Source organism: Rutidosis leptorrhynchoides, chromosome 6, assembly GCF_046630445.1.
Source record: "Rutidosis leptorrhynchoides isolate AG116_Rl617_1_P2 chromosome 6, CSIRO_AGI_Rlap_v1, whole genome shotgun sequence".
In the NCBI taxonomy this organism is placed as follows: Eukaryota; Viridiplantae; Streptophyta; class Magnoliopsida; order Asterales; family Asteraceae; genus Rutidosis; species Rutidosis leptorrhynchoides.
The window spans coordinates 131261581-131333669 of record NC_092338.1 but is presented as its reverse complement, the minus strand read 5'-3'; the positions used below and the strand labels follow the sequence as shown (position 1 = coordinate 131333669).

The following is a 72089-nucleotide window of genomic DNA, read 5'->3' as shown; positions in this document are numbered from 1 at the left end:
GTAATCTTGATTTACATGAAGCTGGACGTCTACGATTAAGTCAACTAAACGAATTAGAAGAATTAAGACATGAAGCATACGAAAATTCGTTAATCTATAAAGAAAGAATGAAGAAATGGCATGATAAAAGAATCAGAAGTTTAAAAGAATTTAAAAAAGGAGACAGAGTTCTTCTTTTCAATTCACGATTCAAGCTATTTCCTGGAAAATTGAAATCAAGATGGTCTGGACCATTCATAGTCAAAAGAGTTTTCCCATACGGAACGATAGAATTATTAAGTTCAAATGGGATTGAATTTAAAATTAATGGTCACAGAGTTAAACACTACATAGATAGTCCAATGGAAGTTGACAACGAAGTTAATCACAATTTCGATACCACAGCTAACTAAGTGTGGGGAGAATCAAATCTTTAAAGGATTTTATGTATTTCTGTTAGAGTTAGATTGTCTGTTTTCGTGTAGTTCTCGAAAATGGAACCCGAATGGTCTTTCCCTAGCAGACCCTAAAGAACTAGTCTTCTTCCCCCATTCTGAATTTTTATTTTTTTAGGTTTTTAGGAAATGAAGACTGCCTGTGAACTAAACCATGGTCTAATGCTACACGCTTTGATCACTAAACGTAATAATGACACACCTCCGAGTGAAATAGTATCAGTAATCAGAGAAAGATTGGACGGAGTAAGAAAAGAATTCAGATGCGAAGATAATAAGTTACAATTTGGTAAAGGAAAATCAAAATCCACAGCGAAAAGAAGAGCACGACACCTTGAAAGATGTCACAAATGCAGAAAATGGTCACATGGAGGTAAATGTTCAAATAATCAAACCTATTCAAATACCGAATTTGTTACTTTATGCAGAGACAGACCGTTCATATGTTTAGAAGAAAAAACACTGAATGCTCGAGGTTACGCCTATGTAGCCATGGAAAACCAATTAAACCGACTATCTTATGAATGGGATAGATCATATAACTAAGAATACTATCTCACAGGTAAGTCTGTACAGTTTTTATTTTTATTTTTATTTTTAACCTTTTGATAATAAACGCTAATTTGTTCGCTATAAAGTATTAAATTGATATTAAATAAAATTAGGTTTGGCGACCAAAATTATTGATATCATACAAAAATTTATTACATCACTGCGAAATTTAACGTTTATTCTTAAGGTATAATTATCTTTAATCAATCAACCCAAAATATTTCAAAAATTCGTCATGAGTTAAATTAGGTCATAGAACAGAAATTACTTTACCGAAAAGAGGGGCGCATATTTTTGATAATATTTGATTGATTAAAGTGGGATAAAAAGCCAAAAAGATTTTTAATTTTATTTTTACCATGTTTTTAAAATTAATATATAAATCTTAAATTAATATTGTAAACTTTGTAAAAACAATATATTTAAAATTGTAAATATTTGAAAAATATAATATAAGTTTGGTGTGATTTTATAATATGAATTTTTAAATTAAGTTTGGTGTGAATTTTTAATTTTTAAATAAGAATTTTTAATTTTATGCATTTCAAATTTTAAGTTTGGTGTGAATTTTTAATATTAATTTTGAATTTTATGTATTTTTATTTTAAGTTTGGTGTGAATTTAAAAACAAAAATTTACTTTATCTCATTAAGTTAAAAATATGATTTTTAAAATTCGTCGTAAGTTGAAGACTAGGTCATTGAACCGAAATTGCTTTACTCAAGGGAGGGACGAGAACTTTTATTATCATTATTTTTAATCTTATTGAATTAAAGTATGCCAAAAACATTAAAAAAAAAACCTAAAAATCTTAGCTTTTAAAACAATCGCTACAAAAAGACAAATTTTAAAATTTTGTCAAAGGACGGACTAGGACATCGATCCGAAACGACCTCGTCCTAAATAACAAGGGAAACAAAATTTTAAAATTAATTACTTAATTGTTTTAATTAGTATAAGATATATAAAAAAAAAAAGAAAGCTGAAAGTACTGTAGCCGGCACCCCATGCTATTGCATGGGGTTTGCACTTGGAACCCATGCGATCGCATGGGGACCAAATGCAGGCCAGAAACAAATAGCTCGGAGAGCTGAGTTCTTCACACCACAACACACAAACATACGAAAATACTCCCAAATCACCTCTAAAATTTGCCATTTTTCACCGTAATTCGTCATTTTTTTGCTCTAATCATGCCTAGATTCTCATTCTTCAGCAAAATGGTAAAAATTACACCCCTAAACTCTATAAATTCCTAGTTTTTGTGATAATTACCAATTTTTTTACCTAATGCAATTTTGTTAATTTCTAGTGTAATTAGTGTTAAATTGTTAGTATTTTATGCATGTATAACCTAGATTGATGCTATTTAACATGATTTGAAGCCAAAAACTTCAAATTTTTTAGAAATCTAGGGTTTGTGTTCTTGAGCAATTTGGGGCTTTTTGATATAAACAGGTTATGGCCGATTTTTGTCATGAATTATTGCTAAATTGAGTAGTGTAACATGTTTAGATAGTTAAATGATCCAAACATTGATCCTAAAAATGATTTTTGGAGATTAAAGTGGACTTTTTAAGTCCAAAATTCATGAACTTGATTAATTTGATGTAATTGCCATTTGAGACTTGTTTAATTATTAGTAATGACAATTTTGACATGTTATTTGAGTTAAAAGCTTATGAACTTTGTATACATTTTCATATGTGCTTATTTGAAAAGTATAGAATTGTGAAAAATTGTGAAAATGTGTAACATGTTATAGTGATTGTTTTAAGTTGTTATTTTGCTGACACTAATGCATATTTGGATGCACAAATTTTGTGTTTAATGTGTTTTGCAGAACGCCGATACTGGAGGTTCAGGAGCATCATCATCTAGACGACCAGCACCAGCACCAGAACTAGAACCAGCAATGCAACACGAACAAGAACCACAACAGGAACAACAACAACAGCCTGATCAGCACATACCTTATTATGATCTGGTACAGTTTGTTGATGAATTCATAGTATTCCCAATGAGGCCGCCAGTAGAATTCCCAATGATTCCTGAGCACACTCTGCATCCTAATCTGAGATTTGATAGGAGATGGAGAGATTACGAGACATATCAAAGGAACAAATTCAAATTAGTAACAAAAAATGTAGAGGTGCCAAGGGTAATCGATTGGGCCCCTTTGGAAACGGTCCATCTAGCTGACCGTGTTAGACAGCTTTTAGTTCAAAGGTATGGCAGTTCTTCTTTTACAGATTCAGAACGTCTTTTCACCATTCGTAGACCTGTATATAAGGAATGGTGTGTTGAGTTGATGAGTACTGTATCACTTGATACAAATATAGTTAGAATAGATGATAGAATATTTCTTAGGTTTATCCTTGGTGGTAGGATGTACAGAATGTCCATGCTGGACATGGCCAGGGCCTTACAGATATATACTCCTGGTGAGTTGCTATTACCCGATTGTACAAATTTGATTCATTATGGTGAAAGGGTAGATAGTAACTTTGACGCTGACGGCATTTGGAGACGTATGTCACATTTTGATGTTTTTACACGAGCAGGAGGACACTCCTATACACATATTGACAGAGCCGAGCTTTGTATTATTCATAGATTTTTGGCTAACTCGATTACACAGAGAGGCCATAATAAAGAAAAAATTACCTTACATGATTTATTCTACCTAAAGTGTATTCGGGATCCTAGAAGCTTTGTCAATATCCCTTACTGTGTTGCTTTTTATTTATCTAAAATGGTAGAGGGAATGCAGGACGGGAGTATAATAGGAAGAGGTATTTTTTTTACTCTCATTGGAGAGTATTTAGGTGTTGATAGAAACCAAGGGGGTCCATTACAGCTTTGTAGAGAACAGGTTGAGCCCTTAGGATTGAAAGTTTATGTGGGTGCTAAGGTATTGAAAAGTAGACGTAACCAGGCAGTACCCTATGAGGGATCTCATCCTCAGGTAGAGAGAGGCTCAGACGAGGAAATGGAGGAGGCGGAAGACATTAGGGATGTCTTTCGAGATGCTATTCTTGACGTCCATGTCCGTATAGATGAGGAAGCAATGACGAACGCGGCCAGACATAGTATGTATGAGTAGTGGAACTCCGAGCGAGTATACGAGGATTATAGGCGACGCCAACACGATAGCTGGTTAGTTCATTAGCACCAAATCATGAGCCAGCTATCATATCAGGTACCAAATAACTATGTATCTACTCGACCTGCTCATTTTCCGCCACACAGCCCCGATATCCGACCACCCTTTAACCGGTATGACTATAACCAAGCCTATCAAAAAACCTATAACCAACAATGGAACCCACCTGATGAGATGAACTGGAACCCATATCCAGACTGATTTAGTTCCATTTGGTTATTTATATGATTTTTATGTTTTTATCTTTTTACTTATTCATGTTTAAACTTATGTTATTGAATATACTTATGTAATCTTTATCATTTTTATTATTATTGTGTACTAATAGTTCACATTTAGGATTTGAAAGTGGGATATTAAGTCCCATTTCAAATTGCCATGCATGTTTATATTTGTATGTATGTATATGGTAAATTGTACAAAACAGGGTAAAACAGCGCATTTTCAAAGACTGGCATTAAGTTCAGCAAAAGCTACTAATTTTGACGACAAGATAAATGTGATGTAACAACAGACGGAATGGACAAATGATATGTACCATTTATCATTCAGCAAACAAACGCCAATATGTTTGGAAACTTTGGTAAAATTTAATCATTTCTACGCTAATCACCCTCAATAATTTAAATTGTTACTGATTTCTTGCAAATGAGGGCATTGCAAGATCTTAAGTGTGGGAAGGGGTTAAATTCTTTCGGATTTTTTTTAATTTTTTACTTTAAACACTTGGTTACCATTAGAAATACTAGTAAAGTAGTAGTTGTATTAGAATCTAGTGCTCTCTGATAATAAAGAACAGCCCTAGTCTTATATACTGACTACCCAATTCTAGTAAAATTTTTCAAAATTTTCAATTAAATGAACTCAAAATCATGTTTATACATATTTATGAACGATAAAACTAGGTGTTAACACCGAAATTATTGTTACCTCGGAAAAGACATAAATTGAGAAACAAACCAAAATGTTAAAATTCATTTAAAATGGAATAGAGGACAATAAAAAGGAAAATAAAAGCCAAGTGTGGGAAATTTTCACCGAGTTATTCAAAATACATATCACATATTTTTGTACAAATAATTGAAAATACTTTTATTTTGGACGATAATTAACTGTTTTACCCGATGAAAGAAAAGAAGAGATGGATCTACACGATGAATCAATTCCATCATTAAAAGGAAGTAAAGTCTTCCGAAAAAGAAACGCGCTTCTTGATTTAGGTCATGAAGTTGTCGTCCAGACCAGCTGTAAGTTGACGAAAAACCTAGAAAAGTCATCACTAAAATCAGCAGGAAATCCACGGACCTCAGCATTAAACAGGGTCGCCAAGTGGTCAGATTTATCCTAACCATGAGAAGGATTTATCTCGTAAAATGGGGGGGCACCGTGCAAATTAGCTGGATAAGACTAATGAATCAGATCCCCAGAAAGGATAATCTCCTTAAAGATTAAAAATCAGCTTTTAAGACTGATATTACTCAATCCTAGAGATTGACCTTAAAGATTGAGAATTACAAACTCATGGAATTCAATGATATCTAAACTCGAGCTTGAACGAGAAAATATTTTGATCAAATTATAAACCGATTTGTTTTCTGAAAACCCATTTTCAATGCGTTCATTACCATTGAACGTAAAATCCTAGGAATTCACCTGGAATTCATTAGGTCATCTGAACCAAATCGGGTGTCAACCGTAAGAACGGTGGTTGCATAGCATGGTCAAAGACAGGACCTTGTGCCAGACCGAAAAATCATAAGGGTGAGCTTTACTATTGCTCCTACAAAGGATAGTAATTGCGTCCGACACGTTATAGACCATAATTAAAAGCATGTCAGGGGACATTGCCTTAACAGTTGCTTGTTCAACGCTTTCCTTTATAACCGGACGGTAGTTTACCGAAAGGTAATATACGGAGCAAGTATACTGGATGTGTTGCTTTCCTAATACAAGGTTAGCAAGTGGGTGACACAAAACCACAAGTTTTGAGCTAAAATTTTCAAATCTGAAACCCACCAAACCCACAAAAATATTTTGCAAACACCGGTGAAGGGTTATTCCGGAAAATTTATCTAGGGTAAAAACTAGATTTAATTTTCAAAAGATCAAATGTTTTCATAAAGATCCAATTTCCTTAATGGATCTAAATTTTATAGTCATGTTGGACTGTAAACCACATCGTTACTACCATTGTTTATACCGCCGTAAAGAAATCACTGATGTACAAAGTGTGAAGAATAAAGAAGTGATTCTAGTATTTCAAAACTATATTGCTTGAGGACAAGCAACGCTCAAGTGTGGGAATATTTGATAATGCTAAAAACGAACATATATTTCATAGCATTATTCCTCAAGAAAGACAAGCTTTTAGTTGCAATTGTCCTATTTACAAGTGATATTCGCTTAAATAATAAAAGGTGAAGACAAAAGACAGATTCGACGAATTGAAGACGCAAATGACCAAAAAGCTCAAAAGTACAAAATACAATCAAAGAGGTTCCAATTATTGATAAGAAACGTCTCAAAATTACAAGAGTACAAGATTCAAAACGAAAAGTACAAGATATTAAATTGTACGAAAGGACGTTCGAAAATCCGGAACCGGGACCAGAGTCAACTCTCAACGCTCGACGCAACGGACTAAAAATTACAAGTCAACTATGCACATAAATATAATATAATATATAATTAATTCTTAAAATTAATATATATATTATATTATATTATAAAACCGTCGGCAGAAGAAAACAACCAAATGTGAGCCTCCCCAGCTGGCCATACGATCGCATGGCCTGGAAGGCATAAATCCATGCGATCGCATGAGCCCCAGTTCCAGCCCACATGCCTATAAAAATCGAGCTTTGGTGCACCACAAAAACACATCTTTTTCTTCTTCACTCAACGTAGTATATGTATATATAATTTATATTTTAATTTTAATTTTAATTTTAAATCCTAATAATAAGGGTGTGTTAGCGAATGTTGTAAGGGTGTAAGTCGAAATTCTGTCCGTGTAACGCTACACTATTTTTAATCATTGTAAGTTATGTTCAACCTTTTTAATTTATTGTCTCGTAGCTAAGTTATTATTATGCTTATTTAATCCGAAGTAATCATGATGTTGGGCTAAAAATGTTAAAATTGGGTAATTGGGCTTTGTACCATAATTGGGGTTTGGACAAAAGAACGACACTTGTGGAAATTAGACTATGGGCTATTAATGGGCTTTATATTTGTTTAACTAAATGATAGTTTGTTAATGTTAATATAAAGATTTACAATTGGACGTCCCTATAAATAACCATATACATTCAATCGGACACGATGGGCGGGATATTTATATGTACGAATAATCGTTCATTTAACCGGACACGGGAATGGATTAATAGCCACTAGAATTATTAAAACAGGGGTGAAATTATGTACAAGGACACTTGGCATAATTGTTAACAAAGTATTAAAACCTTGGGTTACACTCAGTCGACATCCTGGTGTAATTATTAAACAAAGTAATAAAACCTTGTTACAGTTTAAGTCCCCAATTAGTTGGAATATTTGACTTCGGGTATAAGGATAATTTGACGAGGACACTCACACTTTATATTTATGACTGATGGACTGTTATGGATAAAAACCAGACGGACATATTAAATAATCCAGGACAAAGGACAATTAACCCATGGGCATAAAACTAAAATCAACACGTCAAACATCATGATTACGGAAGTTTAAATAAGCATAATTCTTTTATTTCATATTTAATTTCCTTTATTTTATATTTAATTGCACTTCTAATTATCGCATTTTTATTTATTGTTATTGTATTTAATTGCACTTTTAATTATCGTACTTTTTAATTATCGCAAGTTTATTTTATCGCACTTTTATTTATCGCAATTTCATTATCGTTATTTACTTTACGCTTTAAATTAAGTCTTTTATTTATTTAATATTTTACATTTGGTTTTAACTGCGATTAAAGTTTTAAAATCGACAAACCGGTCATTAAACGGTAAAAACCCCCCTTTAAAATAATAATATTACTTATATATATATTCGTATTTTTATAAATTAAACTAATATAGCGTTAAGCTTTGATTAAAAGATTTTCCCTGTGGAACGAACCGGACTTACTAAAAACTACACTACTGTACGATTAGGTACACTGCCTATAAGTGTTGTAGCAAGGTTTAAGTATATCCATTCTATAAATAAATAAATATCTTGTGTAAAATTGTATCGTATTTAATAGTATTTCCTGCTAAAATTTAAGCTATTTTATATACACCTCGCATAACATCAACATTCATGATTAAGTTTTATTAATCATTTTAATTAACTAAGTTTATTAGTTAGTTACTTGGGCTTTAATTGGATTAACTTGAGTGTTACTTGAACTTGGACTTTGGTTAAGGTTATGGACTAATGATTTTGGGCTTATAAGCCCACCCTACCCATGTAAATGGATTAATTAGCCCACTAAGACATGTAAGTATCATTTTAGAATGGAACTAGCTAGTTTTGTGCTTAAGGAATATAGTTACTCAATAATCCCCATGAAACTACTTCTTTTATCCAATTTTTTAAACCTTTACATACTAGTGACCAAGGAACAACTTCCCTCTCCTTTTTTTTTCTCCTAACCGTCGACTTGGAGCTCCTAGAGGAGTGTTTTTGTTTCAAAATTTTGATTAACTTATTCACTTGTAAACCTCATTCATTTCACACACACAAAATACTTCCAAAATCTCTCAAACTTTTCTCTCATTCTCTCTCAAATTGTAAGCAACAAGACTTCTTTTTCTCTTCCTTTTCTCTTGCAAAACCGAATACCATACACCCTTTTATCATCATTCTTTGCTTGATTAATTACTTGTTCTTGTTTAATGTTTGATTGTTTGTAGTTGTTAGTTGTTGTTACTTTGTTACTTGTTATTATTTACTTACTAGTTTTCAAGAATCAAACTCTTTAGTTTCATTCTTCATTTTATCTTGTAATTACAAGAACACACAAGAACTAAACTTACTAGTTTATGTTCTACATATGTTGTTTCAAAGATTGTAAGTTCATGGTTGTAAAGCATACTTGTGATTCATGAAGTAAACTTCAAGTTTACTTTATTAAAGATCAAACTTTGGTTTGAATCTTTAAAGTATGAACAACCATGACTTATAAACTTGTTTATTTAGTTTACTACTTCATTACTTGCACTTTAATTTTATGATTTTGGTTGTTGTTGGTCAAGTACTACAAGTTAGTCTTGATCTCATTTCTCTTGAACTAAAAGTTAACTTTACTAGTTCAAGAACATGTAAATGAAACTTTTTAATTATAACTTGGTACACTTATGTTAGATCTAGACTTTTGAGTCTTGGATCTTCAAGATCAAACTAAGAACTATGTTCTACAACTCAAGATCTTGATTTCATAAGTTTACTTTCAAGTTTGTAACTTATTATTAGTTTTAAAGTTCATGTATGTGATAGATCTAAGACTTTGATGTAACTTTGGTTCATCAAACTTCATACAACTCTTAAGTGAGTTGTGCTACATGTCTTAGACCTACACTTGTGTCATAAAGGTCAAAACTTGGTTAATATTACTTTTACATTTCATGTATGTGTTGAATCTAAGACTTTGATGTAACTTTGGTTCATCAAAACACTTGCAACACTTAAGTGAGTTGTGCTTCATGTCTTAGACTTACACTTGGATTATGATAGTCAAACCTAGGTGAAAATGATGCAAACACATCAACGAGTTGTACACTTGAAGCTATATGCATCAAGGATGAGAACCATGATAAGCATCAAGCACCAAGACCACCGGAACCCACTATTTTTCTGTCTTCTGCTTACTGTTTTCTGGTTTCTGTAACAGACCAGTACATCTGGGCTACTGCAACCTTGATTTTCAGGTAGATCTTTTCGAGTAGATAACTTTTCATATAGGACTCGTCTTAATCCGAGTTACGGTTTAGGATTTATGGCCTCCGATCGTCACTATGTCCTTTAATGTTGTGCAGAAATTTCTGACCTACTTGCACTTAGACCGTCGCCACAGTCAAACGAAGACGAGTTTGCTTCTGTAAATTTTACCACACTTAAAGGACTCAAATACGGAGCCATGGCCACTGGTATCACCTTATTTCAGTAAGGGTAGAGGCCGTGGTGACTGATCAAAGTCAGCCCTTGTTTTAAACTACTTTCATAAACGAAACCTACTTTACACCTTTTGTTAAATGATGAATGATGATGACCCTTAATACCTTATTTACATATTTTTAAACCTATTCGGATGATTTACTGACTTAGTACAATTTGACTTAGGTTGAGGACCCGTTTGGACAACCTTCATTACTTGCTTACTTTCCGAGTCATACTTTACCGCTACTTTATCATTGTGAGTTATAGCGTTCCCTTTTTTACTTTAACTTATTTTGGGAACTGAGAATACATGCGGATTTTATGTTTTACATACTAGGCACGAGTACTTAAACTTATATATGTGTGGGTTATACAACGGCATAAACATTCCCTTTAGCTCGGTAACGTTTAATCATTGGTTTTTGAACCGTGAACGCGAATCTTAGATATGGATCCATAGGGTTTGACATCCCCACTCGGGCTAGTCGCGCTAGCATTTAAAGAGTGTTTAATACTTCGTAAACATACGCACTTGCCAAGTGTACTTTCAGGGGGTATTATATTATTAAACGTTAAGTTAGTTACCGAGTGCCCACGGTTGAGCATATACTTAAACATACTGATTTGGATTACTGTTTTGAAACGCTCTTTATAGCACTGAAATCTCGTGGCCTACCTTACATTACTGTTATACTTAAACTATAGCTCACCAACCTTTGTGTTGACATTTTTAAGCATGTTTTTCTCAGGTGCTTAAGGTTGCTTCCGCTATTATACTAGTCTTGCTGTAGACACCCGCTGCTTTAGAGATGTCACTGCATGAACGCTTACTTATGCATTCAAACTTTGGTACTTTTAAAACAATGATTTGTAATGACCTTTGGGGTCACATACAATTATTAATTGCTTCTACTTAGTGAAGCATACTTTTGATGTAAAACATTCGACGATGGTTATGACGTCACTTTTATTATGAATGCAAACTCTTTTTGAAATCGCATATAGTACTTAACCTTGTAATGATCCTGTTGTTGATGGTCCGTACATGATGATTTAGTACGGAGCATCACATTTGGTATCAGAGCATTGGTTGTAGGGAATTAGGTTGCATTAGTGAGTCTAAGACCGACCCGAGTAGGATTCACTAATAGGACTAATCTACAACTTGCTAGTTTACTTGTTTCCACTGAACTTACTGCATGCTATTATTCGCTTTCGATTGCATGCTACTGTGTTATATTACTGCATGCTACTATCTACCTTTAGCATGTTACCTCGGTATGATACTGTTACTATTGCCATACCACGTGCTGCTGTAAACGATCTAGGCTGCTGTAGTTGTTATGCCTGATTACGCTCTTACTACCTGTCTACTATCCGCTATACCGACTTGGAGAACTTATCCTTCCCGGTTCAGATGTTTTCCTGAACTACTTTCCCACTCATCTAACCCTAAGGACTAGTAGTGTAATCCACCTGTTACTACTGCTCCATCATTCCAGAGATCGAAACATTACTTCACGCAATCTAGAAGATTGTTCAGTTGACACATACCTTGTACGCTTTCATGACCGTCACTCATCTCTTTAATTCTTCACCACTACTCGACGACCTAACGACACTTCTATTTTTAGGCATTGGAGAAGTCGGGAAGACATCTCCTTTCACAAACTCATAGTGTCTTTCGCTGATGCTCAGCCATACCCAAAGACTTGGGATTCGCCTCAATACATATCGTATTACTACTTGCTACACGAACAACTCGACACGAGACCCAGATGAATATCTAGAAGGAACCTAACAACGTTACCTGAATCCGAACCTTTGAAGAAACTTCGGGACACTTAGGCATTAATACATGATCTACGGAACCTACGCACCCACATCGAGAAACTGTGAGATTAGTTATGTCCATTCTATTTTGAGATGGCATAGATAAAGCACCGATAGATGAAATTGAGTAGAACTTGAAGTGATCACGTTACATTGACCATATGAAGTGATATTGGAATGAACGTACGATTTAGTACAATATAATGATGCCAAGCCAGCGTGGTTATATTGAAGTAAATCTTGCAGAAGTTCCAATGTTACTACATGAGGAATATGAGGTGATCCAGGGAAACTTTGGCAGTGATCACTTGAGCATACACATTATAGTCTATTAAGGGTAGGGAAGGAATAACCACGTAGCCCAGACACTGTCCAAGAAGGGCCTTGATTGCAGAATTGATAATCCGAAAATTTGTCATAGAGATCGACACCCTGGACATTTAAGGAGAAAGTTCTCATATAGGAAAAACTTTAAACTTACCTGCGGTAAAGAAATCATTATGGAAACTTGCATGGATCCTAATTCTTGTTAGGGTACATTTCGGCACAACATTTTATTGTTTCGGAGTTGTTTAATACTAGAATGATAGAAACCTTACATCTAAGAACCTTAGCATTATCGTGAATAATAGACCATCAACAACCATGGGAATTAAGTATTCTATAGGACACAAGCAAATGGTAAACTGAGGAAGATAGAGGAATAATTTAAGGTAGTACTTTAAGATTAACAGGTGGGCTATTTGGAGATGACCTCATATTAACCAAACTTGGGAGTTCTAATGTAGTAGTTGAAAAGGATTAGTTACCTACGTACAGACATAGGTTATTTGAGAAGATTGATAGAATTTTTCACAGTAGTACAGTAAGATTTGATTTGGGATGAACTTTAAGATTAACCTAATACTCATCGAACTAGGAAGCTTTGATGAAATAGTTGGAACGAACTGACTTTCAAGGATGAAAGCGGAATTTATTTATAATGGGAAAAATTTATTTGTATACCTCGCAAGAATGGTGAAACTATTATGGGGAGAGATGTAGCCTGAATACTGAACCTTATTAGTTACATGAAAACAACCCAAAATTCTACAATGGAAATGGGAAGAATTTCATCACTAACTACCAGAGACGGTAGGCGGTTAGGACATCATCTGGGTTATTATGGACCATCTCGCCAAGACTGCTCACTTTCTAGCCATGAAAGAAACCGATACAATGGACAAACTTGCACAATGATACTTAAAGGAAATTGTATTCCGTCACCTCAGCAAATCAAACTCTATATTAAAGATTACCCAAGAATCTCATTTGATACTCATTCTTACGCAACTCTAAATCCTAACTTATTACGAGGAATTTCTTATTCGATGATAATCACAACATCATCCTTCTTACCTCGATATTAGTCATACCAGTTCAAAATTTTCCTAAAATCAATGGGTGGTTCATTCTCATCCTCATACTCTCCCATTAGTATCTCACTTATAAGCGACAACATCATACTTAAGCGTTTTTGGTCAAAGGACTTATGCCCTACTAATAGTCGTCAATCACATATAAATTCAATGGTTTTATTACCTCAAATATCACTCGAAATTTCCAAAACTTGTAAGCCCCGAAATATGAAAATTTTGTTTGCCAAAATCTTACACACATTATTTTACTGTGCTATCCTCTCAACGCTTTATAAAAATAAATATATTTTGTTCGCCATTCACGCAAATTTTGAAATCATATACGTTATATAAAATAAAGTAAATGATTACTTATCTTTGGCAAATACATGTAAAATTTTACTTTCACTCTTACAAATCAAATCTTTTGATCAAAATATATTTTACTTTGAATGGTGTAGGTTGTACATAACCCTAGTTTACTAAAACTTCGTTTCTTTCCATACATTGTCACCTTAAGCAATTTCTATAAAATTTATTCGTTGCTTGCTATATAAAACTCTTTGTTGCTCATTCGTACCCAAGTCATCGTGAGGACATTACAACCGTTGAAATCGAGAGATTCATGTGTGTATGTGTTGAAGACACTTCTGCCACGACATTCAGAGCCTTTGGGCATCCACTGACACTTAAACTATTTAAAAATCATTGCGTTACCCCAAGAACCTTATTTGCCACGCCTGTTGGAACAATGCTCTTTCTTACATAACTCTAAGTCCTGACTTATTCTAAGGGATTCTCATTTAGTGGTATTAATACCATCATTATTCCGACTTTAACACTAGCCATAACCTGTTTGGCACTTTGCAAATTCAAGAAGCAATTAACTTCTCATCCTCATGCTTTATTATTCGTACCCCACTTTTAGCAACAGCTTCGCACGTAAATATTTTTGACCCAAAGACTTGTGTCCTGATAATTACCAAAACTGCATTTATGTCATTAGTTTTCATTACCTAGTAACTGGTCACCCAAGGATTCCAAGCTTTTTCACTCAATCTTTTTCAACTCGTAACCTTTGAAATACGAAAAACTATGTTTATCAAAAAAATTTACACGTTGTTTATTTGTACAGTCCTCACAAGATTTACAGACAATGAAAGTACTAAAAACTTTTCGGTCACTTAAACGATTTATAAAATCATATATGTATAAATTTATACTTACTTATTTTGATACTAAGTTATATCTTCAAATTATTTAAAAACCGCTCCCTTATCGAGTTGTTCCACTTAAGTCAAATAGTTTTTTGCAAAATGGTACACGTTGTACCTACTTCTAAAGTTACTAGGAACTTTGTTCCGTTTACATTGTCACAACAAACGGTTAAAGGTTTTGTTTTTCAAAACTCCCTTAGTTGATTTTATTAAAGGTTTTCATATTACACTACACCATGTAGGGGTCACACTTTTCCCGCCCTCTATTAGAGATGAAACTTACTATTAAGATCTTGTTAAAAACTCTTGAGCCACTTTGGATGGCAGTTTTATAAAATTTGTTAGAAAATCTTTACACCCATAAAATGTTCTTTTAAAGCTAGACATGACAAAAATGCGGGCCGATAAATCAGTTTTCCGAGGTACCCTCATTGGTCATCCTATTGTAGGAAAGGTACTATGTGGGTTACTGTTCTCAATACCTCACGGCAAATCACAACCCCCTCGTAAACCTCATCTCTATGAATCAGTATGTTGAGACACAAGAATCATTTTTGGAGATTCTTTTCACTCGGAGTAAACCATTCTTTAGGACCAAGAGTTCACGTATCTTCTCATCCGCTCGTCCCCTTAAGTACACAGATAAATTCAGAACGAACCACTCGAAGAGTTCACTCTCACGCCTTTCGTGCGACTTTCTTTTGTAAATGTAATACAAGATACTTTGAGAACCTATGAATCTCGTTATCTCTTTTGGGAAGAGACTGCTTAAAACATCTACGATACTCAGGTGGATACCCTATATATTTCTCCCTTCATTGGTTGCAACTGTATGTTGCTCTAGTTAACGTTAACCCTAACTTCAACATGTAACTGAAAGGATGAAGTTACATTACGGAACTGTGCTTCATTTCATCCAAGGTTAGGTTCACCTGCAGTATGGTAAACTGGGTGACATCCTTCATTGTTCGTTCAGACCGTCTGGAAGATACTATGAATAATTATGGCTTGCAAGTCCGATTGGTCACTTTCAGCTAAAATTTCGATTCACTTACTCAAATGAAACGTTCTTAAATATCGGGTTCCTATGCCTATGGCCTCCTTCCGAAAACAAGGGGTTGGTAAAACCCGTGGCTAATGCTATCCAGACATTAAAACGCATGGTTGTAATCACTATGTTTTCCATTCTACCTGTCAGCTTATATTACGACATACACGCTCAATGTTTTAGATGAGCTTAGGATCATCCATGATGCACTCCACGCACCCAACTTACCGAAGATGCCTGTAAGGCTAAACACACCATCTTTCGTTTTGTGGATATACATTCAGATGACATACTCATGCTAATCAGAAACGAAATCGATTTGTTAATCTTTTAAGACAAGAGACTTAATTAACAGCATCTACCTATTCTCACTTTCATACGCCGAAGTACCTTTCAAAGTAAATAACTTACTGCTGAGCCACAAGTCTCACGGAACTTTAATACGCCCCTCCTTATTCGAATACGGTACCATTGTTGGGCACTCCTTAAAATTTTGGGACGAAATTTTCTTTAACAGTTGGGTAATTTAACGACCCTGACTTTTCCTTCTTGAATTAATAATGGTTATTATTAATACTTGTGATTAAACGAATGTATGTTATTACATTTACTTGATGCCATGATTAACCGTACATGACTTTTGGATGCCCGACACGTCTTTGTGACACACGAACTTCACGAATAATATTTTTAGAATATTATTTACATTCATGATTAAGTTTTATTAATCATTTTAATTAACTAAGTTTATTAGTTAGTTACTTGGGCTTTAATTGGATTAACTTGAGTGTTACTTGAACTTGGACTTTGGTTAAGGTTATGGACTCATGATTTTGGGCTTATAAGCCCACCCTACCCATGTAAATGGATTAATTAGCCCACTAAGACATGTAAGTATCATTTTAGAATGGAACTAGCTAGTTTTGTGCTTAAGGAATATAATTACTCCATAATCCCCATGAAACTACTTCTTTTATCCAACTTTTTAAACCTTTACATACTAGTGACCAAGGAACAACTTCCCTCTCCTTTTTTTTTTCTCCTAACCGTCGACTTGGAGCTCCTAGGGGAGTGTTTTTGTTTCAAAATATTGATTAACTTATTCACTTGTAAACCTCGTTCATTTCACACACACAAAATACTTCCAAAATCTCTCAAACTTTTCTCTCATTCTCTCTCAAATTGTAAGCAACAAGACTTCTTTTTCTCTTCCTTTTCTCTTGCAAAACCGAATACCATACACCCCTTTATCATCATTCTTTGCTTGATTAATTACTTGTTCTTGTTTAATGTTTGATTGTTTGTAGTTGTTAGTTGTTGTTACTTTATTACTTGTTATTATTTACTTACTAATTTCCAAGAATCAAACTCTTTAGTTTCATTCTTCATTTTATCTTGTAATTACAAGAACACATAAGAACTAAACTTACTAGTTTATGTTCTACATATGTTGTTTCAAAGATTGTAAGTTCATGGTTGTAAAGCATACTTGTGATTCATGAAGTAAACTTCAAGTTTACTTTATTAAAGATCAAACTTTGGTTTGAATCTTTAAAGTATGAACAACCATGACTTATTAACTTGTTTATTTAGTTTACTACTTCATTACTTGCACTTTAATTTTATGATTTTGGTTGTTGTTGGTCAAGTACTACAAGTTAGTCTTGATCTCATTTCTCTTGAACTAAAAGTTAACTTTACTAGTTCAAGAACATGTAAATGAAACTTTTTAATTATAACTTGGTACACTTATGTTAAATCTAGACTTTTGAGTCTTGGATCTTCAAGATCAAACTAAGAACTATATTCTACAATTCAAGATCTTGATTTCATAAGTTTACTTTCAAGTTTGTAACTTATTATTAGTTTTAAAGTTCATGTATGTGATAGATCTAAGACTTTGATGTAACTTTGGTTCATCAAACTTCATACAACTCTTAAGTGAGTTGTGCTACATGTCTTAGACCTACACTTGTGTCATAAAGGTCAAAACTTGGTTAATATTACTTTTACATTTCATGTATGTGTTGAATCTAAGACTTTGATGTAACTTTGGTTCATCAAAACACTTGCAACACTTAAGTGAGTTGTGCTTCATGTCTTAGACTTACACTTGGGTTATGATGGTCAAACCTTGGTGAAAATGATGCAAACACATCAACGAGTTGTACACTTGAAGCTATATGCATCAAGGATGAGAACCATGATAAGCATCAAGCACCAAGACCACCGGAACCCACTATTTTTCTGTTTTCTGTCTTCTGCCTACTGTTTTCTAGTTTCTGTAACAGACCAGTAAACCTGATCTACTGCAACCTTGATTTTCAGGTAGAACTTTTCGAGTAGATAACTTTTCATATAGGACTCGTCTTAATCCAAATTACAGTTTAGGATTTATGGCCTCCGATCGTCACTATGTCCTTTAAGGTTGTGCAGAAATTTCTGACCTACTCGCACTTAGACCGTCACCAGGGTCAAACGAAGATGAGTTTACTTCTGTAAATTTTACCACACTTAAAGGACTCAAATATGGAGCCATGGCTACTGGTCTCACCTTATTTCAGTAAGGGTAGAGGCCGTGGTGACTGATCAAAGTCAGCCCTTGTTTTAAACTACTTTCATAAACGAAACCTACTTTACACCTTTTGTTAAATGATGAATGATGATGACCCTTAAGACCTTATTTACATATTTTTAAACCTATTCGGACGATTTACTAACTTAGTACAATTTGACTTAGGTTGAGGACCCGTTTGGACAACCTTCATTACTTGCTTACTTTTCGAGTCATACTTTACCGCTACTTTATCATTGTGAGTTATAGCATTCTCTTTTTACTTTAACTTATTTTGGGAACTGAGAATACATGCGGATTTTATATTTTACATACTAGGCACGAGTACTTAAACTTATATATGTGTGGGTTATAAAACGGCATAAACATTCCCTTTAGCTCGGTAACGTTTAATCATTGGTTTTTGAACCGTGAACGCGAATCTTAGATATGGATCCATAGGGTCTGACATCCCCACTCGGGCTAGTCGCGCTAGCATTTAATGAGTGTTTAATACTTCGTAAACATACGCACTTGCCAAGTGTACTTTCAGGGGGTATTATATTATTAAACGTTAAGTTAGTTACCGAGTGCCCACGGTTGAGCATATACTTAAACATACTGATTTGGATTACTGTTTTGAAACGCTCTTTATAGCACTGAAATCTCGTGGCCTACCTTACATTACTGTTATACTTAAACTATAGCTCACCAACCTTTGTGTTGACGTTTTTAAGCATGTTTTTCTCAGGTGCTTAAGGTTGCTTCCGCTGTTATACTAGTCTTGCTGTAGACACCCGCTGCTTTAGAGATGTCACTGCATGAACGCTTACTTTTGCATTCAAACTTTGGTACTTTTGAAACGATGATTTGTAACGACCTTTGGGGTCACATACAATTATTGATTGCTTCTACTTAGTAAAGCATACTTTTGATGTAAAACATTCGACGTTGGTTATGACGTCACTTTTATTATGAATGCAAACTCTTTTTGAAATCGCATATAGTACTTAACCTTGTATTGATCCTATTGTTGATGGTCCGTACATGATGATTTAGTACGGGGCATCACAGTCTCATTACTTTTACTAGATCTTAGCCTTCTAGCTTATGGTCTCATTAATCTTGTAAAAATCCAAGCTTCCTAGCTTAGGGTTTCTTAATACTTGAGATCTAAGTTATTATTGTAGATCTCACTTACTTGGAATTTTTTTTATTTTTATGGTGATAAAAATCAAGTCTTCATCATCTCATATGATGAAGATGCATAAACTTGTGTCAAAAGGACAAAGTTTGAAGCTTTATTGTGTTTATGCAATAAAGAGACAACCTTGATGTTCAAAACTTGTAGAATGTTAGATTTTACTCTTAGTTGTGTGTTGATGGTTGAAACTTGGTCAAAGTGATACTAAAACATCAAAGAGTTGTACACTTGAAGCTTACACGCATCAAGGATGAGAACCGTGATGAGCATCAAGCACCAAGGAACCCACCGGAGCATTTGTTTTCTGTTTTTCGGGGTCTGATCAGATTCCTGGGACTTCTGGAAAATTGATTTTCAGATATTTCGGTTCGAGTATATGACTTTTCGTTTAAGACTCACCTAAATCCGATATACGTTTTAGGATTTATAGCCTTCCGAAAATCACTACGCCTTTGTAACGACGTGCTGAAAATTCTGACCTACTCGCGCTTGAACTGTCGTCACGGTCAAATGACATCGATTTAGGATCTGAAAATTGGAAAGCGATACAAGGACTCACATACAGAGCCTTGGCCACTGACCACGCGTCTTTTCGGTTTGTATAGAGGTCGTAGCAACTGTCCGAATCAGCCTTTTGTTTTGATCTCTATTTTTGTTGCAAACTTACTTTATCTTTTACGAATGATGATGATGATGATACTTAAGGCTTAACTTATTCACCTTTAAACTTTTGGGGACAATATACTGACTTAGTGACCTTTGACTTAGGTTGAGGACCTTTCGGACCGACTTACTACTTGCATACTTTTCGTATCGACTTTTACCGCATTTATCACTGTGAGTTATAGCTTCCCTTTTTTACTTTAACTATTTTTAGGACTGAGAATACATGCGCTTTTTATGTTTTACATACTAGACACGAGTACTTAAACTTTATATATGTGTGGGTGACATAACGGCACAAAGATTCCCCTTAGCCCGGTAACGTTTAGTCATTGGTTTATGAACCGGTGAACGCGAATCTTAGATATGGATCCATAGGATTTGACATCCCCACTCGGGCTAGTCGCGCTAGCATTCAATGGGTGTTTAATACTTCATAAACTTACGCACTTTCCAGGTGTACTTTTAGGGGGTGATATTACTTGTTAAGTTAGTTACCGGGTGCCCACGGATAAGCATATACTTTTCATGCTGTTTTGAATACGAAATCTCATGGTCTACATTACGTTACTGATTACAAACAAACTATAGCTCACCAACATTCGTGTTGACTTTTTAAGCATGTATTTCTCAGGTGCTTAGATGCTGTTGCTTCCGCTGTTAGACTTGCTGGTACAGACTCGTTGTGTTAGATTTCCGCTGATGTCTCAATCATGGAACTTTTACTTTGCATTCACAACTTATGTTACATTGAACAATGGCTTTGTAATGACCTTTGTGTCACGTACTTATGTTAATGCTTTCTATTCGTAGAAGCACGTTATCTTTGTAAAACATTTGACGTTGGTAAAGACGTCACCTTTTCATGAATGTAAAACTTGTTTTAAAACAGCATGTAGTATTGTATCGTGTAATGGACCTGTTGTTGATGATCCGTACACGTTGATTTTGTACGGGGTGTCACACCTTAAACATTAGTGCATTGGGCTAAAGCCGAAAAACTAGATCTACTTGGGGCCAAATCCAAGAACCGTTTATCTAAATATAAGTCACGTGAGAATTAAATTCCATGACCCTCCTTCATTTGTGCACCCTGCTCTATAGTCACCATAGTAGTCGTTGGTACACTTGATGAGTGTCGTTGTCCTGAACACGAGGACAACTATTTATTGCACACCCACTTTGCAACTAAGTTTTACCCATTTGAAGCTTTTTGGTATTCTTAGAATTTACGAAAAATGCCTCTAGTGTAACACCTAAAGCGTAATATGAAATTTGTACCTTGATTTCACCCGTTTCATTGTATTGGTATGTTTGAAGTTCAAAAGTTTCACCATTGTTTGAAAGATCATTATAGATATATTTGATTGAAGAATTGAGATGATATTTTGAAGATTAGTATTACTTGAGGACAAGCAAGAGTCTAGGACAGAATTTGATAACGCACATTTTATATACATTTTATCCACACTATCGGTTCCTACTTTGGTTCACTTGATAAGGAATTTGAAGACATATGATGGTAAATTTATTAGAATGATGATCGTGAGTGAAGAACGGTAAAGGAGAGCAATATGGTTGATATAAGTGAAGAATTCATCTCCAAATGTGTTAAAACGAGAGAAAAGTCAAAAATACCAGCAAATGCAGCGCATCCTTCTCAGATGCGGCGCATCGTTACATGTTAAGAGACCGACTTGGTAACAGAAAATAAGAGATGTGTCGCATTACTATGGATGCGGCACATGAGTTCAGTACACGGAAGGGGATGCGGAGCATCCTTACAAATGCGGCACATCGCCCTGTTTCTTTGGCTCCAAGTCAGGAAAAATCTATAAATATGAAGAGGTTTTTGCCATTTAAGGGGGACGAATTCAGCTACGAATTGGAAGGGTTTGAGGCTATTTTTTATCATCTTCAAGCCATTTTATTATCAAGATTGAAGATCTGATCAAGGATCATTATTGGTACATTAGTTTTCATCACTTAATTATGAATTGACTTTTTTACATTCCTCGTCCCTGTGGTTTGACACAAATAACACTCCTCGTCCTTATACTTTTTTTTTGCTTTCCTCGTCCCTAATGTATTTACTTTATATACTCATCGTCCTTCCGTCCAATTGCTGTTAGTTTTAGACGTTAACTTAAGTCATGTGCAAGACATGTGAGGGTATTTTTGTAACGACCCGTCAAAATCGCTATTGACGCGGCACGTTAATCATTGATTCCACAGTGAGGTTTTGACCTCTATATGATACGTTTTGATAAAATATTGCATTCATTAAAATAAGTGACTTTCTAAACATAGAAAGTTATAAACATGTGGGTGAGTGCTTAGGTATAAGCAAAACCCCGAAATACATAAGTCTTTAATTTACAGGTTGACATTACAGTCCAATTATTTATTACACAACGCAGTTTTATTTTGAATGCAATAAACTTTGTACAAAGCATGAGAGACTCCATGCAGGCAACAAGCACATCACAGCGGAAGCATTCTAAGGACCTGAAAATAAAACATGCTAAAAAGTCAACACGAATGTTGGTGAGTTATAGGTTTAATTGCTCGAGTCATAAACATATATAAAGATAGACCACAAGATTTTATCAAAAGTTTATCAATAGATTCTACGTAACAGAGCACCCTGGTAACTAAACTTAACGCTATAGTGATAATTACCCCATTCGTTTTAATACACGCAAACCAACGTGTCTTAAACTCAAATAACATACGTCCGTTAAAAGGCTAGCGCTCTAGCTCGGACGGGGATGTCAAGCCCTATGGATCCATATACAATTATTCGCGCCCACCAGTCCATATCCTATGTACTGGCAGCTATTAGTTACCAAAGCTAAGGGATTTTCGGTTTAACTCAGTGTAGAATTTAGTATGTACTTGTGTCATATTGCGTTTAAAATAAATTGCATGTATTCTCAGCCCAAAAATATTTAAAGCATTTAAAAAGGGAGACTATAACTCACAATTCAATATTGCGATTCAATATTGTAGGTAAATTGCGTAGACGTAATGATGGTAGACGACTGTATGGTTGGCCTTGGATTCAAGAACAATACCCCGAACAATACCCAATACTTCCTTAGCTTAAAGCGGCTTAAAACCCGAATTAAAACACTCTCGTATATACCTTATTATTATTAAACTTAAATTTAAAATTATAATTATAATATAAATAAAAATAAATTACAGAAGAAAATTTATGAAATATTCGTCGAGCAAAACGGACCTTTTATAGTACTTTTCGATTTACTGTAGCTCATGCGATCGCATGAGTTTTCAGTGTTTTTGCCATGCGATCGCATGGCCGCTTTTTCTGTTTTTGTTTGCTAGTTCGTGGACATCAAATAGTATTTTACTGTAGCAAATAGTATTTTACTGTTGCAAATAGTGTTTTAATGTAACAAATAGTATTTCACTGTAGCAAAATAGTGTTTACTGTAGCAAATCACTGTAGCAAAGTCTTTTTCACTGTAGTACTGTAGCAAAATACGGTTTCACTGTAGCAAATAGTGTTTTACTGTAGCAAATAGTACTTTACTGTAGCAAAGTAATTTTTACTGTAGCAGATAGGGTTTTACTGTAGGAAAGTCATTTTTACTTGTACATATATATATATATATATATACATACATACATATAATTGTTCATGAATCGTCGAGAGTAATCAAAGGTAATTGTATATATGAAACAGTTCTAAAATTTTGAGACTCAATCTAACAGACTTTGTTTAACGTGTCAAAATAATAAATCGTATAGAGAATTGGTTTAAATTAGTCGGAATTTTCCGGGTCATCACAGTACCTCCCCGTTAAAGAAAATTTCGTCCCGAAATTTTGAGTAGTACTTGTTTCATGAGCGATATCAGTGAACAAATGTGGATACTTTTGCTTCATTTGATCTTCACATTCCCAAGTAAACTCGGGTCCTCGTCTAGCGTTCCAACGAACCCTAACTATCGGTATTTTGCTTTGTTTTAATTGTTTGACCTCACGGTCCATAATTTCAACAGGTTCTTCGATAAAATGGAGTGTATCATTGATTCGTATTTCGTCAAGAGGAATTACGACATCCTCTTCAGCTAAACATTTCTTCAAATTTGACACGTGAAATGTGTTGTGAACACTACTAAGTTCTTGCGGTAGCTTTAATCGATAAGCAACTATTCCAATTCTTTCGGTGATTTCAAAGGGTCCTACGTACCTAGGACTTAGCTTTCCTCTTTTACCGAATCGTACAACGCCTTTCCAGGGTGACACTTTCAACATGACTTTGTCGCCCACTTGAAATTCTAGCGGTTTTCTTCTTACATCAGCATAACTCTTTTGGCGACTCATGGCCGTTTTCAATCGCTGTTGTATTTGAATGATCTTTTCGGTGGTTTCATGAATAATTTCTGGTCCAGTAAGTTGTCTTTCTCCTACTTCACTCCAACATATAGGAGATCTGCACTTTCTACCGTAAAGTGCTTCAAATGGCGCTGCGTTGATGCTCGTATGATAGCTGTTATTGTATGAAAATTCTGCCAACGGTAAGTGTCGATCCCAACTGGTTCCAAAGTCAATCACGCATGCCCGTAACATGTCTTCCAATGTTTGTATTGTTCTTTCACTTTGACCATCTGTCTGTGGGTGATAAGCGGTGCTCATATCTAATCGAGTTCCCAATGCTTTTTGTAATGATTGCCAAAAACGTGATGTGAATCGGGTGTCGCGATCAGATATGATGGAGATGGGTACACCATGCCTGGAAACTACTTCCTTCAAATATAGCTGTGCTAATTTCTCCATACTGTCTGTCTCCTTTATTGGTAGGAAGTGAGCTGATTTAGTTAGACGATCAACTATCACCCAAATAGTATCATGACTACTTGCAGTCCTTGGCAAATTCGTAACGAAATCCATGGTTATTCTTTCCCATTTCCACTGCGGAATTTCTAGTTGTTGCAGTAATCCTGACGGCTTTTGGTGCTCAGCTTTAACCTTTGCACACGTCAAACATTTGCTTACATAAGTAGCAATTTCTGTCTTTATATTAGGCCACCAATAGAACTTCTTGAGATCGTGGTACATTTTCCCATTTCCTGGGTGAATTGAGTACCTCGTTTTGTGTGCTTCATCTAGTACTAGTTGCCTTAGGTTACCATGTCTTGGTACCCATATCCTACCAGCAAAATACAGGGTTCCATCGGCTTTTACTTCAAGTTGTTTTTCTAACCCTTTGCTCATTTCACCTTTTTCGTTTTCTTCTTTTAAAGCTTCTAACTGTGCTGCTTGAATTTGATTTGTGAGATCAGTACGAATTGTAATATTCAAAGCTCGGACCCTAAGAGGTTTTACTCTTTCTTTTCGACTTAGGGCATCAACTACAACATTAGCTTTTCCGGGGTGGTAACGGATTTCACAATCGTAATTGTTTAACAACTCTACCCAGCGACGTTGCCTCATATTGAGTTGTTTTTGATCAAAAATATGCTGAAGACTCTTATGGTCGATGTACACTGTACACTTGGTGCCATATAGATAGTGTCTCCATATTTTGAGTGCAAAAACTACTGCTCCAAGTTCCAAATCGTGCGTCGTATAGTTCTTTTCATTAATTTTTAGTTGTCGTGAGGCATATGCGATAACTTTTGTGCGTTGCATTAATACACATCCTAAACCTTGGCGCGAAGCGTCACAATAGATCACGAAATCATCATTTCCTTCCGGTAATGACAAAATGGGTGCAGACGTTAACTTCTTCTTTAATAACTAGAATGAGGATTCCTGTTCCGTGGAACAATCATACTTCTTTCCCTTTTGAGTCAATGCAGGTAAGGGTTTGGCGATTCTAGAGAAATCTTGAATGAATCTTCGGTAGTAACCAGCAAGACCTAAGAATTGGCGGATTTGTGTTGGAGTCTTCGGTGTTTCCCATTTACTAATGGCTTCGATCTTGGCGGGGTCAACTTTAATTCCATGTTTACTGACAACATGGCCCAAAAATTGTACTTCTTGTAACCAGAAATCACACTTCGAAAATTTTGCATACAATTCTTCTTTCTTGAGTATCTCTAGTACCAGTCTTAAGTGTTGCTCATGTTCTTCGTTGTTCTTCGAGTAAATCAATATGTCGTCGATAAAAACAATGACAAATTTGTCTAAATACGGTATACAGATGCGATTTATTAGATCCATGAATACTGCTGGAGCATTAGTCAATCCAAAAGGCATGACTAAAAATTCATAGTGACCGTAACGGGTTCTGAACGCGGTTTTAGGAACATCTTCTTCCTTCACTCTCAGCTGATGATATCCGGAGCGTAGATCAATCTTAGAATAAACACTTGATCCTTGCAATTGATCAAACAAATCATCAATCCTCGGTAATGGGTACCGATTCTTGATCGTTAATTTATTTAATTCTCGGTAATCTATGCACATTCTCATAGATCCATCCTTCTTCTTGACGAACAGAATAGGAGCACCCCAAGGTGAAAAACTAGGACGAATAAATCCACGGTCCGATAATTCTTGCAACTGGTCTTGTAATTCTTGCATTTCTGAAGGTGCAAGTCTATATGGAGATCGGGCTACAGGTGCAGCTCCTGGTATGAGATCAATCTGGAATTCTACACATCTGTGTGGAGGTAGCCCCGGTAATTCTTCTGGAAATACTCCGGGATATTCTCTTACAACCGGCATGTCATCAATGCTTCTTTCTTCAGTATCGATCTTCTTTACGTGTGCCAGAATAGCATAACAACCTTTTCTTATAAGTTTCTGGGCCTTCATACAGCTGATAAAGTTCAGTTTTGAGTTGTTCTTCTCCCCATAAATCATTAATGACGTTTCATCCTTACGAGGGATGCGGATTGCTTTCTCAGCGCAAACAACTTCCGCTCTTGTTTTGGACATCCAGTCCATGCCAACGATTACATTAAAACTTCCTAATTCTACGGGTATCAAATCAATTTTGAAGGTTTCACCAGCGAGATTCATTTCGCAACCATGGAAAATTTTATCGGCTTTTATCAGTTTACCATTAGCTAATTCAATAGTATATTTATCGTCTAGAGGTAATGATGCACATTTTAGTTTAAAACTAAAGTCTTTACACATATAACATCTATCAGCACCCGTATCAAACATAATAGAAGCTAGTTGATTATTAACGGTAAACGTACCCGTGACAAGATTAGGATCCTCACGTGCTTTACTGGCACTAACATTAAATGCCCTCCCACGTGCGGGTTCTTTGTTCTTCTCCTTATCAGGGCATTGATTTATAAAGTGACCAGACTTCCCGCATCCATAACATTTCTTGACATCGGTCGATTTTGTCTTTACTTCAGAAATGGTGGCATAACAATCTTTCGCCACATGTCCTTTCTTGTTGCACTTATCACAGACCACTTGGCAATAGCCTGCATGATGTGTGTAACATCTTTTGCAGAACGGATGAGGTCCCTTATAGTTTGGACTTGTAGTTGCCCCATCTTGTTTACCTTTAAAAGTTTCTTGTTTCTTCAGGTGAGTACTTTTGCCCTTATAGTCTTCCCATTTCCTCTTTCCTTCAGTTGTCTTGACTTTGGTAATTGGTGCCTTAATCGAACTCTCTGTGATATGGTCCATGAGTTGGTGTGCCATTGTCATGGATTCCTGCATCGTATTCGGTTTGGACGATGTAACATTTCCTTTGATATTGATCGATAAACTGTCAATATACATTTCTATCTTTCGTTTCTCGTTTGGCACCAATTCGGGACACAACAAGGCTAGTTCCATGAAATGCTTTTCATAGTTATTGAGATTCGCGCCGATAACCTTCAGATTACGTAACTCAGATTCCATTTTTCTGATCTCGTTTCGAGGACAGTACTCCTCGATTAGCATCTTTTTCAGTTCTTCCCAAGAGATATCATATGCCGTATCTATTCCTTCTGCTTTAGCATAATTGTTCCACCAAGTAAGTACATCGTCTTGCAACGTGCACGAAGCATATTTTGACTTGTCTCTGTTCGCACAATTACTGATTTTGAAAACGGACTCCATCTTTTCAAACCATCGGGTTAGACCGACTGGTCCCTCGGTTCCACTAAACGTCTGTGGTTTGCATCCTTGAAAAGTTTTGTATGAGCATCCGTTTCGTGAGTTTGTGTTTACGGCTGCTGCTTTGGCTGCTGCTTCGGCTGTTGCTTTTGCTGCCTCGGCTGCAGCAATTCTTTCATTCACACGTTTCTCGACTAGTTGCTCAAACTCAGCATCCGACATTTGAGACATGTTTCTTCAATAAACACAACAGATATAATTTAATCATATAGAATATTATAGGTAAAATGAGTTGTCAATAGTTAATCGTAGCATATTAATAATATGAACCGATTATTATAAAAGTCTTTTCTTCTTATTAGCATTTTATAATTATTTCTAGGGTATTACCTACCCGTTAAATTCATACATAATAGCTAGTACAAGGAATTAACTACTAAAATCCTAATAATATTCCACTATGAAAAATTATAGCGAGTTACTACGTTATTATGTAATAATAATAATAAGTATTAATAATACAAATAATCATTCCATGCATTTATTATTAATAAACCAAAATAATACAATACCATACAATACCGATATTTTACATATGATTATTCTACATAACAAGATAGAGTAGCACACATAAGCAATAGGATAGCGCATGAAAGATTTATGGTTGCGAGGTCGTTTATTCAGAACTATCAGAAACTTCTTCCCATTTGGTTCTCTCTGCCAATTGTTTGTGTGCACATGGTCCGACAGACATTCTGGCAGTGTATTTTATTTTTGGTTGGGGTTTTGAGGTACCCGTTGCCTCAGTTTGTTTAATACAATAAGGGTGGTTACGGATCGAATGGTCCTGTTCCTTTTTAATAATTAAGGACTTTTTATTATTGTGGTTATTTTTATTATCTATAGCAAGTTGGAATTTCTCCTTAGTGATCTCTTTTATTTCATTAGTGAAATCCTCCTCCTTACTGATCTCGTCTGATGACGAACTGTCTGAGTCATGTGTAGGAGAATATGATGACGAACTGCGAGAATATGTACCGGGGGTCATGAACCGAAATCTGCCAGGTGTAATCGGCACAACCCGCCCGTCGGTGGTATATCTGGACCAATGTCCATATTTGTTTAGAAATGGACGATCCTCGTTTACTCCAGGGATCATGGGTCCATGCCAACGATACTGTGGCTCCGGAAAACTAGAGTTGGGTGGAGCTGGAACCTCCTCTGGGTTTACCGGGAGTTGAGATTCCCCGGCTAACACAATTTCTTCTTTAATGGGTATTGGAACGCCCTTTTCAGTTGTGGATGGAATAGATTCAGTGTCCGATTCCGAGTCGTACAAAATGATAGGATTAGAAGAAGTCATCTATCACATAATTGAAACAACAATTACGTTAGCATATAAATATATTACATATAATGTTTTTGACCAAATGATAAGCAAAAATCAGTAAAAACAAATATGGTCATAGTCCAGACTCACTAATGCATCCTAACAATTACCAGTTAAACACACTAATGTAATTTCTGGTTCCCTATGACCTCAAGCTCGGATACCAACTGTAACGACTCGTCAAAATCGCTATTGACGGGCACGTTAATCATTGATTCCACAGTGAGGTTTTGACCTCTATATGATACGTTTTGATAAAATATTGCATTCATTAAAATAAGTGACTTTCTAAACATAGAAAGTTATAAACATGTGGGCGAGTGCTTAGGTATAAGCAAAACCCCGAAATACATAAGTCTTTAATTTACAGGTTGACATCACAGTCCAATTATTTATTACACAACGCAGTTTTATTTTGAATGCAATAAACTTTGTACAAAGCATGAGAGACTCCATGCAGGCAACAAGCACATCACAGCGGAAGCATTCTAAGGACCTGAGAATAAAACATGCTAAAAAGTCAACACGAATGTTGGTGAGTTATAGGTTTAATTGCTCGAGTCATAAACATATATAAAGATAGACCACAAGATTTCATCAAAAGTTAATCAATAGATTCTACGTAACAGAGCACCCTGGTAACTAAACTTAACGCTATAGTGATAATTACCCCATTCGTTTTAATACACGCAAACCAACGTGTCTTAAACTCAAATAACATACGTCCGTTAAAAGGCTAGCGCTCTAGCTCGGACGGGGATGTCAAGCCCTATGGATCCATATACAATTATTCGCGCCCACCAGTCCATATCCTATGTACTGGCAGCTACTAGTTACCAAAGCTAAGGGATTTTCGGTTTAACTCAGTGTAGAATTTAGTATGTACTTGTGTCATATTGCGTTTAAAATAAATTGCATGTATTCTCAGCCCAAAAATATTTAAAGCATTTAAAAAGGGAGACTATAACTCACAGTTCAATATTGCGATTCAATATTGTAGGTAAATTGCGTAGACGTAATGATGGTAGACGACTGTATGGTTGGCCTTGGATTCAAGAACAATACCCCGAACAATACCCAATACTTCCTTAGCTTAAAGCGGTTTGAAACCCGAATTAAAACACTCTCGTATATACCTTATTATTATTAAACTTAAATTTAAAATTATAATTATAATATAAATAAAAATAAATTACAGAAGAAAATTTATGAAATATTCGTCGAGCAAAACGGACCTTTTATAGTACTTTTCGATTTACTGTAGCTCATGCGATCGCATGGCCGCCTTTTCTGTTTTTGTTTGCTAGTTCGTCGACATCAAATAGTATTTTACTGTAGCAAATAGTTTTTACTGTAGCAAATAGTGTTTTACTGTAACAAATAGTATTTTACTGTAGCAATAGTGTTACTGTAGCAAATCACTGTAGCAAAGTCGTTTTCACTGCAGTACTGTAGCAAAATACGGTTTCACTGTAGCAAATAGTGTTTTACTGTAGCAAATAGTGTTTTACTGTAGCAAAGTAATTTTTACTGTAGCAGATAGGGTTTTACTGTAGGAAAGTCATTTTTACTTGTACATATATATATATATATATATATATATATATATATATATATATATATATACATACATATAATTGTTCATGAATCGTCGAGAGTAATCAAAGGTAATTGTATATATGAAACAGTTCTAAAATTTTGAGACTCAATCTAACAGACTTTGTTTAACGTGTCAAAATAATAAATCGTATAGAGAATTGGTTTAAATTAGTCGAAATTTTCCGGGTCATCACAATTTTAGTCTTTGTTGTGCCTTTTCTCTCTTAACCAACCATCCTTCAATCCCCTCATTTATTTATACAGGAAACAGAGTAGGTAACCATTTGATGATGACGTCTTCAACCCCCACCACCTCCGCCATCTTCAACCCCCATCACCGACGTCATCTTCAACCCCCACCACCACAATCATCTTCACCAACCACCACCGCAATCATCTTCAACCAAATCTAGAGCCAACAAAATTAAAAATTTCTCCTTTTTATCCCTTAAATGAAAGCCAACAAAAAAAAAAAAAAAAAAAATTCATTGTGGCTTTTTTTTTTTTTTTTAATTGATGATCAATATCACTTTTTGAGATTTAATCCTTCATCCACATCTCACCAGATTATAACAAATATCAACAATCATATACACATCGTCATGATTAGATTCAATTCAATCAGATTGATTTTTTTGTTCAATTCTTCATGATTAGGTTCAGTGGTGGTAGGATCCACTAGTGCAGATTGATACTCGTATTATGCCTGTGGCTTTTTTTTGTTCGGTCTATAAATTAGGGACGAGTCACGAGATACCGGCGGCGTTTGGAACTCCGGCGGCGGCCACATATCAAGGTGGGTTTGATTTCTCCAATATGGTTCATTTGGTTACCATCCAACTCACTTTGCTCTATTGCTGCTGCTAATGGTCAAGATATTTTGTTGATTCAATTAAATGGTGTTGTTGAAATTGTTTTTCTATTAATTAAATGATAAGATGGTGAATTTTTATTTTTTTTATTTTTGTTTTATAAGAGATGATGGTGATGATGTTTGAGATACTTTGTGGTGATTTGATGATATTTTGTGGTGATTTGATGATGTGGATGTTGGGTAATATTTTGTTTGATGAAGAAAGAGTAAGGAGAAGAAAATGTCAAAAAGATAAAAGTATCCTCACATGACTAAACTACCCTCACATGCTTTGCACATGACTTAATTTAACGGCTAAAATTGACAGTAGTTAGACGGAAGGATGAGGGATGTATCAATTCAATACATGAAGGACGAGGAAAGCAAAAAAAAAAAGTATAAGGACGAGGAGTGTTATTTGTGTCAAACCACAGGGACGAGGAATGTAAAAAAGTCTTATGAATTCTTTTGTTATCTTATGTTTGATTGATTGCTTCATGAATATGTTAGGCTAAAAACCCCCGTGTTTGCTTTAATGTAAGACTTACGATTTTGGATTGTTCTATGCTATGGTTTATTGAAGTTATTTTGTTAAATTATTGTGTTCTTTCATAGATCCACTGTTGTGATTGTTACTTTAATTCAGTTATATAGGTTATAGGTTATTAACTTGTTAATGTGAGTTAATTGTCGATAAATAACATATACTTCAACACTTAGTGATTTAGACATTTACATGTGAGTGTATGTGGTAATTCAATGGTATTGTGATAACACAATTATGTAAACTATTTTGTGTGATCTTAATATGCTAGGTTTATGTGAGTTAGACTAACGAAGAATCTCAAGCAGGGTAAAATCTATGAATAATGTTAATGTTAATTGAATGAATTTATTAGATCTTAGTTATTGATATTGTGAGATTGATATAACTATTTACTTATTTAGTTAAAACTTTAAATAACGGGATTAGTTATAAAAGAACAATCCTTGTCATTTGTTGTACATTAAAGTAAACACTATTTTCTCTTATTTGATAATTTGTTTAATTTAGTTTTTCTTTTACTTTAGTTTAATTCAACTTAAATCAAAACTCCCCACTTAGGATAATTATTAGTTCTTGAAATCTTAAATAACTGGCTTTCTTTGAAAAAAACTGATAATTTTACTTTTACTTATTAATTACTATACGATCGAGTTTAGTTGTCGGATTTTGTGCGATAATTGTTAAGTATTTTGCTAGTTAATTTTATAAGAAGATTTCACACATCAACATCAATAAAGATTTTAGTAAACATGTATGGCCGAATCCGTCTTGTAAAGATGCTGATACTCTCTTTTGAACAAATCACTCGTAAACATTTAAGTCCTTATAATCTATTCTATGTTATATCAAGTTCAAAAACTCAAAAAGTAAATATAAGAGCAAAGAAAATAAGGTAAATATAAGAGCAAAGAAAATAAGGGAAAGAAAATCGAAGGAGCGTTAATCACAATGAGTAACCATCAATCACAATAACGATGAGTAATCATCGGTCACTAAGGAGCTAGATCACCTCGCCAATGGGGTGGGGTTGTAAATTGATCGCCAATCCATCGCAACGGTGTGAAACCTGTCACCAATCCTGTGGCATGTTAACTCAGCCATCCATTTTGCCAGTTTACAACATAAGCGAGAATATTTATTTTATGTAATGGTACATTTAGCATTTTTAGCATTATTAATTGTACCCTGATTTAATCAAATAATATAATAGGTCCATGTGATGATGATAAAAGTATGTAGTGATATGTTATGAGTGAGTAAAAAGTATTGATATGTCAGTTATTAGAGTGTAGTGTGCAATGGTTGTAACTGGTCTAATAGATTAAAGATAGTATCTTGAGCAGCCCCCCACCCCCCGGTCAAGATTAAAGGAGTAATAGAAAATAAAGTACTTGGATTTAGATAGGGACGGTTTTGTAGTTTTTACTCTAAACTAAATATTCTAGTACTCGTAAATTAGCTTGCATAATTATATTGGGCTTTAAAGCTCTAACGAGCAACAAAATCACACTAACCCAATCGCCCATGAAAAAGGATTTACATCTAATCTTCTAAACCAGCCACATCCCTTAGCACCCATCCAATTACATAAGCAGCAACACCAGCAATTGCACCATTGAAGAGGGTCCCACCAACCGATACCGCGTAATTCTGTCCTGCGATCTTCGCCTTAGCGATACCGAGGGCTGCCAGGGCGAGGGCGGATAAAACGCAAGCGCCAACGAACTTGTGAGTGTCGTTTTGTGTGAAAGGAATGAGGATGATGAATGCAAGGATGGGAGCACTGCCGAACACTATAAACGCCCCAAACGTGATAAGACCTTTCTTCCATGGCTTTTCACCATCGTCCGGTGAAAGCGTTCCGTTTTGAACCATCTTTTCATCCACCATAATGTGGCCATATCTTGCAAAGATGTTCACAACCTTTGACAACAACATAAATTGTATTGTAAATAATCATAAATGATAATGATAGATCATAAAATTTGATAAATTCATAAGACAATACAGTAATACACTACTTAATACATGATATATTATGCATTAGTTAAATTGTATAATACATGTAGTACTTATGGTGAATTAATCAAATTCAATCATGAAACTATACTAAAAAGCTCTTGATATAATTCTAATAAATTGTACCTAGTGGAAAATGCAAATATATACTTCGTAATTGTTTGTAAGAATGTAACAATTAAATAATTGTAACCCCTGTTGCATATCTATTCTATCGCCTATTATTAGGTTTTAATTAACAGGTACACTAATTAAATATTCATTTTCTTAAATATATATTATATATAAAAATAATAAGATAATCATGTAAGGAAAAAAAAAAAATGAAGGGCGAAACTGAAAAGTTAATAAAAAATACATGATATTTTTTCAAACTGCGTATTTTTTTTTAATCTAAAGACTATAAAGTTGAGAGGACGGAATACAACTTCAAAAGAGTACCGTGGTTGCATCCTCAATATTCATGCCAAGATCTTGATACCGGTCAAGTAATTCTTGTTCTTGGGTCCGCCTACGGTTCGTAACCTCCCATTCGGTCACTAGCCGCTCTTTAGCCGCAACATCTCGCTCGGTGTTACTCGAAACATAATCTCCAAACCCCATTGATATCCCATCAGCCACCAAATTAGCAAACCCCAAAACTAACACATCAACTGCATGCATGCAATCACCACATATATATAATATATTCATGTAATTACCCTCAACCACTAAAAAAGTAAACAAGTAATTAATGTTGCTACATCTTGTTTTGTTCAACTATTTTACTGGTGATCATTTAAGATACCCTACAAATAAAGATTATTTTTATGACACTTTCATTACTTTTTACGCCACATGTATATAGATTAATTATGCGTAAATTGACATTTGACATGTTTTGACCCCAACAAGTGTCACAAAATTAAAAGCGTAAAAAAAAAAAATGTTAAAATCTGAAGTGTGAAAATATATAGTCAAAATTTTTTTAAATGAAAATGACTTATTTTTGACGATTTTACGTGTCAAACTTTGTTACAGTTACAAATATAGAAAATATGTCAAATTATTCACGTTTTAAGGCGTTAAACATAAAGTAATTAAGTGTCACAAATAAAACTTTTTGTAGTGATATGTGGCTAGTAAGTTTTAAAACTATTAGACCTTTTTGGGATGGTTTACACGTAAATACTAACATTGAAGAGAAAAATCATCTTATAAAGCATTGTGCGAGAAGTGGGCAAAAAATAAAGTTTAGTCAACTCAACCGCAAAACATCTTCCACCTCCAAAATGTCCGGTAACATTTCTAAGGCATCATCAAAACCTAAAGAAGACAATGAGAGTCTACTCTCCACCAAGAGATCGTGCAGCACCAATGACACAACAGAATACGGGAGAGGTATCGGTATCCGCTGGGAGCCCGATCTCTGAGTTTCCATCCTATCATTCGTATGTAAGTCTTTAAATGAGTTGCATTTCTTTAAATATTCGTGGGTTGGGTCAAACTGATAAAATCAATTGGCTCAAACAAATTTGCCTTAAAGAAAATCCGGTCATCCTTGAACTACAAGAAACAAAATGTGGTCAATCAAATGACTCTTTAATTGAATCCTTTTGGTACAACTCAAACCTAAAATTTATACAAAAAGACGCAACATGGGCTTCAGGGGGATTATTATTAATTTGGGATTCGTCCACTTTTTTATTTGACTGTGCAATTGAGGGGGAATTTTTTATCGCGATCAAGGGAAAATGGGCGGGGTATGGGTCCGATATGGCTTTTATAAATGTATATGGTCCACATACACATATAAAAAAATTGAGATTTTGGTCCGAACTTTCAAAACTAATTGATTCCATAGATGTTCCCCACATCATCTTTGGCGACTTTAATGAGGTTAGAACCAAATCCGAACGCTTAAATTGCTACTTCAAACAAACTTGGGCTGATAACTTCAACAACTTCATAAATAACGCTAACTTAATTGAAATCCCATTAGGCGGAAAGAAATTCACACGCATTTGTCTCAATACTCTAAAATTTAGCAAACTTGATAGATTCCTTATTTCCGAAAACATCCTTAGCATTTGGCCAGATATTTCCTCAAAAACCCTCGAGCGTGACCTTTCAGACCATTGCCCAATCATATTAAAAAACTCCTTCACCGACTTTGGACCGAAACTGTAGTGACCCGAACTTTTCAATGTTTATATATATATTATGAAATTAATATTTACATGATTAAGTGTTTCCAACATGTTAAGCAATCAAACTTGTTAAGACTTGATTAATTGAAATAGGTTTCATATAGACAATTGACCACCCAAGTTGACCGGTGATTCACGAACGTTAAAACTTGTAAAAACTATACGATGACATATATATGGTTATATATATAGTTAACATGATTTTATTATAAGTATGTATCTCATTAGGTATTTTAACAATGAGTTATATACATAAAAATGAGACTATTAATTTAAGAAACTCGAAAACGATATATATAACGATTATCGTTATAACAACGTCTTACTAGGTACATATGAATCATATTAAGATATTGATACACTTGGTTAATTATGTTAAATGATAAGTAAATATATTATTAAGTGTATTAATAATGAAATACATATGTAAAAATAAGACTACTAACTTAATGATTTCGAAACGAGACATATATGTAACGATTATCGTTGTAACGACATTTAACTGTATATATATCATACTAAGATATATTATATATCATGATATCATGATAATATAACAATTTAACATCTCATTTGTTATAATAAACAATAGGTTAACAACATTCAACAAGATCGTTAACCTAAAGGTTTCAAAACAACATTTACATGTAACGACTAACGATGACTTAACGACTCAGTTAAAATGTATATACATGTAGTGTTTTAATATGTATTCATACACTTTTGAAAGACTTCAAGACACTTATCAAAATACTTCTACTTAACAAAAATGCTTACAATTACATCCTCGTTCAGTTTCATCAACAATTCTACTCGTATGCACCCGTATTCGTACTCGTACAATACACAGCTTTTAGATGTATGTCCTATTGGTATATACACTCTAATGATCAGCTCTTAGCAGCCCATGTGAGTCACCTAACACATGTGGGAACCATCATTTGGCAACTAGCATGAAATATCTCATAAAATTACAAAAATATGAGTAATCATTCATGACTTATTTACATGAAAACAAAATTACATATCCTTTATATCTAATCCATACACCAACGACCAAAAACACCTAAAAACACTTTCATTCTTCAATTTTCTTCATCTAATTGATCTCTCTCAAGTTCTATCTTCAAGTTCTAAATGTTCTTCATAAATTCTACAAGTTCTAGTTTCATAAAATCAAGAATACTTCCAAGTTTGCTAGCTTACTTCCAATCTTGTAGAGTGATCATCCAACCTCAAGAAATCTTTCTTATTTACAGTAAGATATCTTTCTAATACAAGAACTTTCAAGCCATCCAAGGATCCTTTGAAGCTAGATCCATTTTCCTCATTTTCAGTAGCTTTATCCAGAAAACTTGAGGTTCGTAAATCGACCAGTGGAGAAGTCTTACTTCCCGACGAAGTAAAAAAAAATCTGTGAAAGTGAGTTATAGTCCCACTTTTAAAATCTAATATTTTTGGGATGAGAATACATGCAGGTTTTATAAATGATTTACAAAATAGACACAAGTACGTGAAACTACATTCTATGGTTGAATTATCAAAATCGAATATGCCCCTTTTTATTAAGTCTGGTAATCTAAGAATTAGGGAACAGACACCCTAATTGACGCGCATCCTAAAGATAGATCTATCGGGCCCAACAAGCCCCATCCAAAGTACCAGATGCTTTAGTACTTCGAAATTTATATCATGTCCGAAGGAGGTTCCCGGAATGATGGGGATATTCTTATATATGCATCTTGTTAATGTCGGTTACCAGGTGTTCACCATATGAATGATTTTTATCTCTATGTATGGGATGCATATTGAAATATGAAATCTTGTGGTCTATTGTTACGATTTGATATATATAGGTTAAACCTATAACTCACCAACATTTTTGTTGACGTTTAAAGCATGTTTATTCTCAGGTGAATACTAAGAGCTTCCGCTGTTGCATACTAAAATAAGGACAAGATTTGGAGTCCATGTTTGTATGATATTGTGTAAAAACTGCATTCAAGAAACTGATTTCGATGTAACATATTTGTATTGTAAACCATTATGTAATGGTCGTGTGTAAACAGGATATTTTAGATTATCATTATTTGATAATCTACGTAAAGCTTTTTAAACCTTTATTTATGAAATAAAAGTTATGGTTTGTTTTAAAAATGAATGCAGTCTTTGAAAAACGTCTCATATAGAGGTCAAAACCTCGCAACGAAATCAATTAATATGGAACGTTTTTAATCAATAAGAACGGGACATTTCAGTTGGTATCCGAGCGTTGGTCTTAGAGAACCAGAAAATTTGCATTAGTGTGTCTTATCGAGTTTGTTAGGATGCATTAGTGAGTCTGGACTTCGACCGTGTTTTCTTTAAAAATGATTGCTTAAAATTTTTGTTGGAAACTATATATTATTAACATGTATATATTATGTGATATATTAATCTCTTAACATGTTTGATATTGTGTGATAGATGTCTACCTCTAGCACAAATCCCATTGACTCACCTAATAATAACGAAGAGTCGAATATATATTGGACTGATTCACAAGTTCCCGAAGAAGAACCGGAAGAAGAATCAGAACCGGAAGAAGAATCAGAATCGGAAGAGGAGGAAATAGAACCGGTGGGGGAAATAATAAAACGATTAAGTAAAAGAAAATCCTCAACCAACCGACCAAGGTTTATTATGGTCAATGGTGTTTCCGCCAAGGAAGCAAAATATTGGGAGGATTACCAATTCTTCGATGAATCGGATTCCGACGAGAATTCCGATGATGTTATAGAAATTACCCCAACTGAATTTAAAAAGGCAAAAGAAAATAATAAGGGAAAGGGCATAAAAATAGAGAAATCTAATTCCAACCCCGATGAACTTTATATGTATCGTCAACCCCTGAAGTCCTTAAGTTGTAACAATGACACAGGAACCTCTAAAACACCAGGTTTTTCTAAACCAATGTGGAAAACGATGGCTCGTATTAGGGGAACATCATATATCCCTAGAAACTTGGCAAAACGAACCAAAACCGAAGAAAAAGAAACGAGCGAGTCGGATTAAGATAGTTGTATTCGTGTGGTGTAATATATGTAATATAGTGTGCTTATGCTTTATGTTATATGTAAAAATTGCTTGTATTAATAAGTATTTTTTTTTATGAATCTAACTCTTGTCTATTTTACAGTATAAAAATACAAAATGGATAGACAACCCAATATTTTAAGAGACCTACCCGGAGACATGATTGATGAAATATTGTCTAGAGTCGGTCAGAATTCCTCGGTACAACTACTTAAGGCGAGATCAGTTTGTAAGACATTCGAAGAACGTTCCAAGAATGCCTTGGTTTATAAAAGGCTTTCGTTCGAAAGATGGGGGATATCACATTGGGAAATCCATAAGTTACGATGTGTTTACTTTGACGCATATATTGCGGGGAACCCAAATGCTATTTTATGCAACGGGTTAAGAAATTATTTTGACTCAATGTATCCGAATATAGGACTTCGTGATTTAGAAAAAGCGGCTAACATGCAACATAAAGAAGCATGTTATGCTTACGGGTTAGTAATGTTCGCTTCTCACCAAAGTGAGAAAAAGAACATTGGGCTACAACTATTAAACAAAATGTTCCCACAAGTGACAGAGTCGGTAATTGGGGTAAGAAATGAGGTTTTTAGGTTGTTACGGGACTGTTGGTCATTACGTAACCTTCATCCTTTTGATGACGTTACAACATGTTGTCTTACTATCGGTCACAATGGTTATGTTCCACAAGACCAAGGATGGGAAGTAGTCCTAGTAAAACCAGAATGCATGACTTATTTCTGGACGTATGAATTACGTGTCTTTATTGCCTTTGCTGAACGACTTGCGTACTAGCTAGAATTATCTTCACAACTATCTTGTATCAAAGTTATTGTGTGCTATATTTCATGCTTTATGTAAAATAAGCGGTATTGTAAATTTGTAAAATATTGTATAAAAGTTTGAACGCGAAATATTATTATAATCAGTTTTTCATATAGAATTGTAGTAGTTGAATTGTATATTAGCTACTAAGTATGAACTTAATGGGTAGGTACTACCCGAATTTAAACTTATAAAACGCTAATATGAAGAAAAAGCTTTTATAAATGAGTTCATATTATGCTACGAAATACTATTAACTACTCTTAATATTCTGTATGATTAACTTGTTCCATTTGACTATTTTGAAGGAAATGGCACCGACTACTCGACACACCGTGAATATGAATGAAGAGGAATTCCGTACTTTTCTAGCTTCAAACATAGCCGCAGTACAGGCTGCGCTATATACCAACAATAACCTTGGATCTAGCAGTACAGGAAATCGTGTAGGATGCACCTACAAAGAATTCACTGCCTGCAAACCTTTGGAATTTGATGGAACCGAAGGACCGATCTGATTGAAAAGGTGGACCGAGAAGGTCGAATCGGTGTTTGCCATAAGTAAGTGTACTGAAGAGGACAAAGTGAAGTACGCTACGCATACCTTCACAGGTTCTGCGTTAACATGGTGGAATACCTATCTAGAGCAAGTGGGACAAGATGATGCGTACGCACTACCGTGGTCAGCATTCAAGCACTTGATGAACGAGAAGTACCGTCCCAGAACCGAGGTCAATAAGCTCAAGACAGAACTTAGAGGGTTACGAATCCAAGGATTTGATATTACCACGTACGAAAGACGATTCACAGAATTGTGCCTATTGTGTCCGGGAGCGTTCGAAGATGAGGAAGAGAAGATCGACGCGTTTGTGAAAGGATTACCGGAAAGAATCCAAGAAGATATAAGTTCACACGAGCCCGCCTCCATACAACAGGCATGTAGAGTGGCTCACAAACTAGTGAACCAGATTGAGGAAAGAATTAAAGAACAGATGGCTGAAGAGGCCAATGTGAAGCAAGTCAAAAGAAAGTGGGAGGAAAACGGTGATAAGAATCACCAATACAACAACAACAGCAATTACAATAATAATCGCAACAATTATCCCAATAATCGCAACATCAATCGCAACTACAACAAACGGCCCAACAACAACAACGACGACGACGACGACGACGACGACGATGACGACGACGACGACGACGACGATGACGACGACGACGACGACGACGACGACGATGACGACGACGACGACGACGACAACAACAACAACAACAACAACAACAACAACAACAACAACAACAACAACAACAATCATCCCAACAACAATAACAACCACAAAAATAACAACAATCAGAAGCAGCTATGCCAAAGGTGTGAAAAGTATCACTCGGGGTTCTGCACCAAATTTTGCAACAAGTGTAAAAGAAATGGTCATAGCGCGGCGAAGTGTGAGGTCTACGGACCAGGGGTTAACAGAACGAAAGGAACAAATGGTGTCGAAACGAGTAATGGCGGAGCAAGTAGTGTCGGAGCAAGTTATGCCAATGTAGTTTGTTATAAATGTGGAAAACCGGGCCACATTATTAGAAATTGCCCGAACCAGGAGAACACGAATGGACAAGGCCGCGGAAGAGTTTTCAATATTAATGCGGCAGAGGCACAGGAAGACTTGGAGCTTGTTACGGGTACGTTTCTTATTGACAATAAATCTGCTTACGTTTTATTTTATTCGGGTGCGGATAGAAGCTATATGAGTAGAGATTTTTGTGCTAAATTAAGTTGTCCATTGATGTCGTTGGATAGTAAATTTTTACTCGAATTACCAAATGATAAATTAATTTCAACAGATAATATATGCCGAAATCGAGAAATTAAACTGGGTAGCAAAATATTTAAGATTGATTTGATACCAGTAGAGTTAGGGAGTTTTGATGTAATAGTTGGCATGGACTGGCTGAAGAAGGAGAAAGCAGAGATCGTATGTTATAAAAATGTAATTCGCATTGTACGAGAAGAAGGAGAACCCTTAATCGTGTACGGAGAAAAGGGCAACATGAAGCTACATCTTATTAGTAATTTGAAGGCACAAAAACTAATAAGAAAAGGTTGCTATGCTGTTCTAGCACACGTCGAGAAAGTACAAACTGAAGAAAAGAGCATCAATGATGTTCCCATCGCAAAAGAATTTCCCGATGTATTTCCGAAAGAATTACCGGGACTACCTCCACATCGATCTGTTGAATTTCAAATAGATCTTGTACCAGGAGCTGCACCAATAGCTCGTCCTCCTTATAGACTCGCACCCAGCGAGATGAAAGAACTGCAAAGCCAACTGCAAGAACTATTAGAACGTGGTTTTATTCGACCAAGCACATCACCATGGGGAGCTCCTGTTTTGTTTGTCAAGAAGAAGGATGGTACATTTAGGTTGTGTATTGACTACAGAGAGTTGAACAAACTTACCATCAAAAACCGTTATCCACTGCCGAGAATTGACGACTTATTTGATCAACTACAAGGCTCGCGGTTTATTCAAAGATTGATTTACGTTCTGGATATCATCAAATGCGAGTAAAGGAGGATGATATTCCGAAAACTGCTTTTAGGACGCGTTATGGTCATTACGAGTTTATGGTTATGCCATTTAGATTGACTAACACACCAGCTGTGTTTATGGACCTTATGAACCGAGTGTGTGTTCCATATCTTGACAAGTTTGTCATTGTTTTCATCGATGACATACTTATTTACTCAAAGAATGATCAAGAGCACGAAGAACATTTGAGAAAAGTGCTAGAAGTATTGAGGAAAGAAAAACTGTACGCTAAGTTTTCAAAGTGTGCATTTTGGTTGGAAGAAGTTCAATTCCTCGGTCACATAGTGAACAAAGAAGGTATCCAGGTGGACCCGGCAAAGATCGAAACCGTTGAAAAGTGGGAAACCCCAAAAACTCCGAAGCATATACGTCAATTTTTAGGATTGGCTGGTTACTACAGAAGATTCATCCAAGATTTCTCCAAAATAGCAAAACCCTTGACTGCATTAATGCATAAAGGGAAGAAATTTGAATAAAAGGATGAACAAGAGAAGGCGTTTCAATTATTGAATAAAAAGCTAACTACGGCACCTATAGTGTCATTGCCTGAAGGGAATGATGATTTTGTGATTTATTGTGACGCATCAAAGCAAGGTCTCGGTTGTGTATTAATGCAACGGACGAAGGTGATTTCTTATGCGTCTAGACAATTGAAGATTCACGAGCAAAATTATACGACGCATGATTTGGAATTAGGCGCGGTTGTTTTTGCATTAAAGACTTGGAGGCACTACTTATATGGGGTCAAAAGTATCATATATACCGACCACAAAAGTCTTCAACACATATTTAATCAGAAACAACTGAATATGAGGCAGCGTAGGTGGATTGAATTGTTGAATGATTACGACTTTGAGATTCGTTACCACCTGGGGAAGGCAAATGTGGTAGCCGACGCCTTGAGCAGAAAGGACAGAGAACCCATTCGAGTAAAATCTATGAATATAATGATTCACACTAACCTTACTACTCAAATAAAGGAGGCGCAATAAGGAGTTTTAAAAGAGGGAAACTTAAAGGATGAAATACCCAAAGGATCGGAGAAGCATCTTAATATTCAGGAAGACGGAATCCGGTATAGGACTGAAAGAATTTGGGTACCAAAATTTGGAGATATGAGAGAAATGGTACTTAGAGAAGCTCATAAAACCAGATACTCAATACATCCTGGAACGGGGAAGATGTACAAGGATCTCAAGAAACATTTTTGGTGGCCGGGTATGAAAGCCGATGTTTCTAAATACGTAAGAGAATGTTTGACGTGTTCTAAGGTCAAAGTTGAGCATCAGAAACCATCAGGTCTACTTCAACAACCTGAAATCCCGGAATGGAAATGGGAAAACATTACCATGGATTTCATCCCTAAATTGCCAAGGACTGCAAGTGGTTTTGATACTATTTGGGTAATAGTTGATCGTCTTACCAAATCAGCACACTTCCTGCCAATAAGAGAAGATGACAAGATGGAGAAGTTAGCACGACTGTATTTGAAGGAAGTCGTCTCCAGACATGGAATACCAATCTCTATTATCTCTGATAGGGATGGCAGATTTATTTCAAGATTCTGGCAGACATTACAGCAAGCATTAGGAACTCGTCTAGACATGAGTACTGCCTATCATCTACAAACTGATGGGCAGAGCGAAAGGACGATACAAACACTTGAAGACATGCTACGAGCATGTGTTATTGATTTCGGAAACAGTTGGGATCGACATCTACCGTTAGCAGAATTTTCCTACAACAACAGCTACCATTCAAGCATTGAGATGGCGCAGTTTGAAGCACTTTATGGTAGGAAGTGCAGGTCTCCGATTTGTTGGAGTAAAGTGGGGGATAGACAGATTACGGGTCCGGAGATAATACAAGAAACTACCGAGAAAATCATCCAAATTCAACAACGATTGAAAACCGCCTAAAGTCGACAAAAGAGCTACGCCGACATTAAAAGAAAAGATATAGAATTTGAAATTGGAGAGATGTTCATGCTTAAGGTTTCACCTTGGAAAGGCGTTGTTCGATTTGGTAAACGGGGGAAACTAAATCCAAGGTACATTGGACCATTCAAGATTATAGATCATGCTGGACCAGTAGCTTACCAACCGGAGCTACCTCAACAACTCGCGGCTATACATAACACTTTCCACGTCTCAAATTTAAAGAAATGTTTTGCTAAAGAAGATCTCACTATTCCGTTGGACGAAATCCAAATCAATGAAAAACTACAATTCATTGAAGAACCCGTCAAAATAATGGATCGTGAGGTTAAGAGACTTAAACAAAACAAGATACCGATTGTTAAGGTTCGATGGAATGCTCGTAGAGGACCCGAGTTCACCTGGGAATGAGAAGATCAGATGAAGAAGAAATACCCGCACTTATTTCCAGAAGATACGTCAACACCTCCTACTGCTTGAAATTTCGGGACGAAATTTATTTAACGGGTAGGTACTGTAGTGACCCGAACTTTTCCATGTTTATATATATATTATGAAATTAATATTTACATGATTAAGTGTTTCCAACATGTTAAGCAATCAAACTTGTTAAGACTTGATTAATTGAAATAGGTTTCATATAGACAATTGACCACCCAAGTTGACCGGTGATTCACGAACGTTAAAACTTGTAAAAACTATACGATGACATATATATGGTTATATATATAGTTAACATGATTTTATTATAAGTATGTATCTCATTAGGTATTTTAACAATGAGTTATATACATAAAAATGAGACTATTAATTTAAGAAACTCGAAAACGATATATATAACGATTATCGTTATAACAACGTCTTACTAGGTACATATGAATCATATTAAGATATTGATACACTTGGTTAATTATGTTAAATGATAAGTAAATATATTATTAAGTGTATTAATAATGAAATACATATGTAAAAATAAGACTACTAACTTAATGATTTCGAAACGAGACATATATGTAACGATTATCGTTGTAACGACATTTAACTGTATATATATCATACTAAGATATATTATATATCATGATATCTTGATAATATAACAATTTAACATCTCATTTGTTATAATAAACAATAGGTTAACAACATTCAACAAGATCGTTAACCTAAAGGTTTCAAAACAACATTTACATGTAACGACTAACGATGACTTAACGACTCAGTTAAAATGTATATACATGTAGTGTTTTAATATGTATTCATACACTTTTGAAAGACTTCAAGACACTTATCAAAATACTTCTACTTAACAAAAATGCTTACAATTACATCCTCGTTCAGTTTCATCAACAATTCTACTCGTATGCACCCGTATTCGTACTCGTACAATACACAGCTTTTAGATGTATGTACTATTGGTATATACAATCTAATGATCAGCTCTTAGAAGCCCATGTGAGTCACCTAACACATGTGGGAACCATCATTTGGCAACTAGCATGAAATATCTCATAAAATTACAAAAATATGAGTAATCATTCATGACTTATTTACATGAAAACAAAATTACATATCCTTTATATCTAATCCATACACCAACGACCAAAAACACCTAAAAACACTTTCATTCTTCAATTTTCTTCATCTAATTGATCTCTCTCAAGTTCTATCTTCAAGTTCTAAGTGTTCTTCATAAATTCTACAAGTTCTAGTTTCATAAAATCAAGAATACTTCCAAGTTTGCTAGCTTACTTCCAATCTTGTAGAGTGATCATCCAACCTCAAGAAATCTTTCTTATTTACAGTAAGATATCTTTCTAATACAAGAACTTTCAAGCCATCCAAGGATCCTTTGAAGCTAGATCCATTTTCCTCATTTTCAGTAGCTTTATCCAGAAAACTTGAGGTTCGTAAATCGACCAGTGGAGAAGTCTTACTTCCCGACGAAGTAAAAAAAAATCTGTAAAAGTGAGTTATAGTCCCACTTTTAAAATCTAATATTTTTGGGATGAGAATACATGCAGGTTTTATAAATGATTTACAAAATAGACACAAGTACGTGAAACTACATTCTATGGTTGAATTATCGAAATCGAATATGCCCCTTTTTATTAAGTCTGGTAATCTAAGAATTAGGGAACAGACACCCTAATTGACGCGAATCCTAAAGATAGATCTATCGGGCCCAACAAGCCCCATCCAAAGTACCAGATGCTTTAGTACTTCAAAATTTATATCATGTCCGAAGGAGGTTCTCGGAATGATGGGGATATTCTTATATATGCATCTTGTTAATGTCGGTTACCAGGTGTTCACCATATGAATAATTTTTATCTCTATGTATGGGATGTATATTGAAATATGAAATCTTGTGGTCTATTGTTACGATTTGATATATATAGGTTAAACCTATAACTCACCAACATTTTTGTTGACGTTTAAAGCATGTTTATTCTCAGGTGAATACTAAGAGCTTCCGCTGTTGCATACTAAAATAAGGACAAGATTTGGAGTCCATGTTTGTATGATATTGTGTAAAAACTGCATTCAAGAAACTGATTTCGATGTAACATATTTGTATTGTAAACCATTATGTAATGGTCGTGTGTAAACAGGATATTTTAGATTATCATTATTTGATAATCTACGTAAAGCTTTTTAAACCTTTATTTATGAAATAAAAGTTATGGTTTGTTTTAAAAATGAATGCAGTCTTTGAAAAACGTCTCATATAGAGGTCAAAACCTCGCAACGAAATCAATTAATATGGAACGTTTTTAATCAATAAGAACGGGACATTTCAGAAACCCACCCGTGTCTTCAACTCTTGGTTAAAATTAAAAAATGCCGATGACATCATTAAAAACTCATGGCAACTTCCTGTTAACGGAAACCGACCTGACTGCATCTTTCGTAATAAACTAAAAAACGTAAAACTCGAACTTAAAAAGTGTAGTCTTCAACTTAGCAACCTCGACTCCGAAATTAAAGCTCACTTAGACGCCTCTAACGAATGGGAAAAAATTGCAGAAACCAGGCAATTAACTGAATCCGAACATAAAAACTGGGTTAATGATAAAATTCAACACATCGAAAAAGAAAAAAAGAAAACCAACATGCTAAAACAAAAAGCCCGTATTAAATGGAATCTTGAAGGAGATGAAAATTCAAAATATTTCCATAATTTCATCAAAAGACGAACAAATAAAAATAATATACGTGGTATCTCCTTAAACGGTACATGGTCCGAGAACCCACACATAATCAAAAATGAGGCGTTAAAATACTTCGAGACATTATTCAAATCCAAAAAACGCAAAGGTAATTGTCCATTCGAAAACGAGCCTAATCATAATTATATAAACGATACCGACAATCTCATACTTGAAGCCCGATTTGCTGAAAATGAAGTGCGGGATGCACTCCTTGACTGCGACAGCTCTAAAGCTCCTGGTCCAGATGGCTTCAATATGAAATTTTTCAAAAAATATTGGTGGTTGATAAAAGAGGATCTCATTAAAGCTCTCGACTGGTTTTGGACCAATTCCGAAATCTCTAAGGGCTGCAATGCTTCCTTCTTCACACTAATCCCCAAAAAATCCAATCCTATCGGTTTTAACGAATATCGTCCTATCTGCCTAATCGGAAGCTACTACAAAATACTCACAAAAATCCTGTCCAATAGACTTTCAAAAGTTATCCACAAAATTATTGGAATAGAACAGACCGCCTTCCTCAAAGGTAGATATATCCTTGACAATGTCCTTATAGCAAACGAACTAATTGATGAACTAAAAAGAAAAAAACAAAAGGGTCTCATATTCAAAGTGGATTTCGAAAAGGCATTCGATTGCATCGAGTGGGATTTCCTTTTTGATACCATGAAAAGTATGGGATTCGGCCCCAAATGGATCAGTTTCATCCACGCATGCCTCTCCTCCTCTTCAATCTCCATCCTCATCAATGGTTCCCCGACCACGGAGTTCTCCCCTGGTAGAGGCATCCGCCAAGGTGACCCAATATCACCTTTCCTATTCATAATCGCGGCGGAAGGCCTCAACATTCTCGCCAAACGGGCCATTGCAAATGACCAATTTCGTGGTATTTGTGTCGGCCATGACAAGATTGTAGTATCTCATCTCCAATATGCGGATGATACAATCTTCTTTGGCGAATAGAGCAAACGTAATGCGAAAAACATATCTAAACTATTAAAATGCTTCGAAAACATATCTGGCCTAAAAGTAAATCTCAAAAAAAGCAATCTTTACGGGATTGGTGTCTCAAAAAATGACGTCGAGGAGATGGCCAAATATATCGATTGCTCGGCCGGATCAACACCCTTCACATACATTGGACTTCCGATTGGGGTCCCTTCCAATCGGGCTTCATCTTGGCAACCGATTATTGATAAGTTCGACAAACGTCTTTCCGACTGGAAAGCCAAGTCCATGTCATACGGCGGCCGCCTCACCTTAATTAAATCCGTCTTATCCAGTATACCTTTATACTACTTTTCCTTATTCCATGCACCCGTAAAAATAATCAACGTACTTGAATCAAAAAGAAGAAAATTTTTTTGGGGAGGTTCGGACACATAAAATAAAATAAACTGGATTAAATGGGAACACATCCTCTTACCTTACGACAAAGGCGGGTTGAACATCGGGTCTCTTTTCTGCAAAAATATTTCCCTACTATGTAAATGGTGGTGGCGATTTTATAATGAACAAAACGCACTGTGGACCAAAGTCATATCGAGCATTTACGGGGAGGGAGGGGGGGTTAATACTAATGTCTTCTCTAGAAATGTTTCAGGTACCACAATATGGAATGAAATCATCAAGGCCGGAAAAATTGCTGACAATCTTGGAGCTAATTTCACCACCTCAATAACAAAAAGAATAGGGAATGGCAACAACACCAAATTTTGGCTGGAAAAATGGTTCGGAACAGAAGCTCTTAGCAACCAATTCAGAAGACTCTACATGCTTGAATCAAATAAAAATGCATTAGTATCGGAACGCATTTCTTCCACCAATTCGCTCACTTTCGGAACTTGGAATTGGTCTCGTGAACCATACGGACGAACACTTAATGAACTATCGGAACTAAACAACCTGCTTTCTTCCATTAACCTTTCTGAAAAACCCGATACTTGGATATGGAACTTAGATAATTCCGGATTCTTCACTACAAAATCCCTCTCAACCATTTTAGGCAACCTCAAACTCGAAATACCTTCCAACACCTTCAATACGCCCAGAAACAAACTCATACCACAAAAGATTAACATCTTCATTTGGAGGATCTTACTTGGTAGAATCCCGACTAGAGTAGAATTAGATAAGCGAAGCATTGATCTCGATACCGTTCTTTGCCCACTCTGTAACTCACATGTCGAAACCATAGAACATATTCTACTCCAATGCACTTCAACCCAAACGATCTGGAACGCAATCTTATCTTGGTGGAATCTTTCCACAAACTCGCTTTCCAACCTCCAAGACATTACTTCAGCGGATCAAACATTCACCACATCATCCTCTGGTAAATACATTTGGCAAGCAACAAAATGGACCACAATTTACATATTATGGAAATACCGAAATGCCAAAGTATTTAGTAAGAAAGATTGGTGTCCTGCCACTATACTTTCCGAGATCCAAACACAATCATTTTCATGGATATCTAAAAGATCAAAGAAATCAACAATCGAATGGCATCAGTGGCTCATCAATCCCTCGTTCTACACATCCTTGAACACTCATAGCACGGGCATCGGCTAATTGGATACAAAGCTCTCGTACGGTCTCGAAACCGGTCATGAAGTCATGTCGTAGATCACACTATTCACTTGGTTAAATGGGCTGTAGTGGTCAACTTTGTCATCGCATCAGCGGTACTGTCTGGCCGCTCCAGCTCAGCTCGAATTCACTCAAGTGCCGCGGGGTTTAGTGTCTCTTCGTTCATGTTTTTATGATTCGAGGTTCATTTTTTTCTTTTTTATCCATATTTATGACACATCATAATGTATAGTTTATAGGGCTTTGTAAATATTCCATTTATCAATGAAAGTTTTACTTGCTTTTCAAAAAAAAAAAAAAAAAAAAAAAAATTGTTATCAGATATTTATAAAAAGTAAATTTGATTGTAGAAGTTAATAATTAAGTAACTAATACCAGAAGATAAACGGCCAGCGGATATGGAAGAAATGAGAGAAAAGGAAGTCACAATGGCGTCTAATCCTGCGTAAACAATGCTCTTCACAAGCTCCCCTTTCCACGGTTCTTTTGGCCTTTCTCCGACGCCGTTACTCTTCTCCGGCACCGCCGTGTCTTGGAATAAAGGTATGGTGGTCTCACGGTTGTTTCCGGCCATTTTGTTTCAGTGTTTTATACCAACTTTAAGTTTTTTCACGGTGGTAAATCTTATATATATGAGAAAAGGTGAAAGTTATACGGAGTAGTATAAAAAAGTGTAGTGATGTCGTGGCGGCATGCATGTTTAAATAGGTTTTACACGTGTTTGTATGCAGTTGTTTGTTGAATTTTATTGTCGGTCAATTTATTATACGGACACGTGGCGTCTGGCTATTGGTGTATTATGTTGGTGTTGGTTGCAAATGTCGATAAGTGCGTGTGGTGTGCACAAGTCTTCCTACCTCCTGACTTATTTGGAAACTTGGAACTTATATAAACATCGAGCACGATCAAATGGGGAAAAACTTTTATTTTTTTTCATTGAGTTCACTTGAAATTTAAGTTCGTGTATTTGAGCTTGACATTCGATTATAAGCATTAGAATTAAAACTAGAAAAATATCAAGAATAATTAACTTAGAATGAATGTTAATTAACGGGCTCAGTTAATACTTATACAAAAGATACAATATTTAATTTACCTAGCACAATGTCAATACAAGAGTACAAATTAAAATAATACAAACGTGAAAAGTGTTAGATAATAGTTCGGCCCAAGTCCGATATCGGACCCAAGCCCACATATCGGACTTGGGCCGAACTATTATCTAACAAAAAGCTTCCCAAGTCGGTTACTTTTATAATTTAAGATAGTCGATTAATGGCACCCCTTTTGTCCGATCTTTTTGTAAACGCATAGCTAATGATAAACTCACATTTTTTGAAAAGATTTATGGTTGGGTAAGGTAAAATTAAAGGGGGATGATTCTCACACACACTTTTTTGATCCTCACACACCTATTTTAACATTTTACTCTTCTAATAATACTCAATTGGTGTGTGAGGATCAAAAAAGTGTGTGTGAGAATCATCCCCCAAAATTAAAAGATATTTTTAACTGAACATATTAGATTTGAATAAAAAGGTAAAATTAAAAGATAATTTTAACCGACTCTATAGATTAGATTTGAATAAAAATGCAACTGTTTTCGATCAGGTTCATTGGGTTGATAATGATATTTTCACGCATTGGTGGTCCCGTTGTCTTTCGGGTCGAGTACAACGGGACCTCACCAACCTTACTAATCTTTTATCCAGTGGTGTTGTTAGATCTAATGACAGGGATGATTGTTTTTGGACTCTAAGCTCGGACGGAGTGTTCACAGTCAAGCATCTATCTTCACTTTTAGAACAAACTTCACTACATTATAGCCTTGTGATACCTCAAACTTTAAGCAAACAATTGAAACCTATCAAAGTCGAATTGTTTATTTGGAGGGTTAGGAGACATCAGATCCTCACCTGTGTTAAACTTGATAAGCGTGGATTAGATCTCGGTTCCATAAGATGTCCAATATGTGATGATAGCTTGGAATGTATAGATCATGCCATGTTCTCGTGCAAATTGGCTTCCGAGATATGGGATCGAATTTTTTACTGGTTGAAATTCGTTCGTCCTTCTTGTTTAACCTTGTCTAATGCATTCCTAGGAAAAGGGCACAACTTTGCATCGTCGTTGGGTAAGAATTTATGGCAAGTCATGGAATGGGTCACGGGGTATATGATCTGGAACTATAGGAACATGGCCGTTTTTACTACGAAGAATTCTCCAAGTGCTTCAATACTAAGCGAAATTCAATTAAAAAGCTACGAATGGATTTTTAATAGGGTCAAAAAAGTGAACATTGATTGGCATCTTTGGATCTCTATGATATCGGCAAAAAAGTCATGTTTTTATCCCAATATTAAGGCCCAGAAATGATAAAGTTCCAAACTTTATCGCCAAAATAATCGCTTTGTCGGTTAAAATTGAAGATCAAGTAATTACAAATACGATGCAAAAAGAATCAAGCGAAACGGAGATAAAACGAAGATTCTAGAGCGAAAACGGTGAAAGACAAGTTACGACCCCGGAAACCAAGTTACGATCTCGGGAACGAGCAAGACGATCCAAGCAAACAGCAGACCAGGAGCCCACACCGCCCTGCCACACCGGCTTTCAAGTGTGGCGCCGGCTTGCCATGATCACCCTGCACCGGGCATGGGAAACGGACTTGCAAACGGCTTGCCTGGCACCGGCCACCCACGCCGGTTTGTGGTGCCGGCTTGCCAGCCGTTTCCAGCCAAACTCAAGTCTATAAAAGGGGCCAATTGTCATCCAATTTTACACACACTTCAATTCACTTTTCTCTCTCTCTTTCTACAATAATTAGTCATACTTTCAAGGTCTTCGACTCCGAGCGGGAAAATTAGTACCCGGAGAAGAGCGCCGAAGATTGTATTAGGAGCGGTCTGGAGTTTGAAGTTGTCACTTTTGTATTTTCGGAACTCGTTTAATCTGTTGGTACTTCTATCCTTTGTCTTTATATAATGTCTTCCATTATTGCGATTTATGATATTGTTACCATGATTAGAGAGTAGTTATCTTTAGTGTATGTTATGATGTAGTTAGTTACAATGCCGAAATAATGTTATGGTTTGTGTATGTTGTTGAGATGCTTTCCGATTATGCTTTAAACTCAATCGCTTTTTCAACTAATATAATGCCTTGAGAAATAATGTTATGGTTCGGTAACTCTACTTCGTTTTGGGATGATGTTTGGGTCGGCAACAACAACATGCGTTCACTTTTTCCCAGATTATATCGTCTCGAAAACAGCCCTAACATTTCTGTGGCATCACTTCTTGCTGGATCAACTGTTGTTTCAGCCAGCATTGCTGGAACAGCTGCTACTGTTGCCGCTGAGATTTATGGTACAACACTTCCATGGCGAGCAGATTCAAGGGTTAAAGATTCTGATGCGGTTCAGTTTTCTGGTACAACGGATTTAATTCATACAGATTTTGGTTTAGATCGAAATTCTGGTACAGTTGATGGAATTGAAAGCGAGATTGGTTCGTACACATTGGATTGGATTAGGGAACCAACAGGAATAACAAAAGACGAGTTAATCAAGTCGTTGAAGAAACATGTCGTAATTCTCTTGTCCCAAAAAAGGTTGAGTTATTTGTATGGCGGGCTTTAAAAAAAAAGGTTGCCCGTGCGAATTGAGCCAGATATAAAAGGAATCGATCTTCACATGGTTCAGTGCCCGCTTTGTGATGACGACTTAGAATCGGTGGATCATTCATTGATTTTTTGTAGTCATGCACAAATGGTATGGGATCGTGTCTTCAAATGGGGGAATCGTGGTCATTTCCATAGTTTTACCATCAATGAAATTCTCAAGGATAGTTCTCTTGGTGCGTCTCATCTATGGCAAGCGGTTATTTGGATTAGCACTTATTTCATTTGGAAGAATCGGAACAACATGGTTTTTCAAGGAAAATCGTGGAATGCTTCGGTAGCGCTAAATGAAATTCAAGCTATTTCATTCGAATGGATATCGCAGAGAGCAAAACATACAACATCGATTGGCACACTTGGTTGACAAAACCGGATACTTATTTAGTCTAGTTTTCATGATGCGACCTTAGCATCATTCGTGTATTTTTCGAGTAATTGTTTATTATTTGTATCTTTCGTTGGGACGTTAGTCCGTCTCGTGTATTTTGTACTACGTTCTCGTGATTAAATATATTAATTGCCTTTCTAAAAAAATAAAAAAAAATAATATACTACTCCCTCGGTCCCAAATCTATTGTCTAGAAAAGCCGTTAGTGCCAGATGTCAAAATTTATCAACAGCATCAGAGAATGCTTTGCAATTGACCACCCTTCCTTCTATGATCTTTCTTTTGCTAATCCATTTCTTATTGTAAGCAATTTTTGCTTTTGCACCTTTAGGCGGATCATAGACCCCTTGATCTCTTGATTCGGCATCTTTGGTTCTTGCCATTTTCTGTACAAAAACACTTCAATTTGAATCAAAGTGAACGTACTAATGACTCAATTGTGTAATCAAGGCTTTTACAAACTTAGCTAACATAAGCACAAATGTGTTCTAGTGTTATCTTTCTTCACATTCTTTCCTTCTTTTGGCAAGAAAGTGTTTGCAAATATATGAACACATGTTTTCACAATGTTCATATAGCACAATGATTTACAAACTTAGTTATCATCAATACCTAGTGTTTTTATGTTAACGTTCTTTACATTTTCACCCTCTTTTAGTGACAATGCGTTTGCACTTTAGATTATTAGTGGTCTTCATAATGTTCACATGGATTCATGTTTTGTAAATTTGATTATCATCAACATAAGTGTTTTGATGTTACCAATTTCTACATTATTACTCTTTATTAGTGACAATGTTTTTGAATCATGTGAACAATGAACTTATGAAAACCTAATATAATTGTATGATGAACCCTAGAATTCAAAGTCTTAAATTGATGCAATGTTAATCATGATTTCAAAGGTTTTAGAGGTTTTCATGAACACAATTGATTATTAGCATCAATTTGACTAGGATTTTCAAATTAGGGTTTCTTCAAGCAAAGTTTGAAGAATTCATCATACCAACACAATTGAATCAAGGGGATTCATAGGTTAATCTTACCAAGACTGAAGATTAAGGATGAGAAGGAGCAGATTCGTCAGAGTGCGGTTGGAGATCTTGAGCCGTGGAGGGGAGGGAAATAAAAACAATTTTGAATAAAATACGGAATGAGGCAAAAACAAGGTTAAAAAGGCCCATCAGTACCCGTACGGTCGAACTACGGTCGACCGTAGGGTTGGCTGTGGAGAATTTCTGCGATTGATCCTGCGGTCTGTCGTGGTTTGACCGTGCAGCTTCGAATAGTGGACTTCATGTTCAATTCTTCACGTCGAGCGCGTTTTGGCAATTTTGTCGTTTCTATAGAATACTTGAGGACACGTTTTCTTTGCTTAACATTGTATGATCACATCCAACCGATGTTTCATCAACAATGACACGTATGCAGGCTTAAATATATATATATATATATATATATATATATATATATATATATATATATATATATATATATATATATATATATATACACACACACACACACACACGCGCGCATAAAGTATACACATGAAGCACATTGTCCTACAACTAGCATGAAATCCATTCAAGTAAGCATTTATTCCTAAGTTAAGCATAATCTTATTGAGAAAATCCTTTTAACCATTTAGAGGATGTGCAATTTTTGAAATAATGACACATATTAAGTTTTAAATACACAATCCTCTTTTCTTAAAGTTTGATCATTGATTCTCATTTATCCTAAGATTACCCAACCTTTGACTTATCCCTCCTATAAACTTGCTAGATTTGTTTACCCTTCCTAGGTTTTCAACTTTCTTGATAATTGACCTTGGACTTAGAGTACCTTGTTTGTGTTTACTAGAATTGTGACTAGTTTTCAAAACAACTTTATCTTTAAACCATTTTTGTCATTTAAAGATCTTTTCAAATAATTGTTTTCATCACTGATGTGTCAAGACGTAACCTTTAAAATATAGACAATATGCTTAATAATTAACACATACTACATGCAACTAAAACCCGATCATGCAGTAACTAGCAAGTAAATTGACCAGTTCGATCCACAGGGAGAAGTTTGTTTTAAGGACTTTAAACGATTAATTATTCTAAAGAGAGAGTTTTAATTGTAGAATTGTTAAGTAACAAACAGGAAATAAAATTAGATAAATAACAAGGATGAGAAGGCGGTGTTTACTTCAATGCTTGATAAATGATAGGGATTGTTCTTTTATAGTTAACCCCGTTATTATGTAGTTACAAGTAAATGTAAATGGCTCATATCAATCTCACAATATCTATAAACCGATAACTATAAACTTAGTAAATTCACATAAACCTTGTCATTAGTTCTTCTTTACCTATGTTTAATCAATAAAACTCTTCCTTGGTTGAATTCACATAAAACCTAGTTTATTAAGATCACTCTAAATAAACTACACTATTGTGAAATCTAGTTACCATTCAATTACCATCTGACACTCACATGTAGAAGTCTAAATCACTAAGTGTTGAAGTACACGCCATGAACATTAATAAACTCACATAAACCAATTCATAACTTGTATAATTGAACTAGAGTAAATGGATACTTACAACAATGGATCTATGGAAGAACATAATTGATTTAGATTGATTAGATTAATTAGACCCAACCCGGTTAAACTCACGTAAAACCTAAATTACAACAATCACTTGAGGTAAATTCATGACTATGTAGTTCTAGTACCTATTCAATTACCGATCTAAATATATAGCAAAGTTGTCAATTAAGTATATGTTTACCCGTCTAGATTACTAAAAGTATTGAAGCATAGATTGTGTTCCTAGTGTCACATGTAGTTATCAATCTATGTAATTAAAAGAAAGTACCAAACTAGAATAACTATGGTTCTTTTGGTTGGACATGGTAATTTAATCAATCAAACATTGTGACAACCCGGAAATTTCTGACAAAATTTAAACTTTATCTTTAAATCATTTAATGTTTTTGACACGATAAGTAAAGTCTGTAATATTGATTCTCAAAATTTTTGAACTAATGTTATATATTCAGTTAACCTTTGACTATTGACCGACGATTCACGGACATCTATATATATATATATATATATATATATATATATATATATATATATATATATATATATATATATATATATATATATATACAATAAGTTGAAATATTAATTATTAAAATTAATTATAAATAACTTGCAATGTGTATTTAAAAACTGATTTATGTAAATAAAGATATATACATATATATAATTTCAAGTTATTTAGTAAATGATAATAACATTCATTTGTTGATTCGATTGATATTTAAATAAGTGAACTAAAACGTTTAAGATGAACAAGTAAAACACTAATTTGCCACAGTATTTTCGAATTGCTACAGTACCCAAAATGCTACAGTGTTTTTGAAAATCACTATTTGCTACAGTAAACACTATTTCAAAATGAAAATGTATATATATATTTTACAAGGTGATAAAATAAAATATTAACTTGGTCATAAAACGTTTTGATTTAAAACAATATTATTAAATATACTTTTTTGGATAACGAGACATTAATTTATAGAAGTAAATGACCAAAACATTCAAATGTATAAGTTATATTTTGAGTGATATAGTTTAGGGATAATTTAAGGCTATATTTTGACAAAGGTACATGTCCCAAAATGTAAATTACAAGTGTTCACAGCATACGAAGGGACACTCGAAAAACCGAAACCGGGACATAAGTCGCGTGATGACGTACGACTTATCGGAACAAAAATTACAAGTCAACTATGCACATGAATTTAATATAATATATAATTAATTATATAAATTATATATTATAAATATAATTAATAAATATGTCGACAAGCGTAGGACAAAACAGATGTGAGCTGGATTTTTCAGCCATGCGATCGCATGGCAAACCAGTGCAAACCCCATGCGATCACATGGGGTACTTTTTCAGGCCAGGTCCTATAAATTCATTCGTTTTCTGTTTTGATCGAACATATATCTTTCCATCTACTCTCTCTGTATTATTTTTATTTTTATTATTATTATTATTATTATTATTATTATTATTATTATTATTATTATTATTATTATTATTATTATTATTATTATTATTATTATTATTATTAAGATTAATAATATTAATCTTATTATTATTAGTATTAGTATTATCAGATATCGTTACCGTTATTATTAGTATTTTACATAAAATATTACGACGAGGTTATGGCCAAACAATTTCAAAATGAGTTTTCGAGCGGGATAAAGCTAAGGAAATTATGGGTTATTATAAATGAGGTTATGGGTATTGTTCGAGGGTTTTGCTCACGAGTCAAACCTAGTGTTTATCATCTCTGTTGCGTCTACGTACTTTCCTACAATATTGAATCTCAATATTTATATGTAAGCACTCATATTTTATCTTTTATATATTAATTATGTATCCATGTCTAGTGCTCGAGTATATATATTTATACATGCTTGTATGCTAAATTCATCGCTAAACAGTTTATAATGAATCACGAATTAAATACATATATTACTGGTAAAAGGTATATGATATACATGTTTTTGGAAAGCTGGCGAAAAATCAATAACTTTTCATTTAGATATCGAATAGTTTCGATGAACGGATTAAAAGATATGATCAACTGAATTATGATGGAAGTTAATTGAAATTGCTTTTGAATCTGCAATTAATATTTAAACAATTTATTTACGAGATTGATAAAATTGGATTTTTGAATATTACCAGCCGAGTAAATGAATTCTTATATAAGGTACATCTCGTTTTGTAGAACTATTATCAAAATTGACTTTTGGAAATAACTTTGGATAACTTTTGTATGTCGATCTCGAGCATTAGGATTATGATACACTATGACCAGACCTAGCTTGATAGACATTTATTGACCAACATATGCTCTCTAGGTTGAGATCTACGGTTATTTGGTATTCTGAGTTTCGATCACATTTCGGTGAACAACTTTATGTGCTGCTAAGGTGAGTTTCATATGCTCCCTTTTTAAATTGCTTTTGCAATCTATATTTTTGTGCTGAGAATACATGCACTTTACTTTAAACGCAATGGATACAAGTACATACTAAATTCTACACTGAGTTTGAACCGAAAATCCCTTAGATTTGGTAACTAGTAACTGCCGGTTATAAGAACTGATGGGCGCGAGTAGTTGTATATGAATCCATAGGGCTTGATATCCCCGTCCGAGCTAGAGCACTAGCCTTTTAACGGTCGTATGCTATTTGAGAAGCGTACATGTTGGTTTGCGTGTATTATTAAGATGATTATACAAAGGGTATAAATTATATATACGTTAAGTTTAGTTACCAGGGTGCTCAATTTTGTAGAATATTTTGATAAACGTTTCTGGATGAAACAACTGAAAAACTTGTGATTCACCTTTATATACAGATTATGCGCAATATTAAAACTATGAACTCACCAACCTTTGTGTTGACACTTTTAAGCATGTTTATTCTCAGGTTTCTAGAAGTCTTCCGCTGTCTGTTTATACGTTATACAAGCTATGTCCATGGAGTCATACATGCTTTATTCAAGAAAACTTTGCATTCACAAAATCATCACCATGTATCTTATTTTGACTGCATTATCAACGGATGTAGTATTGTAAACTATTATATAAAGTGATTGTCTATACGTATAAATCATCAGACGTCGAAAACCTTGGATTTATATATATTCATTTATGGTGTGCCTTTTCAAAAGAATGCAATGTTTACAAAACGTATCATATAGAGGTCAAATACCTCGCAATGAAATCAATGAATGACGTGTTCGTCCATATGGATTTGGAGCGGTCGTTACAAACATCATAATAACTTAAATAACATTAAAAGATAGAACAATCCCAAACCATAAATCTTACATTAATGTAAGCATACAAGGCTTTAGCCAATCATAATAATGAAGGTTACAACAATACAATCGAAACAATAGAAATTCATAATCTTATCACTAAAATAAATGAAACCGAAAGTACCTATCATAGCGTATGATTCCTTCATCAATCTTGATGCTCAAAAGGGTGGAGAACCCTTTAGAATGGCTGGGGAAACCCCCTTCTCGGACTACTACTGATCTATATTGTGGTGTCTCAAATGTGTAACCAAAGCTCTTCTTATATAGGCTCAAAAGTTAGGTAAAATGGCCAGAAATGCATCAGATGCGCCGCATCTAGAAGGGATGCGCCGCATCTCTTTACTTTTAGTGGATTATAGCTCGTTTTAGCACTCAAAACTGTCGGCAGGCTTCAGATGCACCGCATCTGGCTTTGTTGATGTCTAATGCTCCGCATCTGAAACTTTCAGGACTTTTTTAGCCACAGATGCACTGTATCTAAGGCAGATGCGCTGCATCTGGTACCGTTTATTGGTAATTTTTCAATATGATGTTGTAGAGCTCTGAGTTACGGACGTCTGGGCTCCGGATTCACCCTTTTTCGAGTTGGTATGACCGAGTTATGGCCAAAACGGTGCAGGTGCGCAGAATCTTCTAAAATCATCAATATTTTCCATAAATCTTCGCTTCAACACTCACAATGGATTATACACACATTTTAACTTATTACAATACACAAGTACAACAATTACATACAAAATGATACAAAATCGGATCGAAATAACGACAACAAATATGTATAATTTTGGCGTTATCAAATCCCCACACCTAAACCTTGCTTGTCCTCAAGCAAGACGTACAAGAAATTGAAATTTACTATAGTGAACACACATTGATAAAAAACACACACGAATCACAATATATACACACTCACACTTTTTATTTCACACACGAATCAAACTCACGCGTTTTGATTATACACACACCTTTAGAGTACACACGCTTTTATTTATTTCATAATGTAATACACACACTTTGAGTACACACATGAAACGAAATCACACCAAAGTCGAAAGGTGGGTTTTAAAGTCCACATTTCTTGAAAATTTGGATCCTTAGGGAAATTAGGACCTTTGCGAAAAACCTTTGATATTTTGAAAAATAGTCATGTTAGTTTTTACACTAACAAGTTTTCTGGTTTTAACCTCAAAGTCATGTTGAGGGTAACTGAAAACTGAAGCCTCAGTCGGCGCTTAGCAAGCTATTCACCCCCATAATTGTAGTATCATGGAACTTGTAACCAGATGTCCTAAAAATGGTTTTACACAATATAATTCATAAAATAGCATAAGTTTTAGAAGAAACTATATCATGTCCAAATATCATCGGTGAACCATGAGTTTGCACACCTCAATTTGTTATAGCATATGTATATTGACCGCGGTTAACATAGATGTGGTTGATCTTTACGGAGATCATCCATCTAGGATTAGATTCATTAGTCTTAATAGCTAATTTGCAATGTACCCTCCATTGTATGAGACAGATCCATCTCATGGTTAGGATAAGTCTGACCACCAAAAACCCTGTTTGATGCTGAGGTGAGGTGGATTTCCAGCCGATGATAGAGATGACTTTTCATGATTTTTCGTCAACCTACAGCTGTTCTGGACTACATCTTCTAACATAAGTTAGCAAGTGCATCATTTTGGAAGACTTGACTTCCTTAATTCAATGAGTATTGGATTTGATTTCCGATTCAACAAAGTACTATAGAATCTGAAATGTCCCGTTCTTATTGATTAAAAACGTTCCATATTAATTGATTTCGTTGCGAGGTTTTGACCTCTATATGAGACGTTTTTCAAAGACTGCATTCATTTTTAAAACAAACCATAACCTTTATTTCATAAATAAAGGTTTAAAAAGCTTTACGTAGATTATCAAATAATGATAATCTAAATATCCTGTTTACACATGACCATTAAATAATGGTTTACAATACAAATATGTTACATCGAAATCAGTTTCTTGAATGCAGTTTTTACACAATATCATACAAACATGGACTCCAAATCTTGTCCTTATTTTAGTATGCAACAGCGAAAGCTCTTAATATTCACCTGAGAATAAACATGCTTTAAACGTCAACAAAAATGTTGGTGAGTTATAGGTTTAACCTATATATATCAAATCGTAACAATAGACCACAAGATTTCATATTTCAATAACATCCCATACATAGAGATAAAAATCATTCATATGGTGAACACCTGGTAACCGACATTAACAAGATGCATATATAAGAATATCCCCATCATTCCGGGACACCCTTCGGATATGATATAAATTTCGAAGTACTAAAGCATCCGGTACTTTGGATGGGGTTTGTTAGGCCCAATAGATCTATCTTTAGGATTCGCGTCAATTAGGGTGTCTGTTCCTTAATTCTTAGATTACCAGACTTAATAAAAAGGGGCATATTCGATTTCGATAATTCAACCATAGAATGTAGTTTCACGTACTTGTGTCTATTTTGTAAATCATTTATAAAACCTGCATGTATTCTCATCCCAAAAATATTAGATTTTAAAAGTGGGACTATAACTCACTTTCACATATTTTTACTTCGTCGGGAAGTAAGACTTGGCCACTGGTTGATTCACGAACCTATAACAATATATTCATATATATCAAAGTATGTTCAAAATATATTTACAACACTTTTAATATATTTTGATGTTTTAAGTTTATTAAGTCAGCTGTCCTCGTTAGTAACCTACAACTAGTTGTCCACAGTTAGATGTACAGAAATAAATCGATAAATATTATCTTGAATCAATCCACGACCCAGTGTATACGTATCTCAGTATTGATCACAACTCAAACTATATATATTTTGGAATCAACCTCAACCCTGTATAGCTAACTCCAACATTCACATATAGAGTGTCTATGGTTGTTCCGAAAGATATATAGATGTGTCGACATGATAGGTCGAAACATTGTATACGTGTCTATGGTATCTCAAGATTACATAATATACAATACAAGTTGATTAAGTTATGGTTGGAATAGATTTGTTACCAATTTTCACGTAGCTAAAATGAGAAAAATTATCCAATCTTGTTTTACCCATAACTTCTTCATTTTAAATCCGTTTTGAGTGAATCAAATTGCTATGGTTTCATATTGAACTCTATTTTATGAATCTAAACAGAAAAAGTATAGGTTTATAGTCGGAAAAATAAGTTACAAGTCGTTTTTGTAAAGGTAGTCATTTCAGTCGAAAGAACGACGTCTAGATGACCATTTTAGAAAACATACTTCCACTTTGAGTTTAACCATAATTTTTGGATATAGTTTCATGTTCATAATAAAAATCATTTTCTCAGAATAACAACTTTTAAATCAAAGTTTATCATAGTTTTTAATTAACTAACCCAAAACAGCCCGCGGTGTTACTACGACGGCGTAAATCCGGTTTTACGGTGTTTTTCGTGTTTCCAGGTTTTAAATCATTAAGTTAGCATATCATATAGATATAGAACATGTGTTTAGTTAATTTTAAAAGTCAAGTTAGAAGGATTAACTTTTGTTTGCGAACAAGTTTAGAATTAACTAAACTATGTTCTAGTGATTACGAGGTTCAACCTTCGAATAAGATAGTTTTATATATATGAATCGAATGATGTTATGAACATCATTACTACCTCAAGTTTAGTAGGTAAACCTACTGGAAGTGACCAGAAATGATCTAGCTTCAAAGGATCTTGGATGGCTTGAAAGTTCTTGAAGTAGGATCGTGACACAAAAACAAGTTCAAGTAAGATTTTTACTCGAATTAAGATAGTTTATAGTTATAGAAATTGAATCAAAGTTTGAATATGAATATTACCTTGAATAAGAAAGATAACCTACTGTATATAACAAAGGTTTCTTGATCTTAGATGATTACTTGGAATGGATTAGAAAGCTTGGAAGTAAATTAGTAAACTTGAAGGGATTTTTGAAGTGTTCTTGAAGTGTTCTTCCTATGATGATTATAGCTTGATTCTTGAAGTGATTTTTGATGAAGATGATGAGTAACTACTGGAAAAATACGTTCATAATAGTGTGTGTGTGTTGAGAGAGAATTAGAAAGAGAATTGGAAGTGAAATGGAGTGAATGATGAGTGGTAATTGGTGAGTGGTGAGTGGGGTTAAAGGGAGTTCTAGTTAGTTGACTAGCTCATGGTAGAAGTTAAAATTGATTAGTCATACATGACATAATCAAGAGTGGAATCCCATGCTAGTTCCTATTGGTATATACCCATAGTAAGTACGTTTTGAAGCTGTGTATAATATGGGTAAGAATACGACTAGAATTCTTGATGAAAGAAAAGAATGGGAAAGTAACTGTAACCATTTTCGTTAAGTATGAGTGTTTTGATATATGTCTTGAAGTCTTCCAAAAGTATTTTAATACATCTAAATACACTACATGTATATACATTTTAATTGAGTCGTTAAGTCATCGTTAGTCGTTACATGTAAGTGTTGTTTTGAAACCTTTAAGTTAACGATCTCAATTAATGTTGTTAACCCATTGTTTATTATATCTAATGAGATGTTAAATTATTATATTATCATGATATTATGATATATTAATATATCTTAATATGATATATATACATTTAAATGTCGTTACAACGATAATCGTTACATATATGTCTCGTTTCGAAATCCTTAAGTTAGTAGTCTTGTTTATATGTATATAACTCATTGTTAATATACTTATGGAGATACTTACTTATCATAATCTCATGTTAACCATATGTATATCCATATATATATCGTCATGTCGTTTTTACAAGTTTTAACGTTCGTGAATCGCCGGTCAACTTGGGTGGTCAATTGTCTATATGAAACATATTTCAATTAATCAAGTCTTAACAAGTTTGATTGCTTAACATGTTGGAAACATTTAATCATGTAAATATCAATCTCAATTAATATATATAAACATGGAAAAGTTCAGGTCACTACAGTACCTACCCGTTAAATAAATTTCGTCCCGAAATTTTAAGCTGTTGAAGGTGTTGACGAATCTTCTGGAAATAGATGCGGGTATTTCTTCTTCATCTGATCTTCACACTCCCAGGTGAACTCGGGTCCTCTATGAGCATTCCATCGAACCTTAACAATTGGTATCTTGTTTTGCTTAAGTCTTTTAACCTCACGATCCATTATTTCGACGGGTTCTTCGATGAATTGGAGTTTTTCGTTGATTTGGATTTCATCTAACGGAATAGTGAGATCTTCTTTAGCAAAACATTTCTTCAAATTCGAGACGTGGAAAGTGTTATGTACAGCCGCGAGTTGTTGAGGTAACTCAAGTCGGTAAGCTACTGGTCCGACACGATCAATAATCTTGAATGGTCCAATATACCTTGGATTTAATTTCCCTCGTTTACCAAATCGAACAACGCCTTTCCAAGGTGCAACTTTAAGCATGACCATCTCTCCAATTTCAAATTCTATATCTTTTCTTTTAATGTCAGCGTAGCTCTTTTGTCGACTTTGGGCGGTTTTCAACCGTTGTTGAATTTGGATGATCTTCTCGGTAGTTTCTTGTATAATCTCCGGACCCGTAATTTGTCTATCCCCCACTTCACTCCAACAAATCGGAGACCTGCAATTTCTACCATAAAGTGCTTCAAACGGCGCCATCTCAATGCTTGAATGGTAGCTGTTGTTGTAGGAAAATTCTGCTAACGGTAGATGTCGATCCCAACTGTTTCCGAAATCAATAACACATGCTCGTAGCATGTCTTCAAGCGTTTGTATCATCCTTTCGCTCTGCCTATCAGTTTGTGGATGATAGGCAGTACTCATGTCTAGACGAGTTCCTAATGCTTGCTGTAATGTCTGCCAGAATCTTGAAATAAATCTGCCATCCCTATCAGAGATAATAGAGATTGGTATTCCATGTCTGGAGACGACTTCCTTCAAATACAGTCGTGCTAACTTCTCCATCTTGTCATCTTCTCTTATTGGCAGGAAGTGTGCTGATTTGGTGAGACGATCAACTATTACCCAAATAGTATCAAAACCACTTGCAGTCCTTGGCAATTTAGTGATGAAATCCATGGTAATGTTTTCCCATTTCCATTCCGGGATTTCGGGTTGTTGAAGTAGACCTGATGGTTTCTGATGCTCAGCTTTGACCTTAGAACACGTCAAACATTCTCCTACGTATTTAGCAACATCGGTTTTCATACCCGACCACCAAAAATGTTTCTTGAGATCCTTGTACATCTTCCCCGTTCTAGGATGTATTGAGTATCTGGTTTTATGAGCTTCTCTAAGTACCATTTCTCTCATATCTCCAAATTTTGGTACCCAAATCCTTTCAGCCCTATACCGGGTTCCGTCTTCCCGAGTATTAAGATGCTGCTCCGATCCTTTGGGTATTTCATCCTTTAAATTTCCTTCTTTTAAATCTCCTTGTTGCGCCTCCTTTATTTGAGTAGTAAGGTTATTATGAATCATTATATTCATAGATTTTACTCGAATGGGTTCTCTGTCCTTCCTGCTCAAGGCATTGGCTACCACATTTGCCTTCCTCGGGTGGTAATGAATCTCAAAGTCGTAATCATTCAACAATTCAATCCACCTACGCTGCCTCATATTCAGTTGTTTCTGATTAAATATGTGTTGAAGACTTTTGTGGTCGGTATAAATAATACTTTTAACCCCATATAAGTAGTGCCTCCAAGTCTTTAATGCAAAAACAACCGCGCCTAATTCCAAATCATGCGTCGTATAATTTTGCTCGTGAATCTTCAATTGTCTAGAAGCATAAGCAATCACCTTCGTTCGTTGCATTAATACACAACCGAGACCTTGCTTTGATGCGTCACAATAAATCACAAAATCATTATTCCCTTCAGGCAATGACAATATAGGTGCCGTAGTTAGCTTTTTCTTCAATAACTGAAACGCTTTCTCTTGTTCATCATTCTATTCAAATTTCTTCCCTTTATGCGCTAATGCAGTCAAGGGTTTTGCTATTCTGGAAAAGTCTTGGATGAACCTTCTGTAGTAACCAGCTAGTCCTAAAAACTAGCGTATGTGTTTCGGAGTTTTCGGGGTTTCCCACTTTTCAACAGTTTCTATCTTTGCCGGATCCACCTTAATACCTTCTTTGTTCACTATGTGACCGAGGAATTGAACTTCTTCCAACCAAAATGCACACTTTGAAAACTTAGCGTACAATTCTTCCTTCCTCAATACTTCTAACACCTTCCTCAAATGTTCACCGTGTTCTTGGTCATTCTTTGAGTAAATAAGTATGTCATCAATGAAAACAATGACAAACTTGTCAAGGTATGGTCCACACACTCGGTTCATAAGGTCCATGAACACAGCTGGTGCATTAGTTAAACCAAATGGCATGACCATAAACTCGTAATGACCGTAACGTGTTCTGAAAGCAGTCTTTGGAATATCATCTTCTTTCACCCGCATTTGATGATACCCGGAACGTAAGTCAATCTTTGAATAAACAGATGAGCCTTGTAGTTGATCAAATAAGTCGTCGATTCTCGGTAGTGGGTAGCGGTTCTTAATGGTAAGTTTGTTCAACTCTCGGTAGTCGATACACAACCTGAATGTACCATCTTTCTTCTTGACAAACAAAACAGGAGCTCCCCACGGTGATGTGCTTGGTCGAATGAAACCACGCTCTAAAAGTTCTTGTAATTGGCTTTGCAGTTCTTTCATCTCGCTGGGTGCGAGTCTGTAAGGAGCACGAGCTATTGGTGCAGCTCCTGGTACAAGATCTATTTGAAATTCAACGGATCGATGTGGGGGTAATCCCGGTAATTCTTTCGGAAATACATCGGGAAATTCTTTTGCAATGGGAACATCATTGATGCTCTTTTCTTCAGTTTGTACTTTCTCGACGTGTGCTAGAACAGCATAGCAACCTTTTCTTATTAGTTTTTGTGCCTTCAAATTACTAATAAGATGTAGCTTCGTGTTGCCCTTTTCTCCGTACACCATTAAGGGTTTTCCTTTTTCTAATATAATGCGAATTGCATTTTTGTAACAAACGATCTCTGCTTTCACTTCTTTCAACCAGTCCATACCGATTATCACATCAAAACTCCCTAACTCTACTGGTATCAAATCAATCTTAAATGTTTCGCTAACCAGTTTAATTTCTCGATTCCGACATATATTATCTGCTGAAATTAATTTACCATTTGCTAATTCGAGTAAAAATTTACTATCCAAAGGCGTCAATGGACAACTTAATTTAGCACAAAAATCTCTACTCATATAGCTTCTATCCGTACCCGAATCAAATAAAACGTAAGCAGATTTATTGTCAATAAGAAACGTACCCGTAACAAGCTCCGGGTCTTCTTGTGCCTCTGCCGCATTAATATTGAAAACTCTTCCCCGGCCTTGTCCATTCGTGTTCTCCTGGTTCGGGCAATTTCTAATAATGTGGCCCGGTTTTCCACATTTATAACAAACTACATTGGCATAACTTGCTCCGACACTACTTGCTCCGCCATTACTCGTTCCGACACCATTTGTTCCTTTCGTTCTATTAACCCCTGGTCCGTAGACCTCACACTTCGCCGCGCTATGACCATTTCTTTTACACTTGTTGCAAAATTTGGTGCAGAACCCTGAGTGATACTTTTCACACTTTTGGCATAGCTACTTCTGATTGTTGTTGTTATTGTTGCGGTTATTATTGTTGTTGGGATGATTGTTGTAGTTGCTGTTGTTGTTGTTGTTGTTGTTGTTGTTATTGTTGTTGGGCCGTTTGTTGTAGTTGCGATTGATGTTGCGATTGTTGGGATAATTGTTGCGATTATTGTTGTAATTGCTGTTGTTGTTGTATTGGTGATTCTTATCACCGTTTTCCTCCCACTTTCTTTTGACTTGCTTCACATTGGCCTCTTCAGCAGTCTGTTCTTTAATTCTTTCTTCAATCTGGTTCACTAGTTTGTGAGCCATTCTACATGCCTGTTGTATGGAGGCGGCCTCATGTGAACTTATATCTTCTTGGATTCTTTCCGGTAATCCTTTCACAAACGCGTCGATCTTCTCTTCCTCATCTTCGAATGCTCCCAGACACAATAGGCACAATTCTGTGAATCGTCTTTCGTACGTGGTAATATCAAATCCTTGGGTTCGTAACCCTCTAAGTTCTGTCTTGAGCTTATTGACCTCGGTTCTGGGACGGTACTTCTCGTTCATCAAGTGCTTGAATGGTGACCACGGTAGTGCGTACGCATCGTCTTGTCCCACTTGCTCTAGATAGGTATTCCACCATGTTAACGCAGAACCTGTGAAGGTATGCGTAGCGTACTTTACTTTGTCCTCTTCAGTACACTTACTTATGGGAAACACCGATTCGACCTTCTCGGTCCACCGTTTCAATCCGATCGGTCCTTCGGTTCCATCAAATTCTAAAGGTTTGCAGGCAGTGAATTCTTTGTAGGTGCATCCTACACGATTTCCTGTACTGCTAGATCCAAGGTTATTGTTGGTATGTAGCGCAGCCTGCACTACGGCTATGTTTGAAGCTAGAAAAGTACGGAATTCCTCTTCATTCATATTCACGGTGTGTCGAGTAGTCGGTGCCATTTCCTTCAAAATAGTCAAATGGAACAAGTTAATCATACAGAATATTAAGAGTAGTTAATAGTATTTCGTAGCTTAATATGAACTCATTTATAAAAGCTTTTTCTTCATATTAGCGTTTTATAAGTTTAAATTCGGGTAGTACCTACCCGTTAAGTTCATACTTAGTAGCTAATATACAATTCAACTACTACAATTCTATATGAAAAACTGATTATAATAATATTTCGCGTTCAAACTTTTATACAATATTTTACAAACTTACAATACCGCTTATTTTACATAAAGCATGAAATATAGCACACAATAACTTTGATACAAGATAGTTGTGAAGATAATTCTAGCTAGTACACAAGTCGTTCAGCAAAGGCAATAAAGACACGTAATTCATACATCCAGAAACAAGTCATGCATTCTGGTTTTACTAGGACTACTTCCCATCCTTGGTCTTGTGGAACATAATCATTATGGCCGTTGATAAGACAGCGTGTTGTAACTTCGTCAAAGGGACGAGGGTTACGTAATGTCCAACAGTCCTGTAACAATCTAAAAACCTCATTTCTTACCCCAATTACCGACTCCGTCACTTGTGGGAAAATTTTGTTTAATAGTTGTAGCCCGATGTTCTTGTTCTCACTTTGGTGAGAAGCGAACATTACTAATCCGTAAGCATAACATGCTTCTTTATGTTGCATGTTAGCCGCTTTTTCTAAATCACGAAGTCCAATATTCGGATATATTGAGTCAAAATAATTTCTTAACCCATTGCATAAAATAGCATTTGGGTTCCCCGCAATATATGCGTCAAAGTAAACACATCGTAACTTATGGATTTCCCAATGTGATATCCCCCATCTTTCGAACGAAAGCCTTTTATAAACCAAGGCATTCTTGGAACGTTCTTCGAATGTCTTACAAACTGATCTCGCCTTAAATAGTTGTGCCGAAGAATTCTGACCGACTCTAGACAAGATTTCATCAATCATGTCTCCGGGTAGGTCTCTTAAAATATTGGGTTGTCTGTCCATTTTGTGTTTTTATACTGTAAAATAGACAAGAGTTAGATTCATAAAAAAAAAATACTTATTAATACAAGCAATTTTTACATATATCATAAAGCATAAGCACACTATATTACATATATTACACCACACGAATACAACTATCTTATTCCGACTCGCTTGTTTCTTCTTCTTCGGTTTTGGTTCGTTTTGCCAAGTTTCTAGGGATATATGATGTTCCCCTAATACGAGCCGTTGTTTTCCACATTGGTTTAGAAAAACCTGGTGGTTTAGAGGTTCCCGGGTCATTGTTACAACTTAAGGACTTCGGGGGTTGACGATACATATAAAGTTCATCGGGGTT

At 35.2% G+C, this 72089-nt stretch overlaps 2 protein-coding genes across 2 annotated transcripts; one reads left to right on the top strand and one right to left on the bottom strand.

Moving 5' to 3' along the window:
- Nucleotides 1-34197: 34197 nt before the first annotated feature.
- LOC139854078 (uncharacterized) lies at nt 34198-51678 on the bottom strand. The gene is made up of 3 exons (XM_071843402.1): nt 51480-51678; nt 35116-35327; nt 34198-34578 (listed from the first exon to the last, which is right to left on the bottom strand). Exons 1-3 carry the CDS (start codon nt 51676-51678, stop codon nt 34198-34200), a joined length of 792 nt encoding a protein of 263 aa, XP_071699503.1.
- Nucleotides 51679-54276: 2598 nt separating this feature from the next.
- On the top strand, nt 54277-55149 carry LOC139854077 (uncharacterized). Its single transcript, XM_071843401.1, has 2 exons — nt 54277-54665; nt 54753-55149. The coding sequence occupies exons 1-2, from the start codon at nt 54277-54279 to the stop codon at nt 55147-55149; spliced, it is 786 nt and encodes a 261-aa protein (XP_071699502.1).
- The last annotated feature ends 16940 nt before the right edge of the window (nt 55150-72089 follow it).

What these genes read in the sequence shown, in the direction of transcription:
- LOC139854077 (XM_071843401.1), top strand. Translation starts at nt 54,277, where the DNA reads ATGTTATGGTTCGGTAACTCTACTTCGTTTTGGGATGATGTTTGGGTC. An exon ending in ACAGGAATAACAAAAGACGA is followed by an intron (nt 54,666 to 54,752) that starts GTTAATCAAGTC and finishes TTAAAAAAAAAG; the next exon opens with GTTGCCCGTGCGAATTGAGC.
- LOC139854078 (XM_071843402.1), bottom strand. Translation starts at nt 51,678, where the DNA reads ATGGCCGGAAACAACCGTGAGACCACCATACCTTTATTCCAAGACACG. An exon ending in CGCTGGCCGTTTATCTTCTG is followed by an intron (nt 35,328 to 51,479) that starts GTATTAGTTACT and finishes GCATGCATGCAG; the next exon opens with TTGATGTGTTAGTTTTGGGG. An exon ending in ATATTGAGGATGCAACCACG is followed by an intron (nt 34,579 to 35,115) that starts GTACTCTTTTGA and finishes TTGTTGTCAAAG; the next exon opens with GTTGTGAACATCTTTGCAAG.